General features: G+C 37.4%; 8 protein-coding genes across 17 annotated transcripts in view; 4 read left to right on the top strand and 4 right to left on the bottom strand.

Annotated features, from left to right (window-relative positions):
- LOC137733972 (probable methyltransferase PMT26) overlaps positions 1-3,870 on the bottom strand; it is a 5,108-nt gene extending 1,238 nt beyond the window's left edge. The window contains exons 1-7 of one of the 2 annotated variants that reach the window (XM_068473200.1): positions 3,574-3,870; positions 2,216-3,332; positions 1,982-2,131; positions 1,236-1,506; positions 680-790; positions 410-584; positions 1-51 (exon numbers count right to left, since the gene is read on the bottom strand). The exon at positions 1-51 is cut by the window's left edge and continues 222 nt beyond it. In XM_068473200.1, coding sequence (XP_068329301.1) covers positions 1-51; positions 410-584; positions 680-790; positions 1,236-1,506; positions 1,982-2,131; positions 2,216-3,274 — 1,817 coding nt within the window. In that variant the 5' untranslated portion in view covers positions 3,275-3,332; positions 3,574-3,870. The remainder of the gene's footprint in view (positions 52-409; positions 585-679; positions 791-1,235; positions 1,507-1,981; positions 2,132-2,215; positions 3,333-3,573) is intronic. The other variant, XM_068473208.1, reaches the window with a different exon arrangement.
- Positions 3,871-9,441: 5,571 nt separating this feature from the next.
- Positions 9,442-15,533, top strand: LOC137742813 (protein trichome birefringence-like 14). Of its 2 annotated transcripts, XR_011069443.1 has the most exons (6): positions 9,442-9,781; positions 10,277-10,537; positions 12,197-12,397; positions 13,912-14,107; positions 14,372-15,285; positions 15,394-15,533. XR_011069443.1 is itself a non-coding variant. In XM_068482766.1 (5 exons), the coding sequence occupies exons 2-5, from the start codon at positions 10,381-10,383 to the stop codon at positions 15,204-15,206; spliced, it is 1,389 nt and encodes a 462-aa protein (XP_068338867.1). In that variant the 5' UTR covers positions 9,442-9,781; positions 10,277-10,380; the 3' UTR covers positions 15,207-15,533. The 2 variants fall into 2 exon arrangements, 1 of the variants encoding a protein (XP_068338867.1); XM_068482766.1 differs by having other exon boundaries at positions 14,372-15,533.
- A 456-nt stretch (positions 15,534-15,989) lies between these two features.
- LOC137742805 (ABC transporter G family member 5) lies at positions 15,990-18,131 on the bottom strand. The gene has a single exon (XM_068482760.1). It carries the CDS (start codon positions 18,074-18,076, stop codon positions 16,058-16,060), a length of 2,019 nt encoding a protein of 672 aa, XP_068338861.1. The 5' UTR covers positions 18,077-18,131; the 3' UTR covers positions 15,990-16,057.
- A 3,723-nt stretch (positions 18,132-21,854) lies between these two features.
- On the bottom strand, positions 21,855-26,278 carry LOC137741668 (uncharacterized). 5 transcript variants are annotated; one of them, XM_068481369.1, is made up of 10 exons: positions 25,870-26,278; positions 25,441-25,504; positions 25,053-25,084; positions 24,900-24,968; positions 24,206-24,477; positions 24,045-24,127; positions 23,526-23,612; positions 23,166-23,314; positions 22,811-22,942; positions 21,855-22,356 (listed from the first exon to the last, which is right to left on the bottom strand). In XM_068481369.1, the coding sequence occupies exons 5-10, from the start codon at positions 24,363-24,365 to the stop codon at positions 22,167-22,169; spliced, it is 801 nt and encodes a 266-aa protein (XP_068337470.1). In that variant the 5' UTR covers positions 24,366-24,477; positions 24,900-24,968; positions 25,053-25,084; positions 25,441-25,504; positions 25,870-26,278; the 3' UTR covers positions 21,855-22,166. The 5 variants fall into 5 exon arrangements, with proteins under 5 accessions (XP_068337470.1, XP_068337478.1, XP_068337482.1 ...); XM_068481377.1 differs by having other exon boundaries at positions 24,900-24,962; XM_068481381.1 differs by lacking the exon at positions 25,053-25,084.
- Positions 26,279-29,000: 2,722 nt separating this feature from the next.
- Positions 29,001-32,755, top strand: LOC137745278 (2-oxoisovalerate dehydrogenase subunit alpha 2, mitochondrial-like). Of its 2 annotated transcripts, XR_011069675.1 has the most exons (10): positions 29,001-29,345; positions 29,893-30,030; positions 30,153-30,335; positions 30,507-30,664; positions 30,779-30,878; positions 31,132-31,243; positions 31,340-31,479; positions 31,585-31,770; positions 31,910-32,201; positions 32,418-32,755. XR_011069675.1 is itself a non-coding variant. In XM_068485210.1 (9 exons), exons 1-9 carry the CDS (start codon positions 29,121-29,123, stop codon positions 32,075-32,077), a joined length of 1,410 nt encoding a protein of 469 aa, XP_068341311.1. In that variant the 5' UTR covers positions 29,001-29,120; the 3' UTR covers positions 32,078-32,227. The 2 variants fall into 2 exon arrangements, 1 of the variants encoding a protein (XP_068341311.1); XM_068485210.1 differs by lacking the exon at positions 32,418-32,755 and having other exon boundaries at positions 31,910-32,227.
- A 12,973-nt stretch (positions 32,756-45,728) lies between these two features.
- Positions 45,729-48,392, top strand: LOC137736007 (probable indole-3-pyruvate monooxygenase YUCCA10). The gene is made up of 4 exons (XM_068475374.1): positions 45,729-46,439; positions 46,550-46,783; positions 47,982-48,104; positions 48,219-48,392. The coding sequence occupies exons 1-4, from the start codon at positions 45,729-45,731 to the stop codon at positions 48,390-48,392; spliced, it is 1,242 nt and encodes a 413-aa protein (XP_068331475.1).
- A 796-nt stretch (positions 48,393-49,188) lies between these two features.
- On the top strand, positions 49,189-60,980 carry LOC137730493 (histone-lysine N-methyltransferase ASHH2). Of its 3 annotated transcripts, none has more exons than XM_068469497.1 (19): positions 49,189-49,511; positions 49,661-49,721; positions 49,882-53,012; positions 53,214-53,361; positions 53,754-53,920; positions 54,122-54,198; positions 54,644-54,775; positions 54,861-54,977; positions 55,612-55,704; positions 55,849-55,926; positions 56,233-56,289; positions 57,056-57,800; positions 57,887-57,942; positions 58,226-58,305; positions 58,440-58,522; positions 58,646-58,725; positions 58,926-59,005; positions 59,340-59,385; positions 59,557-60,980. In XM_068469497.1, exons 3-19 carry the CDS (start codon positions 49,883-49,885, stop codon positions 60,769-60,771), a joined length of 6,384 nt encoding a protein of 2,127 aa, XP_068325598.1. In that variant the 5' UTR covers positions 49,189-49,511; positions 49,661-49,721; position 49,882; the 3' UTR covers positions 60,772-60,980. The 3 variants fall into 3 exon arrangements, with proteins under 3 accessions (XP_068325598.1, XP_068325584.1, XP_068325590.1); XM_068469483.1 differs by having other exon boundaries at positions 53,154-53,361; XM_068469489.1 differs by lacking the exon at positions 49,661-49,721 and having other exon boundaries at positions 53,154-53,361.
- Positions 60,981-61,651: 671 nt separating this feature from the next.
- On the bottom strand, positions 61,652-63,656 carry LOC137730513 (glutathione S-transferase TCHQD). The gene is made up of 3 exons (XM_068469507.1): positions 63,497-63,656; positions 62,621-62,878; positions 61,652-62,376 (listed from the first exon to the last, which is right to left on the bottom strand). The coding sequence occupies exons 2-3, from the start codon at positions 62,827-62,829 to the stop codon at positions 61,782-61,784; spliced, it is 804 nt and encodes a 267-aa protein (XP_068325608.1). The 5' UTR covers positions 62,830-62,878; positions 63,497-63,656; the 3' UTR covers positions 61,652-61,781.
- Positions 63,657-68,896: the final 5,240 nt, after the last annotated feature.

The following is a 68,896-nucleotide window of genomic DNA, read 5'->3' as shown; positions in this document are numbered from 1 at the left end:
TTTGTTGCATTTACAGGCACTTCGTGGATGCATGCTTGTAATGGCACATTCCTGTACACAACAAAAATTAAGATTAGGGTAGCTATTGAGCTTAGATTATAGTTATCTCTGCATTCGCATCAAACAAATTTTGGCAAGAGTAACACAATTGCCATTTCTAAGAGGGTTTAGTTTTGCTTTTGCAAATGCATCATAATATGTTATTTTCACATGGTTTTAGAACTAGAGTCTACAGAGACAATGTCCATTCTCCTCCAAGTTCAGCAATCTCATTAAGCCAGAACAGAACTTAGTAATTCAACCAGAACAACTTTAGGCAACTAAATCAAAGGTCTGGAGAGAAAAATTGTTTCACTAGATTCATTAAACTAAAAGAGAAAGAAAAGGTTCAGCCGAATATAATGTGTACCAGGCAGCATTTGGATCATCAGACTTAGTACAGATAGGAGGCTCGTTCTGTGATCTTTTCTCATAGCACTCATTCGAAGTAGGCTTTTTGTATATAGCAATACCAACTCCATTTACTGTATCCTTACTAATTGACACCAGTTCCCAGCATATTGATTTGGTTAGTTCCTTCATGGCTGCAGGTGATTCCCATAAATTTTTAGACTTGTTAGCATTTATCAAACAACTCCAATTCAAAAGTTCCAAAGACATATGGTTTCAAATTATGTACCATTCCATATTTCAACATCTTCACCCAGCTTCTTATACACTGGAGTAGCAGACCATACAAAGAAACCACCAGGTCTCAACACTCGGTTCAGCTCCAATAGAAGCTTACCACCTGCATATCATGTTTATTGGTGAATATCCAAACGAAAAGAAATAACCAAATAAGTTTCCTATGTTTACTATGTCAGAAAAGACTGGCTCAAGATCTAGGGGCTTCTTTGGTGTGTCAGTTCAGAAACAGCATTCTATCAATAAAATCATGAAAGAGTGCAAAATATGCAGCACAATTTGAAAACTGCTCAAAGAAGAAAACAAGCTTGAAAAAAAAATGCGCCATAAACTGAAAATCCCTTTCCAGTTATCAACTTAGATATTATAATATAGAAAACTGAAAATTATTGTTTTCCAGTTATCAACCTAAACCCTAAACTAGGCATGACAGTTATCGAAAACTCAGCCAAACAACCCCCTGATTTCACACATAAGGAAACTGCATTTTTAAATAACAATCTCAGCTTGATCTCATATCACACTGTAAATCAATTCACAAGGACTACCTTCTATATGCCAAGGAACCCTGCAGCGGGCACAGTGGACAACATCAAAAACTTGGCCGGGGAAGGGAAGTCTCTTTGTGCCCATCACAGCAGATATGGCAGGAATTCCTCTTTCAAGTGCAAACTGTACTTGAGCTTCATGCTCATCTTTTGGGGCCAATGACATTGCAAGGACATCTCTGTCAAAAAGAAAGCCTCCAAAGCTTGCAACTCCACATCCAACATCTAATATGACCCGTGAACGTTTTCCCCAGGCAATATCAGGAACAGACTGCAAGAGAAGAGAACCCAAGTTAGTGTAATTTTGATGAGCAGTAACACGAAAGATGTGTCTTTTCTAGTTTTTTTTCCTACTGGTAAATCGCATCCAAAACTCGTGAAATTCATATGTTGCCAAGATGTCACCCTGCAGATGAAATTCCTGCCTAGGTCTCAAAAAGATATTCTTTAGAACTCTGCATATCTAACCGTAGCGTCATATGTACTGTAACAAGAAACACAGAAATCCATCTACTTCATCATAAATGCATAGGTATTAATACGATATAGATGCAGCAAGACTGACATATTCTCCAAAGCATGAGCTGATTAAAAATATTAGGGAGAGGGAGAAGACAAGGATTGAATGCACACACTGAGACATCTGAAGAAAAATGTACATACATATTTACGGAGAGAACAAACCAACATGTAAAGTAATACAAGTGGAATGTATTTGAAAAAACCAAATGCTTAAAAGTATTCACCTGTTGTATGAAATCAATATAATGAAGAGCACCATGCTTGAATTGTGTTCCACCACCGGGAAAAGTAAGGTATTCACCGGTAACTTTGACCCAATTCTGATGCCCCTTAATTTGAACAAGCTTTGTATGGGGAACATTGTAGTACCATACCTGCAAGAATGCACCTTATCAATCTATCTCAGAAAGGACAGAGACAATGTGGAAATGAATTTATACATCGATTAAGTTATATACCTTTTCCCTGCTTGTTGGCCACTCAATTGGGCGTCTATAACCTTCTGGAAGAGGAACAAGGCAGGTTGGGGCCTCCTCGGGACAATGCCTCTCCCGGTGCTCGTAATGCTTGGTACTTCGAAGACTCTTGATGGCTTGCAAATTGTCAAGGCAGGGGATGAAATCAGGCCCAGCAGTGGAATTGCAGACTTTCCAGTTGTAACTGGTCTTCTGATCAGAAGCACGCTGAGCCTCCTTCTCATTCTTTGACTCTGCCGACTGAGTAGACCACGAACTATTTTGAGTTGTAGTCTCGTTCAATAGCTCCGACTGAGCAACGGACGGAAATACCTCATTTGAACTCTGGTTTTTGGCCTGCTCATTTTCCTTTTTCTCCCCATTTGACTCCTTGGTATCAGTTACCTCCACTTTCTCCTCTGTCTCACCATTCATCTTAACTGTATCGTTTGTTTCTTCAGACTTGTCTAATTTTTTATCACTGCCATCATCCGATTTCTTCTCGTTATCATCGGAATCAGACTTGTCCTTTTCACCGCCATCGCTCTTTTTTTCTCCATTTTCGGAATTCAATTCTCCATTCTCCACCTTCGAGTCGCCATCTTCAGATTTCTCCTCAATCTTTTCCTCACTTTTCTCCTCGATCTTGTCTTGGGTTTTCTCCTCAGGTGTCTCTTGAGTCTTTTCCACAAACTTCTCCTCACTCTTCTCTTCCGACTTTCCTTGTAGCTTGTCTCCACCCTGAGCAGCACCATCGCTGCTGTCTCCTTTGGTTGCGTCGTCGGGTAAGTCACCCGGGTTATCTTCAAATTGCCTGGCATTGGTGTCACTCGCTTGTTCCTTGACGCCGACGTTATTGCTGCCCTGCTCCTTGAGTTCACTCTTATTCTCCTCCGTGGGCACATCCACATTCTGAATGGGAACTACAGAGGAGGAGGTCATCATCCAAACCCCGACCAAGCACAACGCCACAAACACCACGACGGTGACGGTGGAGCAGCAACCACTCCCGGAGGACGGCCTCCTATTATCTACTCTAGTATATTTTCCCCCTGTCGCCATCTTCGACCCCGGAGCAGATCACAGACCCGATTGTTGTCAAATAATCCACACCTGAAAACTGAAACAACAGATCCGGCAAAGGATCTGTAACAATTAACAGGGAACGAACTAAAAATGGAAAACACGGCAGGGAAACAGATTACTAAAAACGGAAAGGACCCAATAACCCAAAATAACCTAATATCGGTTGAGAACGACAAACAAACCAGCAATGACAGAGTAGATCCGAACCCGGATCCGAAATGCTGAAATCTGAGCTGACGATTTTCAAATATTTTGAATTGGAGGTAAGTAGGTACCTTGTTTGTTTCTTTGCTTGGTTGCTTGGGCAGATCTGATATCTCTGTGTTGCTGTTGAGGATTATTCCAGCATTCTCCGATCTCCAAACACCTCCAATTAGAGAAGAAAGAAAAAGAAAGGAAAAGAAAAGACAAGAAACCAAGAGGAAAGAAAAGCAGAAGTTTTTGGCAGTAGTGCGTGACGAGTGAAGAGGAGGGGGTAGTTGTAGGCGAGACAGGGTGGAGAACGCGGAAGAACTCCAACCCCGAGGGAGAGAGAGAGATATCTTTCTAAATTCTATCAATTTTTGGCCCGATTATTTTAGTTTTTCTATTGGAAAAATGGAGAGAATTCTAGTACTCTGCAACAATACAAAGAAGGTGGGCCAAAACAAAGTAATTCGATTCAACAAAATTTGTTTACAGTGTGCGTCGGCAAAAATATGACGATTATTACGGCGATGACATCGTTTTATGGCGACTATTTTACACTAATAAATAAATAAAATTGAAGAGAGAAAAACTTTAATGCTCTGTTTAGTTACAAGATCATGCTACTAGGCTCGGTAAATGTCGTCTATCTCAAAACCAAGGCAAAGCCGACGTCAGAGAATTTTTTTTCTTTTTGGTTTTTGATGCAGACGGTTTGGGTTTTCTTGGCTTTTGCCCCTTGGAATTTAGAATATCATGAAATGTCCATGTATAAATTTAAATGGACAATTATTTAAGGAAATTGTTATTGATATTTCAAAAATCACATTTTTCATTCTAAATTTTTTGTAATAGGAAGAAAAATACAGTTGCAATGAGTGCCACTGAGATTTTTTGAAATGATAATAACAGTTTTTTGAATTTAATTGTCAAATTTACTTCAAATTGAAATGATTATATTAAATTGAAATTTGAAATTTTATTGAGGCTTGGGGTTTACTCAACTTAGTGCTTAAATTACGGACTAATGACAGACATCAATTGGTTTGGTGGATTATCAATATCACGGTCAATACAAGGAAAAGGATGCAAATGGAACCTTGGTGGCTTATTGGGTAGAAAACCATTAAACTAAATCCAAAGTGGTTGTCATATAATCAACGTACACTGTTTTTTTAATGCGATCTGAATATATGAATATGAAAGTCTAAGCCATCAGAGTTAGTCCAAAATCCAAGATCAAGGAGAGATTTCTAGAGAGAGACAGCGTTTGTTAACTAATAATTTTAAGATAGTCCAAAATATTTGATTTCCTCTTACGTAATCACGAAAAAAAATGACTCGTAATCAGAATTTTGAGTATAAATGTCACATCCTGACTCGGGGTCCACCACATTTTGGATCCGCTCCATCATCGTAGCACGATATCGTCTGCTTTGGGCCCCGACCACGTTCTCACGGTTTTGTTTCTGAAAACTCACACGAGAACTTCTCAGTGTGTCACCCATCATGGGATTGCTCTTGCGCGCTACTCTTTTAACTTCGGAGTTTCGATGGAACCCGAAGTCAGTGACCCCCAAAAGGCCTCGTGCTAGGTAGAGATGAGAATATATATATAAGGATCACTCCCTGGGCGATGTGGGATCGTACAATCCACCCTCCTTAAGAGCCCGACGTCCTCGTCGGCACACCACGACCAGAGTTAGGCTCTGATACCAAATTGTCACATTCCGGCCCGGAGTCCACCATATCCGAGGGCCGCTCCACCACCGTAGCACGATATTGTTTGCTTTGGGCCCTGACCGCGCCCTCATGGTTTTGTTTCTGGGAACTCACACGAGAACTTCCCAGGGGATCACCCATCATGGGATTGCTCTTGCGCGCTACTCGCTTAACTTCGAAGTTCCGATGAAACCCGAAGTCAGTGAGCTCCCAAAAGGCCTCGTGCTAGGTAGAGATGAGAATATACATATAAGGATCACTGCCTTGGACGATGTGAGATCTTACAATCAAGATACTAAATTTATCTAAACCTTATTTAAACTATAATACATAAAACAAAACACATTAGTCTATACAGCTTGGTTAAACTAAATTTTGCCAATTATGTTTGCTTTGCATTGTTGTCATGATTTGTTTTATTAGTGCAATTTACTGTTTTCGTAATATAAAAATTTTGAGCTATATGATTAGGGGTGTGATATCCACACACCCCATTTTACTTCTCACACACCTTTTTAATTTTTGGGTATTTGATTAAATGAATTGAAGAAGATCAACGGATATAAATTATTAAGGGGTGTGTGAGAAGTAAAATGGGGTGTGTGGATAGCACACCCCTATGATTAATGATTAAACAAATTTTAACAAAAGGTTAATAAGCTTTGAGAGTTGTCACTTTATAGTTCGAATATAAAAACTGATGTATTGTCACACTTAGTACTGCGATTTAGTAATTTTTTTTTCATTTTTAACTTATAGGTTTTAGGTTGTGGCTAGCCCATTATAAGAGATCATAGTTCGATTATCAGCAAAAACAATTACAAATCAAATTATTGTGGTTTGTCTATTATGAAGCCAGTCTCACCTTTTAATTTAAATAATGTCGTATACATTAAGAAAATGGTTTTTATCACAAATGATCCCTGAAATTGACTCTTACTATCAAGATGGTCCCTGAAATAAAAAATCAGTCAATGTAGTCCTTGAAAATATGTGTCGCAAATTAATATGGTCATTATGTCACGATTATGTTAAAAAATCTGTTAAGTACTAATGTGGCACATAAATGGACCCCATAAATCATTTTTCTCACAAATGGTTCTTAAAATTGACATGCGACATCAAAATAGTCTTTGAAATTAAAAATTGATTAATGTAGTCCCTTAAGTAAGTGTATTAAATCAATGTAGTCATTCTGTCAAAAATTATGTTATGTGCTAATGTGACACATAAATGGGTCACACAAGTCTAATTAAATTTTAAAAATTACAAATAGCATTCATAATTTAATAGTTAATAAAAAAATTGTCAACCCAAAAACCCAGTCATGCAATCACCTCAAATCCCAATCCATATTTCTATACCTCATTCATTTTCTATTATCTAAAAAAAATCTCAATATATCTATCTTTACATACTTCGACACCCTTTACCGAATTGAACCTGAATCGATATCACCTTTGGTGACAGCTTGGCCCATTGCAACGACTTATGGGATATTACTGTTAACATTTAGGTGATTAAGGTCCTCGCAACCTTAATTTTGGAGAGCTTGTTCGGCGCTTCACTGGTGGATGCAAAGAACGACGAGGTTTGCCTTGAGATAATGAGGTTATAACCCAAGTGCGTCCATTGTTAGTTGAAAATTATTTCCACACCTCCTTTTAAGCCTTGGTTAAGCCTTATATTTTTGAGAATTTATAGAAGAAAACTCTTTTCAAAGTAGGCCCTACTATAAGAAGAAAAAAATTCCACTGTGCAAAAAGGTATTTAGAAATTTTTTAAAATTAATTATTAAATCCACATAAGTACATAACATTTTTTTTTACAAAATTATGGCGGAATATTCATATTGATTTGAAACACATATTTTCAAGGACTACATTGATTGATTTTCAATTTTAGTGACCATATTAATGGTGTGGGTCAATTTCAGATACCAACTTAATGCTGTGGCTCAATTTCAAGGACCATTTGTGATAAAACCATATAAATCTTATTGGATCCATTTATGTGACACATCTGTACTTAACGGAATTTTTAATAGAATTATGACGGATGAACCACATTGATTTGCAACACCTATTTTCAGGGATTACATTAATTGATTTTTTATTTTAGATACTATCTTGATGATGAAGATCAATTTTAAAGACTATTTGTGATAAAAACCTTAAGAAAATGATGCATTTGGTATTTCTCCTAACAATTTAAAACGGCATATTGGTCCAACTGTCCAAGTCTGAAAGTTGTAATTCCCAATCAATGAATGATGACTGAGGAGGAGATGAGTGGGATTCCTCTAATGTGTCGGTGTAAATTTTTTTTTTTTATTCTAATGAAGAATACGACGTGCTACGTGCACCGACAAATAGTATTCGATTTCGTATACTATTTCTCATCTGTGACCGACGTACAAGCCAATATAGTAACATTATTATATAGTCATTGCGACCAAACAATTTTATTATTTTAGGGAGCTGTTATTTAATATAGTTGTAGTTAAAAATATTATTTATGAACGCCTTTATTATTAAAGAATGTTGTATTATTTAAATACATTTCCTTAAGTATTAAATAATTTATTTCTTACACATATGTACCGCAAGTTTAAAGACTTGAAAATAGCTCTATAAACTAAAGTATTGTCTCAAACAACTAAAAATATTTCCGTTCATCTTAAACTTTTATTTGTAATATATTTTTGTACTCATTGACAATTATTACTATTTAGAGGTGTATTTTTTAAGAGGGGACCAAGAAAAGTTATGACGTACACAATGTGGAGTTTATTCTTATGCATTACTAGTCTCAAGTTGAGACCATAATTTTTTATAATTTTTTTTTTTTAAAAAGAGGGACAACTGGTGGCAAGCCACGGTTATCCACCCATTTATGGGATCGGAAAAACTCACAAATGCATTTCAACCTCCCCTTGGCCACAAGTCTGAGCATTACTTTAGAGAGATTTTTACTATATGTTACATGTTATAAGTGATAAGAAGATATAATTTCAATGTCCCTCTATTTGTATTACAACATGTATACCAAGTCTTGTTCTGGACATAAAAAAAAAAATTCTTCCAAACTTTTGTAACAAAAGAAAGTGAAAATTTCAAGACTTCATGAGCGTAAATTGGACTTAGATTTTTTAGCACTCTGTACTAAAAAAGAGGAGTACATACATACTATTTTATCTTGTTTAATGTGATTTTATGTCATATATACTCGTAAACTTACTTATATACTATAAATTAATTAGACGTATACACAAATAAATGGTAAAAGGGTGTGAGTATTAAAACTTTAAATCAATTATTAATTTTTTTATAAAAATTATGTAACTTACATGTAATTCATTAATATATTAATACTTGGGACTTTGATCAAAATTCTCTCAATCAGACTTAGTCAGACTCATCGGCGATTGGTATGATAGCGAACGATGTACTACATCTGGCTTCCACTTCCCTATGGTGAGGTTTATTCATGTCTTTCGCTTATGTAATGGTGTTGCACACTGGCTTGCGAAATTTGCTTTGTATAGTAGCAATAATTTAGTTTGGTTTGAGGAGCCTCCTATTCTTATTCAGGAGCTTTTATTCCAATATATTTGTAACTCTTTATGAGTTTGATTAATAAATATATCGCTTCCAATTCAAAAAAAAGAAAAAGAAAAAAAAGATAAAGTCTTAATCAATAAATATTAGAAATTAGGGACCGAAAACTAATTATTTATTTATTTTTATTATCATAGACTTAAATTGAATAATTATGTCCATTAATCCTGGTTCAAACATCGCCATGAATATATAACCAAACAAAAACCAAACAAGCAAATATGGCGAGATTTTTCTTTAAAGATCTGTAGCATTAAATTATCAATTACACGAAAAATAAATAAGTGATTAGAATAAAAAGATATCACTTGTGAAAAATCAAATCTAACGCGTAACTAAAGGATATGTATTATTACATTACACCTAATGTGGCTGCTATTTGGAATTATGGACAAATAATCCGTATCAATTTATTAAAAATGTATCCCGAAGTGTCTCCACCATCATAGGACATGGATCATCTCCGGATCCATTGGTCCTAATCTATCAAATCTCGTAATTTTGACTATTGAAATTTGATTTAATAATTAAAATTATTGTAATTTTTAAAGTATATCATGTTTGTAACTGTTAGATTAAATTTCAATAGTCCGAATCACGGTATTTGATGGATACGGACCAATGGATCCGAAGGGGATCCATGTCCCCATCTATGTGCTGCGATCCCTTTCTTTTTCTTCAGTCATCTCTCTCTCTTTGATTGCTTTGCTCTTACATCTTCCCTTCCCTGCAAATTGTCTAAATTAATTAATTCACACTCTCTCTAACCACAATTCAAATTTCCTTTGACGGTAGGGTGAGTGAGAGTCTGAGAGAGTGACAGCCGAGCTTTTCAATCGGAAGGAAAAGGTGGGTGGTGGTCTGCGGTGGCGATCTCTGTTGAATGGTAGTCGGTAGAGATGCTTCGCCGACTCACATTGCCTGCAAAAATGGCCTCAACCAACGCAACGAGGAGGTACTGATTCACCTATTTCCTTCTCTTTTTCTTTCCATGTTTCTAAAACCGAGTACTGCGGACTTCTCTATCAGGTTCAATTCCTTTTGTTTTTGGTTTTCTGTTAATTACCTGTGCCAGTGGATCGTTACCTTAATCTGGGAAATTAAGGGTTCGATTTGGCTTCCGTTCCTCTAATTAGGGTTTGAATTTTCCATCTGTTCATCTCATATTTCGTTTATTGCCGTTACCTTTTGGTTTCGTAGTGTGAATGCTGTGCCTCTCTGTATCTGTATCTATCTTTTCTTTTTTTGGACTGTTTTATACAGGATTTTTTTACCAAATATATGCTAATTAGTTAATTACTTTGTTAATTCATTCCCTCCAAAATTAATAAAAAAAACACTTGGTGAATTGATTCTTTTTCTGGGTTTTATTTCTTCCTGTGACTTTAATTCCCCTTCCCTCTAATTATTTATTTATTTCATTTTTCTCCATTTTCTGCATTGCGTGCAGCTGAAACTCTCCAGTAATTAAACAATCAGACGCTTAAGGTTGATGGAGTTTTGCTGATCGCGTTCCGCTATCGAAACTTCGAGCAATTGCCTTTTGCTTGGGAGATGAAAGGGGGATATAACTACAAATTGATTGGGAAACCAATCTCTTTCACTCTGGCTGCCCTTGTATTGACAACAATATTACTTTGGGCGTGGGAGAAAAATCCTTTTGCTGATACTCTACTATTGCCGCACCAGCGGTTTCCAATGCCTTCCATAGGTTTGTTTCCCCATCAACACATGTTATCTTTTCTCTTTTTTGTTACCAATCAAGCTTTTTATATTTTCTTGTACATTTATGCAACAAAATAACAAGAGACGATTAAGGGTTAAAATGTGCATGAAAATTCGTTAGAGATTAGCTTAGAGAAAATGGTGAACAATGTTCTTGGGATTTGGAAATAGTTTAAGATGTATATTACCCTGATCTTTTAATTGGACCAATATCTGGTTTAATGTTTGGGACAAGATTGCCCGCCGTATTATGTTAATACTGTTGGTATTGTGCCTGCTATGCCTACACTTTGTTCGCAACATGGACTTGGGTTCTCTTCTTTAATTTGAACATGAGTCCCATGTGCCACGGCCTATTTGCCAAACTATAGTAGCATAGAAACTTATAACTTCATTTTTGTACAACATAGCTGCTCTTAAGAACTGAATCTACTTGCCTAGTCCAGTCTTTCAAATCCTGTACTTTCCAGATAATGTGAGAAGGCAATGAAAAATTAATGTGATCTATCATCTAGTGATGATTTTCAGCGATCACACCTTTAATAATACCACACCACTAAGAAAACAAGATTCCTTGTCTGCAGAAAGCTTATAAAGTAGTTATAAGAAATGAGAAGGCAACTGTACCAAAACATTACCTATTTATGTTGCCTATTTAAATTTTGATAATCTATTTAACTCCCCATACTAGCATCTTTTATGGAGGAAACAATATTTTATAGCATATGACAATAAAATTACGCAAGAAAAGTGATGGCCATGAAGTACCTGAGTGCGGTTTTTATTTTATTTCATCCATGATTCATCTGTGATATATAATAATGAATGGCTGGACTGCACATGACATGATTGTTATAGTACTCTAGTGACTATTCTTTGGAGAAACTCACAGGTTTTTAGAAACTTATTTTCTGTGCAAGTGAAATTGACATAAGGATAAAATAAATGTCAAAAAGCTTGTTTATTATAGAAAAAAGTCAGAATTAGGATAGGATGATGGGTGAACTTTGGTGGCTATTCGGGATATGTAGATAACTATTGCTTGCATGAAAATATCACAAATTAGGGTGAGATGAAATAATGTTTTTCCTGTCTAGTTGGTCAGTGCTGAAGGAAAAGCCAAATGAAGATATGAGAATGACAGGATTCGTGGTTATTTGTTTACTAAACGACTCTTGAAAGCTATAGTAAATGCTAACTTTCTTATCTGTCAAAGTAATTAGGATCTAAGGCTCACTAGTTGACCTCATTAGTAAATGCTAAAATGTCTGCTAAGTGATTGAAGGCTGCTGTTTCAGCTATTTATCACTAGTTTTGCCTGCCTCTTCAGACAGCGCTGAAAGGAGTTCAGTTTTGGTCAGCCTTTTGGGCTTCTGTTTCTAAGGAGTTTAAGCACGTCTCCTTTTCTAGTATATTGGCGTGACTGGCAGGCTGGAGTTCTTTAGTCTGGATGGCTGTGTCTACTTTTAGTTTTTTGGTAACTTTTTTGTGTTTTCTTTTATAGTGTTGTTCTTGACCACTCATGTTCTTCCCTTGTTGTTTTACTGTCTTTTGAAATGAACTAGTATCTTCGTCTTCAATGCTGAAAGGACTGACCTCATCTTATACCTGCGAGCTGATGATTTTTTTTTCATTTTTTATTCAGATTTTTTTGGGGACTTCTCAAATAATTCCTCCAAACCTATGAAGACAAATGGAAATATTAAAGGGAAGGATTTACATTTGAATACAGCAGAAGATACAAAAGTAGTAGAAAAGTTTGGCACTGCCCCAATAGATTCTATGTATGCATTCTCTCCTGGAATGCAAGAAAGTAATGGGAATGCGACATCTTTCCAAACTAAAGGTATAGCTTCCTTTCTCATAGGGCTGTAAGCTTCATTATTGTTAACTTTTGTAGGTAATTACAGTTATCTTATTGTTTTATTGCTCATGGACTACTATGCAATGAGGGGTCCCATAGAATATAATAGTACATTAAATCTGTCTCTCTGAATTGTATTTCTTATTAAAAAAAATTGTATACAGTAATGATTGGCCGGTCAGTTTACCATGATGATTTCACGCCAATAGCTCATTTGACATGGAATGATTGTATTCTTATTGATGTTTGTTGAAAATTATATTTATAAGTGGTGTTTATGGAAACTGGTCAGGCTGAACCTAATTCTGGTTAGGCACATAACATTTACATATTATTATATACCTTGTCCTGCTCTAGCTAATGTCCTTGAAGATATATATTCTTTGCCTTGTTTGATTGTCTTACTGGTTGGATACATGCCAACCCTATTCCTTACCAGTGTGTGAATCAGTTTTATGGATTGATGATCCCCCAAAAGTGAAATAGTAATCTCTCCTTTCATATTCTTTTTTCTTTGTGCACAAAGTCGAAAGCAAACTTTTCTGGGCTTAGTGGCAACTAATTCTTCAAAATATAAATTGGCTTTACTTTTAAAGTGGTAATCTGATGAGGTCCAATGTTACCACAGTATGAGATCTGATTTGAGGTTTGGTACTGCATGATTAAAAGATGCCCTAAAACCTCTCTTTCTCTCTCTCTCTCTCTCTCTCTCTCTCTCTCTCTCTCTCTACAATGGTATGGAAAAGGCTGCTACATTTAATTTTAACCAAATCAACTTCGGCGGAAGGAGGTCTTGGAGATATTATGAATGGAGATAAATTTTAGAGGGGAAAAAAGAAAAACAAATAAATAGTTAAAAGATAGTACCATGTATTTCACGGACAAGTGAAAAAATGATTTCACTCTTAACATATCTTGTTATGGTTTAGAACGACATAAAGTTGTGTCAAGCCATCAATTGCATAATACCTGTTGCTTATTGGATTGTTTCTATTGAAGAGAAGATTGAAGAATTTGTTTGATATGAAGGATCTAAGAAACACTTGGGTGAAAGTGTTCCGAACCAAATTTTAACCTAGCACTTTCTTGAACATGAGAATTCTCAGTTTTATGTCACTTGAGTCGTTTACTCTTGCTTTGCATCACTTGAGTCATTTACTCTTGTTTTGCATCACTTGAGTGGTTTACTCTTGTTTTCATCACTTGAGTGGTTTGCTCTCGTTTTGTGTCACTTGAGTCGTTGACTCTTGTAAATTTTGACTCCTGTTGAATAATTCACTGCAATAGTAATGGCAGAGTTGTTCAATTAAACTATGTTGAAGTTCACATATAAATACATTATGCATATATTTTTTCACCGGAAAGTCTTATCCATCTGTAGAGTTGTTGTTTACGCTGTTTCTCTGCTATGTTGAAAGGTTTCCATTTCTCAGATTTATCATCTCGTGTTTCATGGTTCAATGTTTCCTAAGCTTGTGGAGTTTTCACCAATGCAGTGTGTGATTATGCCAAGGGTAGATGGGTTGCAGACAGCAGGCACCCTTTATATTCTGGGTTTAAATGTAAGCAGTGGTTATCAGAAATGTGGGCGTGTAGATTGACACAACGAACAGATTTTTCTTTTGAGGGTTACCGATGGAAGCCAGCAAATTGTGGAATACCAGATTTTGAACGCTCTGCATTCTTGAGAAGGTAATTCTTTTCTGTCTGAACTTATTTGAATTTTGGACTGAAACCATATAATTTCCCTTGGTTTCCACTTCAAGCACACCTAAAATTTTCAACTAGAAGTCTAGAATATTCCCTGAGTCGTGAATGAATCATTTCATACGATCTTACTTCTAAATCCTTTCAACAATATGGACCATTGGTCTCCCGAATTTGAGATTTGGTGCAATACAGAGAAATGGCTTATCATGCTGTGGTCTGTCTTCTAAATGTGAATGTGCCCTTCAGGATGCAGGACAAAACGATTGCTTTCATAGGAGATTCATTGGGTAGACAGCAGTTCCAGTCTTTGATGTGTATGACAACTGGCGGAGAAGAAAGCCCCGAAGTTGAGAATGTCGGAAAGGAATATGGCCTTGTCAAACGTCGGGGAGCCATTCGTCCTGATGGCTGGGCTTATCGATTCTCTAACACCAATACCACTATCTTATATTATTGGTCAGCAAGCCTGTGTGATCTAGTGCCCCTTAACATCTCAGACCGAGCCAGTGATATTGCCATGCATTTGGATCGTCCCCCAGCTTTCTTGAGACAATACCTTCACCGGTTTGATGTGCTGGTTCTTAATACAGGGCATCATTGGAATAGGGGAAAGATTAATGGTAACCGGTGGGTAATGTATGTAAATGGAAAGCCCAATCAAGACAAGAAGCGTGCAGAAATTGGGAATGCTAAGAATTTTACTGTGTACAGTATTGCCAGGTGGGTTGATTCACAACTACCATCACATCCCCGCCTAAAAGCTTTCTTTCGGACTATTTCACCAAGGCATTTCTTCAATGGTGACTGGAATACTGGGGGTACCTGCGACAATACTACTCCGTTGGTAGGAGGAAGTGAAGTAGTCCAGGAAGGATCCAGTGATTCAGTGATCGAGGGTGCTTTGAAAGGTACAAAAGTAAAGTTACTGGATATAACTGCCATTTCTCAATTGAGAGACGAAGGTCACATATCCCACTATACCATTAGAGGAAAAGGAAATGCAGGCACAAATGATTGCTTACACTGGTGCTTACCTGGAATTCCAGATGCATGGAATGAACTCCTTGTTGCGCAGATATAGGAGGCGGCGGCCTTGCCACGTCGTATAACCAAATCCGATATTCTTCATGGTCTGATAAGAAGGCCAATTGTTTTATCTGGTATGAAATTCCTTTTGTTTTGTAAGTTTCAGCGTTTGATAGAATATAAGGTGAAGCACCAATTGCGAATCCATTTCCCGCTGAATCGAATTCTAGTTGTTCATATAGGTGTTATTCATATGACGAAAAATATACAGAGGGAGAGCAAGAATTGTACGCTCGACTCTGCCTGTTGTACCGTGTATTGTACCATCACAGTACGAGTTGCTGCTAATATAATGAGGAATTTTTTTTTCGATTCGTAGCAAGTTGGCACTAGTCGTGCATATTTTGTTGACTATGCAGCTTATGCTATTGGCACCTTGTTGCTTTTTAGTGGCAACTTTTCAAATGGATGTTATTACAGTTGTTACAGGATGTTATGCATATTTTGCTTCTTAATTTTTGTTGCTCCTTTGTGGGCAAAACGTTACTGGTTCGAGTCGTGGAAACAGCTTCTTTGCAAAGCTAAAGTAAGATTGTATACGATAGACGTCCATCTCTTGATCCTTGTAGAACAAGGAGCCATGTTAGCTTGAGGTCGCTCCTTCATTTTTGTTTCTTATGAAGCGATATTTTCTTCTTGGGATGCTATCTCATCTCAAACTACTAAATTCCAAAGACATGTGAATTGTGAACCATCATCCATATCACACTCGTGATCAGAGAGAAAAAGAAATCGAGAGAGAGAGAGAGAGAGAGAGAGAGAGAGAGAGATGGATGAGTGAGCACAAAATAATACAATCATATATATATATATATATATATATATATATAATTATACAATTACTAGTTAAAGAAAAGGAGTTGCAGTGAGGGTAGGAGGAGGAGTAGGTTTGAAGCCCCTTTGGGACTGGGAGCATCGACATCTGCATCTAAGAATGACATAAGAAATAAACCTGTAAAACAAGACGAAGCAGACCATGACCGCCACATTCCTCCACCGGCTCTCCTCCCCATACCCTTCATCTCTGAGAACTTCTTCTCCCGTCACCATACACCTCCCAAAGAAATACTCCAAGCACTTGTCCGACCCTGAGAACTCGTTTATCAGAAACCCTTCGAACGGATACTTGAACAGCGATATGTAGTGCATGAAAATCCAGTACCCGGGAATCTCATGCTTGGAGATGAAGTAACCGGAGAAGAGAAAGAAAGACCCCATGACGCCGGCAATGACCGAGTTTCCCACGATGAAATTAGGCACGAGTGCACTGAAACACACCACCACGGAATTCGCAGTGTATAATATCAACCATATCAACAACAAGAAATGGAAGAAGGCCGTGAAGTTAGGGTTGAGTCCGACCAGCCAGTACAGCGGCAGAGTGAAAAGGACGGCCAGGATTAGTAGAAAGGGCAGGTAAACCAATCCGTTGGCGATGGCGTAAGACGAGACCCTGTAGCTTCCGCAACAAGTCTCCTTCATCAGAATCTCCCTCTCTTGAAGAAATATCGGCAGTGCTTCCGTCGTGCACGACAGCAAAAACGTTAAAATGAATGCGAATAGACCTACCCTTTCCTCGGCTCCGGTGAGATCGTCTTTGAGGTCGTAAAAGATGGAGCCTAGAACTAGTCCGGAGGCGAGCATCTGAATTGTCCGGCACGCGAACAGCTCCTTTGTTCGGAATATGTTCTTCGAGAACCTATGACTCAGGATCATCGTCTCTCGCAGTCTCGAATTAGTAAAATCCAAATCGGGAAAAACTTCATTACTGGTGATTTTATCGTCGTCAACTTCAAGTGGCACCACTCCTCCTCCGCCTCCGCCACCGGCATTACTATTATTGGTCTTCGATTGTTGAAACAGCTGCTGCAGAGTCAGCTTACCAGTTCGACTTTGACGATCAAGAACAAGAATATTATTGTGTGGTGCCGAATGGTGTTGTTGTTGAATGGTTTCGATGGAGTCGATTGCAAACTCGACGACGTTGACATGAAGAGGGAGCTCCAACCCCATGAGCCTTAAGTTGAGGCCGAGATGATCGACGGTGCCGTGGTGGAGGACGGAGCCGTTGGCCAGCAAAAGGATTGAGTTGAAGAGCTTCACAATTCTGAATCCCGGCTGATGAATGCTCAGAATGACGGTTCTGCCCCTGGTCTCAGCCATGGTCTTGAGCATGTCAATGATCTGAAGGGCGGAGGTGCTGTCAAGCCCGGAAGTGGGCTCGTCGAGGATGAGCACTTCGGGGTCGTGGATGACGTCGACTCCGATGGAGACACGCCGCCTCTCTCCGCCGGAGATCCCCCGAACTCTGTCGTCTCCGACTCTGGCGGCGGCGACTTGGGCGAGGCCGAGCTCGTTGATTAAGGCCTTGACGCGGGAGCTGAGCTCAAGGGGAGAAACCCTGAGCCTGAGCTTGGCGCTGAACATTAGGGTTTCTTCGACTGTAAGCAAAGGAAATAAGGTGTCCTTTTGGGTGACGTAGCCGGAGACCTTGTTGAAGTAGGGTTGGCGGAGAGGCTTTTGGTTGACGAAAACGGAACCGCCGTGCGGGGTGAGTTTGCCGGCGAGAATCTCAAGGAGGGAAGATTTACCAGCTCCACTGGGACCAACAATGGCGAGGATCTCCCATGGCCTTGCTCGCAAGTTGACGTCCTTGAGGACTTCTTGCCCACCAACTCCTCCTGCTCTTCCTCTCGATGATCTTCCATCATCCTCAACTGCTACTACAGCCACTTTTGCAGCACAAGCAGAAGCAGAAGCAGGTTGTTTGTTTTGGCTGAAGATGTTGAAGAAGTTGCGGTGGGGTGTGTGATTAATCTTGTAGGAGATGCCTACTGCCTCAATCTCACTGCCTTGTTTCTTCATTGAAAATTTCAAGAGCTCTCTCTCTTGTTTGCCTCTCTGTTTTTTCTTTACTTCCTGTTTGTCTCTGCAAAGCTCAGCTCAGTGCTAAATATAAGGTTCCAGTTTTTTTTTTTCTTTTTTTTTTCTTTTTTTGGGTAAACAAGGGTTCCAGCTAGCCACTACATTGCTTTGTTGTTTCTTTTTCCTAATTTATGTTTTCTAATTTTTCCTCTAATTTTTTTATCTTCTCTTCTAACCTGTAAAATACATGGATAGGATATGAGTATTGCAAAGTGATTAATTAGAGGGTAATGCTAAGAAGATTAAATTCAGAGACAAATTTGTAAATTAAATGATGCGTCACCAATATGAATGAGCACGTTTGTCAACGATTAAGTAATAAATCAATCATCAACTTCCATGTCATTTATTTTCCAAAATTTCGTCTACAAATTTAATCTACTTATCATTACCCTTAATTAAATAGGATGCTAGCAAACTTTTCACTTGACATTCTTAGTTATTCTTTTAATATTTTTGTAGCAATTTTAGTTGATGATTGGAACGGTCTAATTTTTAAATCACAATTTAAATATCAACTCTAAAAAATTCAACCAAAATATAAATTATTGAACCGTTTGATTATCGGTAATTTTAAGTGAGAAACATAATTTATTTATTTACTAAATATTGTTATATGACTAAATAGTTTCGAATATTAGTTAATATTTGTAGAGATTATCTTTCAAGGGCAATGTATAAAAAAATTAGACAGTTTATTATCATGCAATATTGGAACATGAGAAATAAAGCCGAAAAGGTAAAATAAAAAGATTATTAACATTCCTATTAATTGTATATATGAGAGTAGAAAAACATATGCGGGCAACCACGTCATTGGCAAGGTATATATCACAAAACTATGAAACTTCATGTACTTATTCTTGTGGTTCAATAAAATATGGATTGTATTTAGTGTGAGAGTTATCATAATCATATAATTTAAGATAAGCTTTATCTCATTTGAACCTCAATTGATTGGACATCCTAGAAGTTATTTCTATAAGATTCACTTACATGTGCTCATTATAAAGAGAGGTTTTCAATATGCTCGAAATATATGATAATACAGTAATACACTATATATCATTATTCAAATAAAGATAAGTTTTTCTTTTGAACGTCGTTCCAATTATATAATGACATATGAGATATGCCGGTGGTCCATGCACGGAGAAAAATCTCTCCAACATAAGCTTTATGTTTCTGTTTTGATTTTTGTCCTGGAAAGTTGCATATGCAGAATTGCAGAAAGTTCACGTGGCTTTGGTAAGTGGCATCTCTCAGTTTCTCGGTGTAAACTTTGTTCTTTTACACAATCAACTCTTGCTCTTCCACAATATGTCAATACAAGTGTCTGTATATAATATATATATATATATATATATATATATATATATATATATATATATATATATATATATATATATGAAAGTTTGTTTTGTTTCTACATTATACGACATCGTATTTGTCTGCTAGCGATCGCTTATCCTTGGGACCATGCGATAATGCTGTGTTAACACTTTACATCCAGCTGGAACCTAATTATCAAAGCCTTTATTTCTGGAGAAATATTGTTAATAATTTTCTTAAACTTGAAATGCTAATTAATTAACTAAAACAAAACAAAAATGGCTTTCGAGGTGGTTAAAATTAAAGATGATTGCTATCTACTATTCTGTTTTTTGTTTTGTTTTGTTACTCTAAGAACCCTGCTGTTAATTGATGAAATTCATGTTTAATTAGGTAATTAAATTTAGAGTAAGTGCCCACATCATCAATTTGGAATTATGTGTAGGAGTAGGAGTGCAGGTCCCCTAGCTCAGCTAGGGACTTGAGCAAGGGCATAAACCAGGGGCCCCGTTGGGCCGTCAATTTGTGGCTGAGATGAAATCATGTTATACCCTATGTACTGGTAGGATTTATCCCTACGGCTTCGTTTTGAAATGAAAATTTTGTAATTAATTTGAAAGTAGGAGATAAATTACTTAAAAAGAAACGTTATGATCATTCCAATCATTTTCAAATGAGATAATCCGCTTCTAATTTTTACAAAACAAAAAGTCCTTCTCATCTACTTTCAAAATACTACGATTTTAAGGAGTTTTCATTTCAACAAAATAGACATATACATATGCATAAAGGTAGCAAATCAACCTATTACGTTGTTAATGGGTACATGTTAAAATTTATTTAGTTTGATTTCACATTGCACCATCATCATCACTACCAACCTCACGTAAATATTATGGTGATATCAAATTAAACAGATCTTAATAAGTATGTGTTAATAACCCAATGAACTGATTTGACAACCCTTCATATGCAATAGCGCAAGTAGAAGGTTGCCCTTCCTCCACATTTCCCTGTCCATTGAAATTTGAAGGGAAAAAGAAGAAGAAAAGAAATGAAAATGATGGCATGGGACGGGTGAATATTTTCTGTGGAGGAGAACGATCGAGAGAGCAGGACAAACAGACAGAAAGAGAGGTAAGATGACGTTCATTGGCGTTGGATCTTAATTAAGTCGAGCTTGTGAATGATTAGGTTTCTTAATTCGTGGCTCTCGTTTCATCTAATTCTACTTCTTGCTGTTACAGACTTGCTTTTGTCTGGATCAAGAAAGAATCAACATGTCATGCATGCAAGCATGAAGGGTTGTAGCGCCCGTGAATTCTATATATAATATTATATTACTACGTGGTGGTCTCTGGTCAGGGACGGCCCCATCCCGAAGCGAACCCACTACCGGCTGCCGCGACGTGGGCCCCACCAATGCCCAGTGGCCAATCGGATTCATTCACTCCTTTTACTTTACATCCGTTGACTATGTCTACACACACACACGCAAACGCAACTTAACTAGGCCCGTGACTGACTGGCCCCATCCATCCATCATCATCCTCTTACCCACTTCTCCTCAAGTCCTCAAACCAACTTACAAATAGGTCGTTTTGCCTTTTTCTTTTAGTTATTTGTTTGTAGCTTAAATTGTGAGAAAGTAACTTTGTACAACGGTTGGTGGTATTCCTCTTTACTAGTAAGTGAAAGGTCTTAGGTTTGAATCTCGTAGATAACGAACTCTATACCGAATTAGGTTACCCATTGTGTGTTTAGCCGAACTCTCCATTCTCTTAGTATAAAATATATCGTTGTACTAAAAAAAAATTGTGACAAATGTCCGTAAACTTTACCCGAGTTTAGTTTTCGTCCCTAAACCTTTAATGATGAGTTTACGTAATCAGAATTGAAACAAGGAATTAAATTTTGATTACAGAGTAGTAAAGCGATTATTAACTTTGAAGAAATCAAGAGAGTGGCGGTGCCCACGCAAAATAAGAAATCCAACTCCTGAATCGGAAGAATTGGACTCCTTGGATGGACGAGGTAGTTGAATTCCAAGAGGATGAGGGATTTGGCCTTGCATGAGTGGTCCTTTCCATAAGAGTGAGGAATTCGATAGAAAATAAGGCAAACTTCACTCATGCAACATGGGGTTAAGTTGAACGACCGGAGAAAATACTGTTAAGAGTTTATCGACACGTTAGGAGTTCTTTCTGTTCATTCTTCGAAGTGGCTCACCAGCTAAAATCCCTAGTATACTCACTCGTGTATGGTTTCAAAAGAACGCATAACATATCAATGGCTCTTTTGAAATCCGAAACCGTGAAATGGTGGTCGGAAACAACAGCAAAGGCAAAACTATGCTGGATTTCCGACAAGCTGAGCTGATTTCGACAACGTGCAAATACAGTATGAAAATCAACGAAACAATTTAAGCGCAAGTTGAGCCGTGCATCATAATCAATCAATTTAAGCACAATAAATCACCCATAAACAGTCGTCGGTATTACGTCTCATGAATCTATTTGTTCATTGCTCTCTCTTCCTTTCTGTTGAATTCCTTCCATCCTCCCTTCACTTTCCTTGGAAAAAAAGTTGAACCCATTTTGCACATCTAGTCAGTTTTTTCAATCATCAAGAGACAATGTTCAACCCAACCTTAAAGAAAAAGTATCACAAACTCATCAAATGGAGGAGACGACACATCCTAAGATTTCACATGCTCCCTCACAAACTGCTCCACCTGAGATATTTCACCCGTTAGACCAGACGCTTCTGCAACTGTAACTTTGTTCTGGCAATGAGAGAACGAAAATACTTCGCCAGGTACTCCAAGGGTAAAGTCGTTTGCAATATCAGCTGCTGATATTGCACTTCTTGATGCCCGTAACTTCTCACTGTAGGGTGTTAAATGTCAAATGTATCAGAACAATGAACAATGAACAATGAAATAGATTTATGAAGCAGAAACAGAATAATGAATGCAAATCACCGTATCATAGAGCCCTGTCGGCGAATGAACACTTTACAAAACAAAACCAACAGAGAATTGTATGGAAAATTTTGTCTTGAATGCATCATGGATGAAAATTAGAAAATCACAGCAAAACAGTTTAAAGTCCAACCAATGTACTTATGGAAAACATAGATGTTGATCAGAAGGAATTATCTTCCTCGGAAACCATGAAGACAGTGGATATTTCTCATTAAAAAAATGAAGATGCAGGAAATGATTTACGAGTGCATATAACTAGCAGTTAATTTAGTCCCATACAGAATTGAAAAGTTAGAGTAAAACATTATAATCAATCAGAAAAAAGAAACCCATAATTACAAGAGTTCAAATCTTACATTTCTTTCTCCAGTTGTTTCCGAATAAATTCCTTGCTATGTGCTGTTACTTTGTCTGTCTTGTTGCAGAGAATAAGAACTGGAATTTTCTTCCTCACCACAGTCGCCTTAGTCAAAATATCATATAGGTACCTTTAGCAAATAAAGTGCCACGGGTCAGCCTTTACAGGTGAAAACCTTAGGTTGCATGCAAATCATCCATCTATATGCAATTATGCATACATCCCAAATTCAGGGTCCTCCATTTGTTACTAACATTTTTATTACTCTAGAATGGATGTAAGCACATAGAAACAGAGTAGCCATTTTTCAATATCATATTGTAGCTTTTTTTACTGAAAAGAGGAAATCTCACTCAGAAGCAGCACGGCAATTAGGTAAGAACTCCAAAGCATCAACCACAAATACTATCCCAGCTGCTTGAGGCAGAAAATCATCTAGTTGGCCTCTAAGGCGAGAATGCCCAGGAACATCGATAAGATGAACAGGATTTGCCTTTCCACCCTGTCATTAAAAACCAATAGACGGGTGAGCATGATCAAGTTGACAGTCAACCGGAACAACAGTACAAAAGAAAGGGAAGAAAATGATGTGGCTAATGTCTTCTACATATCAAAAGCAAACAGATAAGTTAAACTCTGCCCTCATTTAAACAGACAAGCAATATTGCTTGAGCATAGTTATTTGCATACGAGCACAAGAGGCTGAAATATACCTTTGATTTTTCCGAATGGAGCACAAAATATCCATCATTTGGTTCCATGGAAGTGACAGTACCTTGATGTGAAGAGCCATCCCGAAGCTGGCATGTGCATCAACTCATGGCATAAAAGTTAGATGAACATTTCTAAGGCATAAATAGATCACCAAAGTAACTTGAAACAGGGAAAGATGGACATATTAATAAAAGGCATTTAGAATTTCTATATATATTACTTTCCAAGCATTAAACAACAAATTATCTCAAACAGACATAGACTTCCAAATTATATCAGAAAAAAAGATAGGGATACAACATCAGCACAGGACCAACCCAATCAAGTTTCTAATTGACATAGAGCAAATAACCAGTCATATGGTCTAGATAAATTTTGTTTGCATTACATATTAAAGACTAAGTATGACATTAGTCACTCTAATGAACGATTTAGAAAATTGGATCAACTATTGAGTCTACAAAGCAGTGATTCATATAATGTTTAGAAGAACAAAATCCAATAATCTCAACGCTTACTTGATAGAAAAGAACAGTCTTCCCACTGCCACTAAGCCCACTCAGCAGTATGGTATTAGCTTTTGGGCGTTTAAACAACCTTACTACAACACAGAGATAAAAGAAAATATATAGATTACTGTGGACTCTTTTGAAAATAAATAAATTACAAGATTACGTACCCAACAAGAGTAAGAATGAGGTGAATAGCAAGACCGCTATAGCAGCATAAATCTGCTCGGGTGGAACCTGATGAAAGTATTGAAGGGCGTGAGACGACCATTGCTCTGCCTGTTTCTTCCATTGTTCTGCCAATTCCTTCAATAGTTCTAATCCTTCCATACTTTTTTTGGGATTTTAGGAAACTTTCAGTTTCAGTAGCAGTGATTCTTGGCTTCTTCAGCCCTTGGGAATGTCTAAAGAAGGAATGGAGCTCAGCTTGGGAGAAAGTACCCTAAGGGAAGACCAAGACACGGGTATTAGGAGCTTACAGCAAGAGATTTAGAACTTATGGAAGAAACACTATGAGCGGGACATTTGACTCTTAAAAAGAATCTCAAATTCATCACTTGTAAAAATTCAAGTCTAAACACTAAAGAGAATCTCAAATTCATTTTTCACTTGTAACCTTTAAGTCTTAAGCATTCAGAATCTCTTATTGATTAACGAAAACAACTTCGAAAGCAATTCAAGAGTTGATAACAACACATTTAAATTGAACCCAAGAAGCTTCTACCATTTAAAATTCAACAAAACACAATCTATACAGTCGGAAAAAAAAATACAGTACCAGATGCGAGATTAGAAGAACTCACCAAAAACAAAAAACGATTCCATCCAACAAAAGATTCAGGAAAAAGAATAAAAATGATATACCTTGTTGATAAAGAGCTTGCAAAGCCGCAGATAAAAACTGGAAATTTCGAGCAACAACTTTTGCTGCAACTAAAAATCAAAGCAGATCAGAAAAGTATACCCAAAGCTTGAAAAAAATTAAATCACACACAATCAGAAAAATAGAAAATTCACCAGTAAACGTTTGATCGTATCCTTAACTTTTTCTGAAATTAAAAATAAAAACACATCAGAAAACCACACACAAACCACGAAAAAAAAAGTATTAAAATCCCATGTGGCAAGAAAACCAAATAACTCACCAAAGAACTTTAGATCGCATATCACACAATGTTATTGTTAACATCCTCTTCGGTTCTATAAAATCAGAAATAAAATTTGCACAGAAAACCCATTTTGATATTCATATTTAATTATAAACTCACATCATGTGGCATTTTTCAGATGCAGGAAAAAAGAAGACCAAATGAATTCCCACGAATGTAACTCTTAAAAAATAAAAAAAATTAAAAAAAAATAATTCTACAACAAAACCCAAAAGCAAGCAACCAAAGTTTCTCACCTTAAGCACAAATGTCTTCCAAAGCTGCAGACAAAAGTTCCAGAAAAATAAAAACCTGAATCCCCTGAAATTCAAAAGAAAACATGATTATACACCCACATGCAAAACCCGATGGCACAAAAAAAAAAAAAAAAAAAAAAAAAAAAAAAAAACCAAAAATGAGAAGAGAAACAATTTCAACAGAAAATCCATTTACAAATCGAAAATCCATTTGTCAAGACCCACAACACAACCTAACTAAAAATCTCACGGATTAACAGTTTCTCCCCAAAAACCCCATCTCTGTCATCAAACGAAAACTCCGAAAGCAACAACCCATTTAAAATTGAACCCAAAAAAAATTAAAAGCTTCTAACATCTAAAATTGAACAGAACACAATCCATACAGTTGCATAAAAAAGTTGCAGATGCAAGATTAGACGAACTCACCACAAAACTATCCACTTTGAGACCAACAGAGGCGAAGAGAGGAGAGAGCAGACGGCTACGAAAGAAGAGAAGCAAAAGAAATGGGAAAAAAAATGGACCAAAAGCAGTGAAAAGGAATCACTGTACAAAACAGGAAAGAAAAGGAACCGGACAAAAATGTTTTAGTATATATGATTTCCGCGAAAGAAAGCACGGTTATCACAGGAAACAGAGGATTGGGAGAAAGAACAGCCAAAACGAAAAGAGCAAAAGCCGAAATCAAGAAAAGCAACGAAGGAACAAAACCCTAACTCAAGATGACTCTCGAAGTCGAGAGAATAAGTTGAGCGCCTCGTGGAAAACAGGGACACAAACGGAAAGAAAACAGAGAAGCGAGGGCAGTTCCGTCCGGACACTGGTCATCCACAGTACCCAACCCCTACGGGTTTTAGTATATATGATATATATATATATATTTTTTTTTAGTTTTATATTTATAAATTTATTGAATCTAACGGTTAAGATCTAATTTGATGAAATCTAACGGTAAAAAAAAAACATGTAAGGGTCCAAATTTAAATCCAACAGCTAAAGTAATTAAAAAAAAATTTCTTTTATGTGTTTCATATTCTTTCATAGTGTTTCACGAGTTTCATGGTGTCGGTTAGTGATTTTTCAATATTTGTCAGAATCTAAATATTTTTAGATTAAAATGTTCATAAAAAATTATGATAGTCTACATAATTTTTTCTTTTAAAAAAGTTACTTAAAAAAAAAAGCCTAAATTCATTATTTAATGATCTATGGCTAAAATTTTAACCCATAAAGGTTGGAGTAAAAAAGCCGTTTCTAGTTAAAACCTAAATTTTATGGGCTTAAAATTGTAAGTTTTAACCTAAGGATTGAAGATAGTCTTAAACAATTCTCTTATCAATCAATTTGATTTTAGGAAAAAAATGGAGATACTCCCTATTGAAACCAATGCATGGACTTTCTAGTGTGCTCACTAGTGTTCTAAAAATCGGCCTATGCAGTAAAGGCTCGCCGCAATTTAGTGCAAATCGTTTTGAAAAATCGGCCTGGAGCTAGGTGGTCCTAGGCGGTTAGATTTTTTTATTATTATTATTAATTGTGTATTTTTTTCATTTTTAGTTTTATGGTGGTATACTTATGGAAATGGATCATGAACAAACTAGATACCAATCCAATGCAAGGATCATGAACAAGAACAATTAGTCTATCATCCAAGAATACTCCTCATCATGATTACGTGCTTACTGTTTTTTACATATTGAACTTGTTAGATGTATATACTTTGTGTATTCTTATACTTCTATTTTTGCATTTTATCAGTCTTTTATTATTCATACAAGTATATTTTTTTTAAGTGTAAATAGTCACTTATTTACAAGATATACTATAAATTTACATAAATCCGCCTAAGCACTTGGCCCCAATCTGCCTTATGACTAGCGCCTAACGTTTTTTAAGACATTGGTGCTCACGGAACACACATGATACTCTGGATTTTTTAAGTTCATCACATGACAAATCTATTCTCCAAGAAAAAAAAAAAAGGCTCTAAAGTTCATAGATGGTGCTGTATTGTAGTTGCAGAAAATAATCATATTTATGCGCACGAGTTAGATTTGTACTGATCTTCTCTCCCAACAACTACTATTTAGAGCAACTATAATGGTTGGAATTGAAACCTAAATTTTGTCTAAAAAATTTAGATTCTAACCCAAAAATAATTTTTCTTCTTCCATCCTTGAAATTTAGACAGAGTATTAAAGAGCAATGTTAATCTATTCAATGCCTAAAATTATTGACAAAACTAAAGGGTATTTATGTTATTTTATTTTTATTAAACTGAGATTTTTTAACAAAATTATTAATGATAAACAAATCAGGATCACTTTCATCAATTTTAAATTTTAAGAACCAAAATGATAAATTATATTAATCTAAAAAACCGTAGTATAAGTGGCTATTATTTTTCATTGTTAAACACAAGAAATTATACTATGATATGGTACCACCAGCTGGCATTAGTGAGTGGTACTACATCTCCACTCAAATTTTGCCATGTGGACATTAATACACAAACTTCTGCAGTTAATTATGAAGTAACAGACCCTAGACAAGGTGGTTAACTACCATATTGCCGACGCTACCCAAAAGCTTGACTAACGAACTGTCGGTGGCGAGACTGGTAGCAAGTGCCTTACGTTTGCATCTGCAATTTCTCTGCAATAATATTTTCTATAAGTGTATAATTATGAAAGACATCAAGAAGATGGGATAAATCCCAAATCCAGTTAATCGGAGAAGATGGTGGAAGCCAGCCCACTGTTTGAATTGAAAACAAACAGCCATCGATGTTTCGATGCGCCTCAATTCTCGACTATTTCTTCAATTGCTTCGGTTACTATCAAATCCACTTCAATCCTCTTTAAGAAATTCTTAATTTTGAGAAATAAGTCGTCAATTTTATGCATGATAATAATCTACGACGGCAAAAATAAAAAAAGTTCTTATTTCTATCAAACATCTGCAATTTCAATTTTATTCAATAGCATGCGACCACAAGGAAGTGGTCAAATCTCGAGGCGGCGACAGCGACGGAGCCATAAAGATTAATTAACCCCCCGAACGAAAGGAAAACCCTTTAACGTGATGTTGGCTGTTAAACGGCAGAATTTTAAGTTTGTTGATGATTTGTATTAGCAGTACAGATGGCTAATTATGAGTCGAGATGTACTACCACAGTACCACTCAGCAATGTCAGGTGGTATTACTGTATCACTTAATAATAGAAAATAATAATATTCGGATTTCTTCCTCTTAATTCATCAAATCAATGAATCTGTATCATTGAAATTTGATCTAACAACTGAAATTATTATAACATTTAAAATGAATCTTAATTGTTAGATCAAATTTCAATGACACATTTCTTTGATTTGATGGATTGAAAAGAAAGGATACGTCGCATAATAATTTATCGTTAAACACGAAGAAGAGACACGTGGGATCTGAGTTGTAAGATCAGTATCGATCCCTTTTGGTAGTGGGCAGTGGGTCCATAGTAATCAAACAAGTTTGGTTCCGAAACGGCTGTTTTATTTGTCCTACTGATTTGGCACTCTTATCCTCAATTCCATGTAGTACAAAGTGGAGCACTGGTTCTCCCACGACAGTCCATGCACTGACAGCTAAACAAACCCTACCTCTCTCCCTGTGAAGTTGGACATTTTCAGAAGAAGAAGATGATGAGGAAATCAGGTAGCACCATTATCAAGCATTTCAAATCATCATCGGTCGGTCGCACCTCTTGGACTCCAAAATCTCCACTTCCACTTACTCCCTCATTTCCTCAAATTTTCCGAATCCCGGCAGCCGGAGATCTCAGTAACTTCTGCTCTCGCCGTTTTGAATCCGTCAATGCAGAAAAGATGCCGGATTCGGATACGACTGATCGCAATCACAATCAGGTATCTTACTGTTATAAATTATGAGTTTACTCTTCAATTTCCAGTTTGATTGCGTCTGGCTTGCATTAATTTCCTGTTCTTTCTATACAAGAACTAGATTATGTTGAAATGCAGCACTGATTTAGGACAGAGTCAGGCGGCGGAATTTAGACTAGTTTAGCGGAAGCAAAAATATAGCAAACTAGAAGCGAGAGATGTTCTTGTCAAATTTTGCTCCGTGATGAATGATCCAACATTGAATTGATTGATCATTACCTAAAAGAATGACTCCCGATGGGCCGCGTGATCTGTTATGTTCAGCTGTGAAAGAGTTTGCATTTTTACCTTCTTGCTAAAACACTCTTGCAGTTATTTCTTCCGAGAGATTTAGTACTGCACTTTAGGAACCAAGTAAGGCGCCATTGAGGTGGTGTTTAATATCTTGGATGAATTACAAGATGAGACAGTCTTGCGTAATTTCATAAATTTGCTTCCGAGAGGCCCCGTGAGCTTGCACATTGCATATATACACATATAATCGCTGAAGAATATCGCTTCTTCACTACAGGCTTTAGTGTTTCCCGAAGGAAAGGTCAAGTTCACTCCTGAAATGAGGTTCATATCCGAGACTGCTGAGGAGCGGGAATGCTGTTATCGCGTCCTTGACGACAATGGGAGCCAAATTTTGTCCAGCAACTATGTAGAGGTACTGGAAATTCCGTCTGTCTCGCTTCCAATAATGAGTTTCCGTTTTCTTTTCTACGAACACGAATATAATATAACCCATAGGAAGTAACCTTGCGACTTACATATTACCAATTTAAACAGGTCAGTAAGGAAGTTGCTATGAAAATGTATACCAACATGGTTACTCTTCAGACCATGGACACCATTTTCTATGAAGCACAAAGGCAAGGAAGGATTTCGTTCTATTTGACCACAGTTGGTGAAGAGGCTACCAATATTGCATCTGCGGCAGCACTCACCATTGACGACATTGTCTTTCCTCAGGTTTCCACCACATATACGCATATATAAGAACTTTCTATAATATCCTTTCTAGTTAAATACGCCACACCTGCATTCCTACTCATTAAGATTTCAATTCCTTTTTCCTCATCAGTTGATTCAATAGTTTATCATGAGAGGTGCTGAGAGAAATTTTCTTTGACATGTATGCAGTACAGGGAGGCAGGAGTGCTATTGTGGCGCGGTTTCACTCTACAAGAATTTGCAAACCAGTGTTTCAGTAACAAAGCTGATTATGGGAAAGGCAGGCAGATGCCGATCCATTATGGATCTAACAAGCTCAATTATGTAACTATAGCATCAACCGTGGCGTAAGATACAAATTTTTTATGCTGGAGATTATTTTTGGCTGATGTGTAGACCATTTTCAAATGTTTCACTAAAATGATTAAGGTCACCCACAAATAATTTATATTGCTTTGCAGCACACAACTTCCACAGGCTGTTGGTGCTGCATATTCTTTAAAGATGGACAGGAAAGATGCATGTGTGGTCGCGTATGTTGGTGATGGTGGCACAAGCGAGGTAAACTACCACTGAATTTCATCCTAAAAGTGCTCACACCTCCAACGTTTTTAATAGCCTTAGGCGAATATAATTAAAAGCGGCGAACAAGGTTATTAAGTCCCTCATGTTTCTGTTGATTCAAAATCTTGTTATAGCCTCTGCATTTATCCCATTGATGCCCAGCATTTCACTGTTTTTGTGGAGGGGCGTCCCTATAAGTTAGAGGTCATTGGTTTTGGTTGTTCCTTTCTGATGAATCAAATTATGTTAGGGTGATTTCCATGCTGCTTTGAATTTTGCGGCTGTTAAGGAGGCTCCGGTTATATTCTTTTGTCGGAACAATGGATGGGCTATCAGTACACCTACATCAGACCAGTTTCGGAGTATTCCATCTCTCTGCTTGTATTTTTACAATTTCTATCAAACGTAGTGCTGATGCATAGAAGCAAAGTAATAATTTATTCCTCTTCTTTGGGCAGGTGATGGCGTTGTTGTCAAAGGCCGGGCGTATGGAATTCGAAGCATCCGAGTAGATGGTAATGATGCACTTGCTGTGTACGGTGCAGTTCATGCTGCCCGTGACATGGCAATCAGAGAACAGAGACCAATCTTAATTGAGGTAAAGAAAAGGATTTTTATTTGGTTTCCTGGCCTTGTGAGCCACATTGTTGAAACTCATATTCTTCAACTTTTGATGTTTGGTTTCGATCTTTTCCATTGACAGGCATTAACATATCGAGTAGGACACCATTCCACTTCAGATGATTCGACGAAGTATCGTCCAGTCGAAGAGATTGAATGGTGGAAAATGGAACGAGACCCTGTATCTCGATTTAGAAAGTGGATGGAAAACAATAGTTGGTGGAGTGATAAGCAAGAGTTAGAGGCCAGAAACAGTGCGAGAAAGCAGGTAAGGTGTACTATTACTTCTTTTTGGAAGAAACGCTTCAGAACATGTTGTTGAACAGAACAGATATGGAAGGTGTAAGATCCAAATATGAGAATCGTGTTTTCTGAATAATTGTTTATGCGGTTTTGTTGCAATGCAGATATTACATGCAATCCAAGAAGCAGAAAAAGTTGACAAACCTCCAATTGCTGACATTTTCACAGATGTATATGACTCTCCCTCTTCCGATCTCCGCGAGCAGGAGAAACTGCTCAGAGACACAATTCAAAGACACCCCGGCGATTACCCGTCCGACTTTCCTCTCTAACTTCTGACTAGATTCAAGGCACGGTGAAGAAATATGGGAAGAAATTTCGTTAAGTTGAAGGTAGAAGATAGATTAGTGATGAAGAAAACTTATGCATCTGCACAAAACAGTAGAATTAAAATAAGTAAGTCCTTCATCACTTGTTCATTACCGTATGTTTGGAAAAGTAACTTTCAAAATACAAACTGTAGACTAAATAATTAAAAATGCAAACTGTAAAACTAAGATATAGTTACCGATATATGCAAAAAAGACCGAAGAGAACAAATATCCTAGACACAGAAGACACTGTATCAAAATACTAACGCAGAACGTTGCTGCTTCTGAAAACATTTGTTAGGAAGACAACTTCATCCATGGTGGATCTTAATCAAGATCAAGATATTTCCCTTTTGAGAAATCCATGGGTTCCCTGCATGCAGCAACTGCGACCACACCCCCAGCTTCTGAAAATTTTCATTGAAAAACCGGTGTCAGAATTGCAGAAAATATTTTCCGGATAGAAACTCCAAGACTGCGTCTCAAAAACAAGAAATTAATTAAATAATCAACTTGTTCTTGAATTATTAGCTTTTGCTATTGCAAGGATAAAAATAGAGGTATCCTGAAAGATTCCTAAATAAGGAATAATTTCAGAAGCTCACTCCTGCAATTTTGAATTGTCTGGACAAATATACAATCAATGAAGTAATTTCATGCAACGTCTTTTTCTTTCCAGAACTAAATACAGAATGAAACTAACTGAATCCAAGGTATAAGTTATCATATAGAAGAGATGATTGAATGCCTATAATGTTATTACACACACACACACACACAATATCTCTAATATAGTACTGGTTTGGTTCTGAGGTGCTTTTATAAAAAATTGATACAAAAAAAAGTTAAGCTCAAAAAGGTGTTTGGTAAATAAAAACAGCTTATTTTCATAATTTTTGGTAAAAAAAAAAGCTGAAAACGTAAAGCAGCAAAAATGAGTTTATTCTCACAACACAGCAGAAGCAGTTTTTTTTTCTTCAAAACACAGCAATACCAAACCAGCCCATAATATATAATAAACATAAATAGAAGAGACGATTGAGTACCTATGTAGGTCAATCGAGTTTCCGAGAGTGCTATCCAAGCAAGAAGCAGATTTGGATGTGACTCATTCCTAATTAACGCAAAATAGGTGCAATGGTGAAATAAATATTGATCTCATTCCCACATGAGTGCATGAGTATTATGAAGGTGTGTCATTCCAGCACTATAATGGGTTGTGTAATGATTGATTGGAATCTCATGAGAATCATAATAGTGAATCATGAAATATGAGATTGTTTGACCATCACAAATGTTTTGTGTTATTTGTCTACTACACGAGTTTCACTGCTTACGGGTTTTGTCATAAACCTAGTACATCCGTTCACGATGTTGGGATTCAAGTGATGTAATTGTGGTGGACAATGTAATTGAGAGCAGGGTTAGTACCCTTCAAGTTATATTTAGTTATTTTGGACATAAATTGTGGACTAGATTTTATTGTAAGGTGTTTTTCCCTGGATATCTCATGTACCCATTGTTTATATATTTCTTGTACAACTACATCCTAATTATGTAACTCGTCGATCTTGAGCGTATTTCAGAATTGGAATGTGACATCAATAGACTAGAAAAAGAAAACGAGGGAGTGGAGGAGATGGGAGGAAGAAAAACAAATGTGTTTCTCTTTCCCCCTGTCCTTATGACAACTTTTGCTCTCGGCTTTTTCTGGAGGTTAGCCCAATAATGATTTTTATTTTACTTCTCATATAAAACCTTAAATTATACTAAAACTTTAGTAAAACTATTGCATTTTAATCAGTATATTAATTGTGACCTGTTTTTAGACTCCAAGAAAGGCAGAATGTGTATTTCGTAATAGAATATCAAATTGCCTCTCTATAATTTCTTTTGTTGACAAAGAGAATTTTATTAATAGGTAGTAAATTATATTTGGTGTCATCTCTGGAGCCAATGCTTATCACTAGGGTAACTGTTTCCACAAGAGAAAAATATCTTGTCCGATATTGTTGAGAATTTTGTCAGCGTCTATTACAACTTTGTTTGATAACTACTTATAATCCGTATAGGTGGCCAAACATTCTGGTAACCTGCTTTCCCAAAAAACACATAAACATTACAAAAATACTAGGTAAAGGTCACACACTATGTGTGTGTGTGTGTGTGTTAAATGTATGACAGTTTAAAAAGAAATTGGAATCAAAATTAACAAAAGAAAAGGGAAGGAGAAAGAAAGTAGAGGAGTAAATTGACACACCCCGACCTTAATTAGGAGGTCCAACTATCCAAGCATGCTGGCCGTCATCGTGAGGTGACGTAACCATAAGGGTAAGTGATGTGAAAAAGTGAATAAATTAAAACCAAACTAGAACTAATTTAAACTAAACAGTGAAAAAGTGCGCAGTCATGGGAAGAACCCATTATAATTATTTAGAGCATAATAGACAGTACGGCTACAGTAAAGTAGTCAAAATAACTAAAGTACACTTATTACACAACAGTGGATAAGTTCATACTTCTACATAGAGATAATGTCATAACTGCTGGAGGTTCCTAAAAATGCCACAAAGAGCACAGCTATCTAGGTCATGCAGGGGCGAAAAACAAAGTTGAGTGGGTCAACAAAACAGTGTTTGTAAGAAAACCTTTATTTTTGAATATAGTAACCCTTCGCTGCAAAACAAGTATAGTTTCCTTAAAACATACTACGTAAGTATGTAAATAACAGTACAACAACAATATAGCAAGACATATGCCAAGTCATGATATATCAAATGCCACAGTAATATAATCATGTGATAATCAAGTATAATCAATTGCTCATCTATCTATGCTAGCACATGAGTCGGAGTTTCATAATGCAACATGTACGACAGGATTGAGTATAATCAATACGCTCTAGTACTACGATCATGTGAAGACTGGCGCTGAGGCGCGGTCACATACGAGTCGGAATTGCCTAATGCAATATGTACGACAAGACTGGCACCTAACTTGGATCCAAGGCGAACAAATGGTGTTGATGTGAACATACACTTGAAGGACTGGCCCTGGCCCTTGATGGAGTACTAACACCGAGGTGCAGCAAGATGAGCATGTACAAATATGTATGAATGTCATGATAGTATCCCAACCATATAGCAACATTTATCACAAGTAATATCACAATAATGATACTTGGCAATATAAGCGTAAAAATGAAGTAAATACGCATTTATGGAAACTATAACTATATATAGGTATAAAAACAAATTGCCCACTCATAAATACGTCGTCTGATTGTAGCTTCCGAGCCTTGCATGACCCCTCAAGTCCTCGGGATACGTTTCCCCTATATGTGAAAGAACTATTTTTAAATTAATTAAAACACATACACGGAAACTTAAATAAAACCTCCATAGTTTGCTAAAACCTAGGGTTTAAATATATGAAATTGATATACTCGATGTCACGAACCTACATAAATTTACAGAAAGCAAATCGGAGGCCAGACGCGCCCTCACACGTCAGTTAAGACATGGCTATACTCGCTACCACGCGCAGGTAAACCCCTAATGTCCGTCAGGAATATTCCCTTAAATAAATGCACAAAATTGGCGAGGACTTTGGTACAACAGAAAGTGTCAAGTTTGTGACATTCGCTAGGTTACTCTGGTCATTAATGTGGATAAGTATGTAAATGAATAGAGATAGGGAAGCAAACAACACAAGATGTACGTGGTTCACCCAGATTAGCTACGTCGACGGAGTAGAGGAGTTCTCATTAGTTGTGAAGGGTTTACACAAATACATAGGTTCAAGCTCTCTTTTAGTGAGTTCTAGTGAATAGTTTAGTACAAATGACATTAGGGATTATTGTGGGAGAATGATCCCCTTTTATAGAAGAGAGTTTCTAGCTTTGTTCTGACATTGACACGTGTCGTGTTGTGATTGGCCTCTGATATCGACACGTGTCACGCTGTGATTGGCTTCTGATATCGACATGTGTCGTGTTGTGATTAGCCTCCTGGTTGGAGGAAAAGTCTTATGGGTCCTTGACGGTATGCTGTTGACCGGTGCTTAGTAGTTTCGGGATTGGTCAAGTATGGTACAAACAGTGTTCCCCTAAGTTCCCGAGTGAGGGAAGCTTCTCGGTTGGGGACTTGCAAGATCCAAGCCATTGAGTAATTACGAAACTTCCAAGTACCGAAGTGTGGTGTCGCCTTCACTTGCCTTTTCTGTCTTGTAAGTAGATGTGGCATCTTCTCTTGGAAGTATTTTTCCTTCATCCAGGAGTGGTATCTTTAGTTGGCGTTGACGCACAAGGTAATGTATCATTTTCATTTGAAGCTTACTTGTAGTTTCGGGTTTGGTTAAGTACGATACAAACCATATAGTAGGAGTCCCCCAAGTCTCTAAGCGATGAGATCTGCCGAAAGAGGTGACATGCAAGGTAAGCAATCAGTCTCAGATCGGTAAGTTGATCTTGGGTTCCGGTTGATTGTACTCATTCTCCCTGTTTCTCATTCAGCAACAAGGATAAAGAGAAGAAACAGGGAGAAGAGATGATATGAGGTATTCTTGTTTTTGGAGAAGACGGACGAATCGGCACGTGCTTTGTTGTACTTGACTTTCCACAGGTGTATTCTTGAACTAGGCTGGAGGGTTTTCTGGTTTCCTCCAAAGGAGCGAGCCGACTCCAGAATTTGAGGGTCAAAATAAGTCTGTCAAACCTGGAGTATGTTCGATCCTGATGATATGAGATACTTTTGCTATTTGACAAAGTAATAGATGTGGTATGGCGAAGCTTTGTTCTTCGACAACGGTGTTAGCAAAAGGCTGTTGAGGCTTCTCGATCTCTTCAATTAGAGTAATGATGCTGAGCTTGGATTTTTTATTTTGTTGAAGTTTGCATGTTGAAACTTCGTGGGTGGACCCTGTAGGTTGAAGTAGTGCTCCCTTAATTTCTTGAGTGAGGAAAACTTCTTGGTTGAGGACTTGAAAAATCCAAGGCACTGAGTAGTCGCGAAATTTCTGAGTACCAAGGTGTAGTGGTATATGGTAGGAGTCCCCCAAGTCTCCAGTCGAGAGAGGTGTCTTGCTAGTACGCAATTTTCCAAAAAAAACTTCACCATTTTCCTTTCTAAGTGGTTGCCCAAAATTCCTCCTTCATATATATTTGGTATGAAAGTTGTTTAGGCCCAAAGAAAGGAAGGCCTAGGCTCATCTTTCTTTCTTTCTTTCCTTTTTTTGAATTTTCGAAAATGTTTTTTTTTTTTTTTTTTTTTTTTTTTTGGGATGAAGCTTTGATGTTGAAGTTTTGTAGGTGAAGTTTTGGTGTTGAAGTTTTGGTGTTGAAGCTTTGTAGGTGAAACTTTTGTATTGAAACTTTGTAGGTGAAGCTCTTGTGTTGAAGCTTTGTAGGTGAAGCTCTTGTGGTGAAGCTTTGTAGGTGAAGCTCTTGTGTTGAAACTTTGTAGGTGAAGTTTTTGTGTTGAAGCTTTGTAGGTGAAACTTTTATGTTGAAGCTTTGTTGGGCACCATATATTGATTTTGCTTCACACTATCTTGATCAAGAGTGTGTGAAGCTTTTGAGAATTGTAGTTGCTCTCCATTGATGAAGCTTTGTTTGATGTTGAAACTTTGTAGTTGAGAGTTGAACCTTTGTAGGTGAAGTTTTTGGTATTGAAGCTTTGGTGTTGAAGCTTTTGTGTTGAAGCTTTGTAGTTGAGAGTTGAACCTTTGTAGGTGAAACTTTGGTGTTGAAGCTTTTGTGTTGAAACTTTGTAGTTGAAGCTTTGTAGGTGAAGCTCTTGTGTTGAAACTTTGTAGGTGAAGCTTTTGTGTTGAAGTTTTTGTATTGAAACTCTTGTGTTGAAACTTTGTAGGTGAAGCTTTTGTGTTGAAACTTTATTGGGCACCATAAATTGATTTTGCTTCACGCTATCTTGATCAAGAGTGTATAAAGCTTTTGAGAATTGTAGTTGCTCTCCATTGATGAAGCTTTATTTGATGTTGAAACTTTTTAGGTGAAGCTTTTGTGTTGAAGCTTTGTTGGGCACCATAAATTGATTTTGCTTCACACTATCTTGATAAACAGTGTGTGAAGCTTTTGAGAATTGTAGTTGCTCTCCATTGATGAAGCTTTATTTGATGTTGAAACTTTGTAGGTGAAGCTTTGTTGGGCACCATAAATTGATTTTGCTTCACACTGTCTTGATCAAGAGTGTGTGAAGCTTTGATGTTGAAGTTTTGTAGGTGAAGTTTTGGTGTTGAAGCTTTGTAGTTGAGAGTTGAACCTTTGTAGGTGAAGTTTTTGGTGTTGAAGCTTTTGTGTTGAAGCTTTGTAGTTGAGAGTTGAACCTTTGTAGGTGAAACTTTGGTGTTGAAACTTTGTAGTTGAAGCTTTTGTATTGAAGCTTTTGTATTGAAGCTCTTGTGTTGAAACTTTGTGGGTGAAGCTTTTGTGTTAAAGCTTTTGTATTGAAGCTTTTGTGTTGAAACTTTGTAGGTGAAGCTCTTGTGTTGAAGCTTTGTTGGGCACCATAAATTGATTTTGCTTCACACTATCTTGATCAAGAGTGTGTGTGAAGTTTTTGAGAATTGTAGTTGCTCTCCATTGATAAAGCTTTATTTGATGTTGAAACTTTGTAGGTGAAGCTTTTGTGTTGAAGTTTAGTTGGGCACCATAAATTGATTTTGCTTCACACTATCTTGATCAAGAGTGTGTGAAGCTTTTGAGAATTGTAGTTGCTCTTCATTGATAAAGCTTTATTTGATGTTGAAACTTTGTAGGTGAAGCTTTTGTGTTGAAGTTTAGTTGGGCACCATAAATTGATTTTGCTTCACACTATCTTGATCAAGAGTGTGTGAAGCTTTTGAGAATTGTAGTTGCTCTCCATTGATGAAGCTTTATTTGATGTTGAAACTTTGTAGGTAAAGTTTTTGTGTTAAAGCTTTGTTGGGCACCATAAATTGATTTTGCTTCACACTATCTTGATGAAGAGTGTGTGAAGCTTTTTGAGAATTGTTGTTGCCCTTCACTTGTTGAAGCTTTTGTTGACACCATAAATTGATTTTGCTTCACACTATCTTGATCAAGAGTGTGTGAAGCTTTTTGAGAATTGTTGTTGCTCTTCACTTGTTGAAGTTTTTGTTGACACCATAAATTGATTTTGCTTCACACTATCTTGATCAAGAGTGTGTAAAGTTTTTTGAGAATTGTTGTTGCCCTTCACTTGTTGAAGCTTTTGTTGGTACTATAAATTGATTTTGCTTCATACTATCTTGATCAAGAGTGTGTGAGGCTTTTGACATTTGTTGAAGTTGTTGAATTTCCCAATTTTTTTTTTTTGGGAAAATTAGAAATTTGAAAATGTGGGAGAGACAACATATACCAAATTTGCTTCCACACTGTTGAGCAAGAGATTGTGATGCAAGCCACACATTGTAGTAGTCGAAGGTTTGGATGAACCATATAAATTGAATTTGCTTCGAACAGTCTTGATCAAGAGTGTGTGAAGCTTTCTATGAGCTGTAGTGTTTGCATTGTTACAGAGGAGAAATGTCTAAAGCAGATGTAAGAGGGTTGAAGAGCTTGATCTTCGTATATCATGCACTAGCCGTTGTTGGCTTGCAATAAGACTTTGTTGGTGACTATAACTCTTGTTAGGCATAAGTGCTCCTCTAGTTGAGTTGTAAAGCTTGAGGATTTTTAATTATTTATGAATGCTAGGAGTTCACATGTACAAGTTGTACCACTCGTCTTCTGGTTGGTGGAATGAATGGTAAGTTGCTTTCATCACTTGGTTAGTGGTACGAATGTGAGTTCCTTTATCACCTTTCATCACATTTCATCACCTGGTTGGTGGCACGAAGATGAGTTCCTTCTTCACCTGGTTGGTGGCATGAGTGGCAAGTTGCCAAATGATGTTAGAGTACGGGTTGTACATTTCATCACCTAGTTGGTGGCACGAAGATGAGTTCCTTCTTCACTTGGTTGGTGGCATAAGTGGTAAGTTGCCAAATGATGTAAGAGTACAGGTTGTACATTTCATCACCTGGTTGGTGGCATGAAGGAGAGTACATGTTATACATTTCATCAGCTCGTTGTTGGCATGAAGATGAGTTATTTCTTCACATTTCATCACTTGGTTGGTGAGAATAAGGGCAAGGTGTCGAGGCACATTGTAGCAAATGTCAATTGGCTACATGTCAACTGACACAAAGTATGTTGAACCCTTTCGAAGCACAGTTGGCTTATGTATGGATGTGTTGGAATGTATGAATGTGTTGGAATGTAGTTTATGTTAATTGACATGAGTGATGCTTATGAATGTTTTGCTATGCATGAAGGGATCCATGCTTTCGATATGTGAACCATGTTGGTTGTAACACTTAGTATCACATACTTTGTGTCAAAGTACGCATGTTGAAGTTCTGAGTTGGAGTATAGGGGTAGGTCAGCGTAGACCAAGTGTTCTAGTGCTAGGAATGCAAAAAACTCAGAAGAAGTTGTCTGAATTCCCTATTCTTTAAACATTTTCCAATGGCTTATGTGACAAAAGATCTCAAGTGGTTGAGAGTCAAAACATTTGTAATATGTATGCCTTCTTATAATAGCATTTCCTTCAGTACCCAGTCCTCCACTTTGAAAAAGTGAAGCTTGGCCCCATAGTCATAATGGTCAACGGTACATTCACCTCTGGTTGTATTGATACGAACTTTTATCCCTCTTGTTGTAATAGGCTTGCTGAGAGTAAAAATTCTTCTTCTTACCAAGAGACAAATACGTTTGGTGACTTAGCGAGTAGCTAAATGAGGCAGGAGATGATGCAATGGGTGTCTGAATGGCCAAGATCTCCTCACTTTGTAGAACTTAACTTCCACTTCCCACTTGTTGATAGGGGTTAACCATATGAGGGTTCCCTTGGTATGTCCTTGCTTCGGCGGAGACGTAGTTGTAAGCATGTGCCATCACCTCAGAGTAAGTCTTCCAAGTGTTAGCATTAATCATGTACTTGAAGAAACAGTCGCGTAGGCCTGCCGTGAAGGTTTTAAGAGCGATCTTGTCATCTGCCTCAGCGCAGCGAGAATGCTCATGGCTGAAGCGGCCAGCATACTTTCATAGTGACTCGTCCGGCTTCTGGCGAATAGTGTACATGTCATCTGCGGAATGTAAGCAATCTGTCTGGAAGATGTGTTGAGAGACAAACAGTTTCCTCAGTTCCTCAAATGAGTCTGCTGTCTCAGGTGGAAGACGGCAATACCAATTCAGAGCTCCGCTAGAAAGGGTAGAGGGGAAGAGAAGACATCGTTCTTCGTCAGTGTACATCCGGTATGCCATGGTGGACTCAAAGAGGTTAAGGTGTTCAATCGGGTCCTCCCTTCCAGTGTAGAGTTGTAAGCTAAGCTTCTCCTTTGTCTTTGCTTGGAGGCGGTGTCGAGGATCCTCCTTGTAAGAGGACCAGGCCTAGGTTGGTTCCAGTCAGGTATTTCGGCCTGACGTTCGGCCTTCAACATGTTTACTTCCTCAAGGAGTTGTAGGACAATGGGGGTTTTGAGTGGAGTTAAGTACTACTAGATCATTCTTCCGTAAGTCTTCATCTCCTCTTGGAAGTAGGAAAGCTTGATCAAGGGCATAAGATTTTTCTTTGGACTCACCGTACTGACTTCCAGGGCGAGCCTATCGAAACGCGCCCGAGTCCCCTGTACCTTCATATTCCTCTAGGACATGTCGCTCATTCCCTAGATTGGTAGTTGGCTTGGGGCATGAAAGATGATCGAATCTTTCAAAAACCCTTGGGTCATTGATCTTCGAGCTTATGTGGATGGGGTTCTTTCGACGTTGCCTCAGGAAGTTGCAACAATCACGATAAACGGTTTTTGATCCTTCTACTCCTTCTACAAGAAAGTGCCTTCCTCCACTTCTCCTGCTTCGGGTCGAAGCAGCTGGGTCGAGAGAGGTCTCATGTTGATCAACACCTTGATGAGTAACTCGCTTCTCATTAGGGATATCCATGTTGAAGGCAGGTGATCCCCCGTGTTGGGGGGGCACCCAGGTGGTGGTTGACTTCCCCAGGGGCGATGAGTTCGTGTGTTTGAGTATGCCTAACTTCATGGAGCATCCCGAAGAGCTTCTCATGTTGCTCTTGGAGAATCTCATTCTTTATTGTTATCTTGTTGTTCAGAGCCTTTAGCTCATCGACTTTAGCCTGAAGAGCAAACTTCTTTCGTTCATTCTTTCTTGCTCCACACAAAGTGCGAGGGGGGTGTCGTTCTGCGTGCTGTGGCTCCCTTTACTCCCCATGTTGGAAAGGGGTGCCTGGTCGAAAGAAAGTGTGCGAATGGTGGAAACCGGCTTAACAAAGCTGGAGAGAGTAGGAATAAGTACGATTCCCACAGACGGCGCCAAATGTTTATGCACAAAATCGGCGAGGATTTTGGTACAACAGAAAGTGTCAAGTTTGTGACCTTCGCTAGGTTGCTCTGGTCATTAGTGTGGATAAGTATGTAAATGAATAGAGATAGGGAAGCAAACAATACAAGATGTATGTGGTTCACCTAGATTAGCTACGTGCACGGAGTAGAGGAGTTCTCATTAGTTGTGAAGGGTTTACACAAATACATAGGTTCAAGCTCTCTTTTAGTGAGTTCTAGTGAATAGTTTAGTACAAATGACATTAGGGATTATTGTGGGAGAATGATCCCCTTTTATAGAAGAGAGTTTCTAGCTTTGTTCTGACATTGACACGTGTCGTGTTGTGATTGGTCTCTGATATCGACACGTGTCGCGCTGTGATTGGCTTCTGATACCGATTTATGTCGTGTTGTGATTGGCCTCCTGGTTGGAGGAAAAGTCTTGTGGGTCCTTGACGGTATGCTGTTGACCGGTGCTTAGTAGTTTCGGGATTGGTCAAGTATGGTACAAACAGAGTTTAACGACGTTACCTAACGTCGTTAGAATATTCTGTCGTCTTCTTCAGTGGTCCTCGTTGGTCGTTGCCGTCTGAACTTGCCGGATTCTGGAAATTTTCATCAGTTTCTGGGTAAAATTTCAAACCTTCATAACTTGCTAATTTCTCCACCATTTTTCACAAAATGTATATGGAAATGAAATTTATGAAGAGTAAAATCGCGTTATACCTTTTTGGAGTCCAAAAAGTAGACGGAGGTGGCTTGAAAATGCCTCGAAAGGTACGACCAAAACTCAACTCTTCGAAACCTCGTGTTTTTGACGTCAACTCCTCACCAAAACTAGTATAGGAGTCTCGGGGAGTTGTAAGAGAGCTTCTCTGACCTTCAAAACTCCTCGACTCGGTCTGAAAACGTTGAACTCAAACTCACTGAGTTCGGACCTTCCGAGTTGGACATCCAAAACTCGATCAACTCGTGATCCAGTGGTATGGTTGTGCTCGTGAAGTCAAGAAAAGTATGGTTATGGTGCTTGCAGCTTGATCTGTGAAGACTGAATAAGGTCTTTGTTGCTACAGAAATGAGAGAGCTCAGTAAGGAAGAGAGAGATGAGAGAGTGACTGATTTGATTGGGTGCAGGAAAGTGGGAAGAAAATTGATTGGTGGATGAAAGGAAAATGCACAGGTTCGGTTTTAAAAAAGAAATGATAGGATTTTCATATTTCATACAGTAAAAGCAAAACAGAAAATCTATCTGAAATAGTGTTTCTAACACTGATAAAATTAACGTACACTTGTAACAACGAGTACAATTTAATGATAGTGAGAATAATAATTTAAGAGCAAATAAATATGTCCACGTCACTTGCCAACAAGGGCATAAATGTCAATTCACATACTCAGGGAAGGAAATTACATAGAAAATTAGGGACGGGTCATCATATAAATGGTTACATGTGTGTGAGGAAGGAAAAAAATAGAAAAAACTTGTAATTTCAATTATGTATAAAAGAGAATAATTGTAATTTCATCAGTTTTTGGTTGATAAACAAAATTTTATTAATATGTAGTTTAGAATACATTTTGTGTCCTCTTTGAAGGCAATTCATCTCACTAGGGCACTAGGGTAACCGTTTCCACGAGAGAAAAGTATCTTCTATGATATTGTTGGGAATTTGTTGGCATCCATTTCAACTTTAAATGTAACTACTTATGATTCGCACACATGGCCAGACTTTCCGGTAACATTCTTTCCCGGAAAAAAAGACATAAACATTAAAATAATACTAGATAAAAGTCGCACACCATGTGCGTTTAAATATATGACAACTTAAAAAAGAAACTGAATCAAAATTAAAAAGGGAAAAGTAGGGTGCGGGAGAGAGAAAGTGGAGGAGTAAAACTATGGTTTGAAGGGCGAGCCTGAAGATTTGAAGGGCGACAACGATCTTTGCAGAAGAGGGAGCGGATCTCCACGCATGGTGTGATCTGAAGGGGTGGTTGGGGTTTCGCCGTGGTTGGGGTTCTGTATTTTTCTTGTTGGATTTGGTTGTGGTGGCGGCGTTGATTGGAGTTCTGTTTTTTTTTTTTTGTTGGTTTTGGAACTTTGGTGGTGGAGTGGCGAAGTGGGCATCGACAAAGGGTGTCGCAACAACAAGACAGAATCACACTAGTGCTCGTTCTGAGGTTAGATCATAATAGGGATCGATTTTTCTTGAGATGGGCTTGAAAGAAACTCGGGTTTTAATTAGTGAGCACTAGGATTTGCAGACGCACGAACAAGGGATTTGGCGGGCAACCGTTTGAGGATGGCGGCGATAAACTGTGAAATCTCGTCCCTAGATTTTACTATTTAAAATTATGTATTTCATCTTTTTAGTTTCGACGCATTTATAATTACGGTGTATAGTTTTTTTTTCCAAACCTAGAGATTCTCATACTTCCTTATTTTATAATTTTCTCCGACATATTAGGCTCAAAGTTGACACTGTTTGACTGGTAAGCACGATTTTTCTGTGAGTAACTCTATTTGATAGGTAGCAATATTGGTCACGATATATATGCGGTTATTACAACTTGTTTTTTTTTTTTTGTACGTAGTGTAAAATCTCAGGTGTGTCAAATCATCTATGTAAGGCAACCAATTAATTAACCCTAATATCCCTTCCTTAATAAGCGACCAATTAACTAATTGGCAAACTGATTAATTGAAGAAACAAATATATGATATATGGAAAGAAAATAAAATAAACAATCTAATCTAAGCGTTGGCAACAAATCCTTGTAACCAGTGAATAGTCAAATGAAGATTTCGTCACCATGAGCGTTGAGAAGACACCTTGCAAGCACGCGGACGGTGTAACGGTGGCATTAATTTGTTTAAAATATTAATAATTTAATCTGCTTAATTTCAGCTTCATTCCCTAGCCAGCTTCTTGGTCCTTATATAGTACGCTAAGTTGAGTCCAGTTCTTCACTCCAATATTGGATAGTGATCTGGATACAATATTGGATAGTTTCAGAGAAGATGATTTCTCAAGCCAAATCTTCTAAGATCTCTCTTGCCTCATTTGATTACTTAGCTTAATTCTTTCACTATTGCATGTAATCGCTCCAAATCTTTCCTATTCCAGGCATACTGTCAGCTGTATTTCGGTCCTAGGGTTTCTCTTAGTTGCGTCTTTCTTCTCCTTCTCGAGCTCGTGCTGTGCCAAAAATGTCGTCTTCTTCTTCTCTTCACGGTCCAAACACTGCTCCCATCTCTGCCTCATCCAACGGTAACTCTAATAGTAGTGAAAATAATGATACTGTGAGTGATCATCATCATGTGTCGGTTGTGATAGTAGGTGCTGGTCCGTCTGGCATTGCGACGTCCGCATTGCTCAACTCCTACTCAGTACCAAACCTTGTGTTTGAAAGGGAAGACTGTTGCGCTTCCCTTTGGAAGAAACGGTCCTACGATCGTCTCAATCTTCACTTAGCAAAGGGGTACTGCTCTTTGCCTCTCATGCCACACTCCTTCAGGACTTCCACCTTCATGTCCAAAGACGATTTCATCGCCTACTTAGATGAGTATGTCTCACGGTTTAACGTGAACCCTCGTTACTGTCGTCATGTGGATTCTGCTGTTTACGATGAAGATGAGGAGATATGGAAGGTGAAAGTGACTGGTCCGGACCAGTACGAGTACTACTCTTCAGATTTCTTGGTTGTCGCAACAGGAGAAAATAGCCAGGCTATTATTCCGGCGGACTTGCCTGGACTTGAGTCATTCACAGGAAAAGTTGTTCATGCATGCGACTATAAGAACGGGGAAAGTTTTAAAGACAAACAAGTTTTGGTCATTGGCTGTGGAAACTCTGGTATGGAAATCAGCAACGACCTTGCCGACAATGGAGCGCATGCATCCCTTGTTATTAGAAGCCAAGTAAGAACACATATATCTCTTGCGTGTGTGTCCACGTACATACATGCATACATACATATATATATATATATATATAATTGTAATTATGTGTTGGGTGATGTTGCATGCAGATTCATGTCCTCAGCAAAGAGATGGTAGCTATAGGAATGCTTCTGTTGGATTACTTGCCAGTGAAAATAGTGGACAAGTTTGTCTTATTCCTTGCCAAGTTTAGGTATCAGGATTTGTCCAGCTATGGCATTCATCACCCCGACCAAGGCCCTTTTCTCTTTAAAGCACTTACTGGAAAGACTCCAGTGATTGATCGTGGAACCATCAACAAAATTCGATCCAAACAGATCAAGGTTTTCAGTTTTTTGTTTTATTTTTATTTTATATTATAGAAATCTATATTTCAATCTCTAAATAAGAAGAAGTTTAGATTAATGCCTAGTAAATTCAAAAGTAAGTTTAGACGCTTGGTTCTATTTAAAAGCCAAAGTTTATATTCCATGTCATTTTATTTATTTAATTTTTATAATTTTTCTTTTTCTATGTTTGCACTAATTTATTATAATATATTTAGACTTTTAGGTACACTAACTCATTAAAATATATTTCGGTACAAACATTTAGGTACACAAATCAATTATAATATAGTTTGGTACAAACATTTCGGTACACTAATTCATTATAATATATTTTGGTACAAATATTTAGATACAAACATTTCAGGACAAACATTTAGCTACATGCATTTCTATACAAACAAGTCAATTGAATATATTTCGGTACAATCATTTATGCACACTTATATATTTACAATAGGTGCTAGTCGGGCGGCATGCAGGGGTCTAGCGCCTAAGTGTCTAGGTGGGGGCCTAGGCGGTTTATTTTATTTTATTTGAGTTAAACTGATTATATACCATATAAATAAATGTCTACTTATATTTAAAAAATACGTAATTGTATTGGGAATTTGGGATATAATATACAAATGATAAAGTATCCAAATATTCAACAAGTTTCTTACAATTTTTATTGAAAAAATAAAATGCAAAATATAAGTTTTCTATTGTTTGTTTAAGTGAGAATCGCAACCTAGGCACGCCTATGCCAGTGCTTAGACAAGTCTAGGTGCACTTTCTTAATTTTAAAAAACTTAAGAGGACGGTAGCGAGCCACCTAGCATCTAGACACCTATAGCTAGAGATTTTTAAAACAGTGTGTATTAAATTTTTATAACTGTTGTTCAAAGACAACTTTAAGTTTTACTTGTAACTGCACACATGCATGCCTATGGATGTGTTGACAAGTTAAGATGAAAGTAGGGTTGGAGGAATTTTTAATTTTGTATTTGTAAACCCTAAAAACGGAAAATAAAAACTAAACTACACCACAAATTCTATATTATATGTATAGCTTTATCGATCCAAATTAGCTCTTGCCTTTTTACTTGTTTATGTTACTTTACCAGTGTTACTGTTACCTAAGCGTTACTAACCATGGCAAGTTAGTTCTTACGATTAATCCCTAATTTAATTTGTTCTTAATATTTGACAGGTTTTTCCAGGAATAGTGAGGATAAACTCCAACTCTGTTGAATTCAACAACGGGGCCCGACAGAGTTTTGATGCCATTCTGTTGGCAACTGGTTATAAAAGTGTAGCACATAAGTGGCTCAAGGTGATTAGTGGTCGACATTAGTACTAATTACTTTTCATTAATTCGTAGTTAGATAGTCATATGTGCGTGCGCGTGTATATATATAACATGAAGATTTTCTAATTGTGGACGTAGGACTATAAGTACCTCCTTAATGACGATGGAAAGCCTAAGGGAAATTATCCAAACCACTGGAAGGGCGAGAAGGGAGTTTACTGTGTTGGATTAGCAGGGAATGGACTGCCGGGGATTTTCAAGGATTCAACGGCTGTGGCCGAGGATATCTATAGCCTAATGGCACAGAAATAATGTGTGCTAAAATCCCTAGTAAAATGTTTGAGTCTGTAATTTTCTTAGTGCTAAAGTACTAGAAGCCAGAAGGGTCTCTGCTGTGTTGAAACGTTGGGTAATCTTTGCTTTATGTTGTAGTTGTTTAATGATAAAAATGTATGCATTTTCCCTTTTTAATTAATTTTGTTTTTCTTTAATTTAATTTAAGTAGGGTTATAACTGATACTTTGTAAAAAGGTTGACAAGACGGCTTAAAATCTTTATTTTCGCACAATCATACATTTTGTATTACGCCTCTCTAGGATTTAGTAAGATAGACGTCGAGACTTGGTAGTATAATCTTCTCTTATTAGTGCAGGAATTATTCTTAGTAAATTGTAATTAATATCTTCAGATTATTACAGTAGTATTGTTCCGCTATAAATCTTGATGCTTTAACGTCAATTGGATATCTCTAGTTTCCATTACATACATTTATTTAATAATTCAGTGCACTCTTTACGCACCCTACTCTAACTGATTTATTTTATATTCTTCTCTTTTACTCTATTTTTATACTCTTACTTTAATTTATTCGTACTTTTTAGTTTTTACACTTCACTCTTACATTAAATCTTCATCGCTCTTTGGGTGTCGTTTAACACATTTTGACTTTGACGTTCACGTAAATATTCAGGTCGGATTGTGTTAGTTGTATTAAAATATATTCTGTAAAATCATAATGATTGAAGAATAATTTGGATATTATAAAAGCTTTCTTTCCTTCTCCGTCTATATATACATTTTCCAATCCCACAAATTCTTTACCAATTGGAAAAGGAAACCCTTGGAGAAGAAAAAAATAAAACGAGAAGGTATTTTCCGTATAGGGGGCAAAACCGTCCATCAAAATTGATAAAAAGCCGTCCTCCAGGTCGGAGCCTCCCTCTCCTCTCCTGTTTTATCTGGTTTTCCTTTTTCCCCTGTAAACCGTTTTCTTCCTCCGTAACTCCACCACCAACCGACCCCTCTCTCTCTCTCTCCCAAACGAAAACGAAGATACAAAAATTTCAGAAAAAAAAAAAAAGAAAATCCGAATTTTGTAGTAATTGAAGAAAATAGGCGTCTTTCGTGTATCAGTCTCTTCTTCCTGCACAGGTTTGTGATTATCCTTTTTTTGCTGTAATTTTGTTTTTATTAATGTGGGTTAATTTTTGTGTTTGTATATATGTGGATTTGTTTAAGCATTTGTATTGAGTGTGTTGCATTACTTCGCCAATTTTGAGATTTGGGGTTTAATTGAGCAGAGGAAGTCAAGGGAATGCGATTTTAGGGTTTTCTCTCTGTGTCCGGACTGCTTTGGCGAAGGTAATTTTTTAATTGGGAATGGAAGGCAGAGTTAGGGTTTGATTTTGAAGTGCATTGTATTGGGTCGGGAGTAATTTTTTGTGGGGTTAAATTTTTGTTGTTGTTGATCATATGTGCTTACTGCAGTGTTTGAGTTAATGGGTAAATTTGCTTAACATAGGATGGCTTGTGGAAATTCGGTTTTGGTCGAGGGTCTTTTGCCTGAGCCTGTCACCGAGCAGCAGATGGGCTCGGAGATCTTGGTGCAATCTGTTTCTGAGCAGCCATCCTGCTCGGAGCCTTTACTTGATTCTGATGTTGACCATGCCAGTGTGCCAGATGGGGCTCTGGGATTGTCTAGGAATGATAATGCTGGTTTTGTGAGCTCTGGTGAGGTTACAGAGTCATGCAAGGTTGATATAGATGGTTTGGTTGGTGAGAGTGAGAATGCCAATGATTTGGATCTGCGAAGTAGGTTGAGCAGAGAGTGGAGGCTCAATAGGTGTTGCTCGACTGAGAGTCAGAGTAATGTTGATGGTTCCAATAGGGAAACTGATGGGACATGCTTGAAGGAAGGTGGGCCTGAACTTGAGGATGTATCTGCAGCTTCAGTTGGGGACTGTGAAATCCCCTTGGAAGTCATATGTCAGACTGGTTCATCAGGAGACGGTGTCCCACAGGATGAGCAGAGAGATGATAAGAGTGTTAGTGGTCTTTATTCTAAAGAGGTTATGGAAGTTACGGAAGAGAAAGGTGACATTTCTCTTGAGATAAAGAATGATAATCGTGAACCAGTATCTCCTTTGCAGGGTGGTGAAATTCCTTCAGAACTAGCAGAGATGGAAGCTTGCAGTAGTCCCCATACAGAAGAAAAGGGTTTCAACATCTTAGCGGGTCCCTCTTTGGAAGCTGCATATGAGGAGAGTGTTGTTTCTGGTGGGATAGAAGCTGATTTGTGCAGCAAGACATCACCTGTACGGGATGTTGGGATGCATTCAGAAGTATCATACGCATGTGGTTTGGTGACTAATTGTGACAATAAGAATGAACAGATGGATGATAATGGTGTTAATGGTCCGAGCAGCCTCTCTCCTGAAGGGACTGCAGAGGTTGTTGAGATGAAAAGTAATGTTGATACATGCACTCAAATATTTCCTTCGCAAGGTTTGGAGAGAGCCTTGGAAGATTTACATATACTTGATTTACCGAGTAGTTGTGCCCAACAGAATGATCAGAGTAGTGATAAAATTGCTGACGGTTCCTTGGTAGAGAGGTCTATGGATATTCTGGAAAAAAACAGTGATTCTATGACAGATTTAGAGGCTGTCATTCTCACCCAGATGTCTCCTGTAAAAGTTAATGTCTACTATTCTAAGGAAGGTTCCTCCGAAATAGCTTCCAACTGCAATATTGAGAACTCTGTTTCTATGCAGTCATGTCAAACCTTAGGGGTTGCCAATAACAGCGTCAATGGGCTCTGTACTGATATGGTTGTTGATATGAAAAGCAATATTAATCAAATATGGCCTCCAAAGGGTTGCCAGAGGACCTTTGAAGGTTCAGATGTGTCAGATTCGCTGAGGGTTTGCACCCAAGAGAATGGTCAGAGGAACGATAAGGTTATTGATTTTGCGTCTGCTGAAAGGGTATCAGACATTTTGGAACAGAAAAGTGATGCTACAACCGACACGAAGGTTGAAATTGGCACCCAGATATCAGTAATGGAGGAAAAAGTTTCCAATCTGAAGGAAGGTTCTGGTGGACTATCCCCCAACGATGTTCATGAGAAGTCCGTTTCTTTGAAACTGTTTCAATGTTTTGATATTGTCAAAAATGGCTCTTCTGAGAGCGTGGATGTGCCAGATAATGATTCCCCTGGTAATATTGATTCTAGCATTTCATTGGACTGTTCTGGGGAGAAATATCAAGAAGGAATTGATAATGTCAAAGTTGATTGTGTTTCTAAAACCAAATTTCCTGACATTGTAGCATTGTCTTCTCGAAGGAGTGGCCGAAGCCGCAAGACTAACACGAAAAGGGCTCCAAGGAAAGGCAGAAGCACATCTAAAGAGTTGCAACCACTTGGAAGCCTTGAAACTGTCTTCAAGGCTGCTGGAAGGAAGAGAAGCTGCCTTTCCAAACCAGCTCGTTCTTCTATATGGGGATTATTAGGGAGTGTAACACAATCTTTTGAAGAGAGTAACAGGCTTGAGCTCAGTCAAGGTAAGAGTCAAGTATCGCAGAAACGAAGGAGTGGACAAAGAAGTGGACAACGGAATCAGAGTGGTGCTGGTGGAAATTCACAAAGGTCAAGGGGCAAGGGCAATGCTTCAACTAACCATGTTCGTTTGAAGGTTAAAGTGGGGAAAGAATTTTGTAATAGTTCTCTCTACATCACAGTACCTGAGGTTGTTGATACCTCTGCATCTGCAAATTCTGTTGAAAAAGGGGATGGAAATGAGGGCAATTGGAGAAAAGAAACGACTGTTGGGAAGGATAGAACTTATCTGAATGCTCCTGTTCTGCATGTTGATCTGGCTAATAAGGACTTGGAGAGTGTTGTTCTCACAGAGAATTCAGCCGACGATGTGATTGATAACTATCGTGGGGTTTCATCTCATACAGTTGCTGTATCTTCAGGAGGATCATTTGGGACTAGCTTTACAGATCCTGGAACTTCACCTGATTCTGAAATTATCAATATCGTTCCAGATGCAGATGTTGAGGCAAGACAGCAAGAAGATTCTCATGGTGATGTTTTAACTTCTGACAAGGTTTTGGCTGCTTCTGGAGACTTTATTAGCACTAAGAGAGGGAATGAGAAGCGTAAAGTCCCTCATGCAAAAAATTGTGTTTGGGAAGGTGGTAAACTGTGTCCAGCAAGCTTGAATAAAGAAATGCAATCAGAACAAGATGGATGCAGGCAAAATCTGGATTTTTCTTTTAGTGAGATGCACATTTCATCCACCTGTGCAAATGCTTTGAGCAACTCATCAAGTGACAAGGAATCATCTTTGGAGGCACTGCGCTTGTCAGGAGAAACTGACCATGGAATTTCTGGAGATGTTCTTAAGGTGGAAGTGGGTGCAGACAATCTTGACGTGGGCTTAGGATTATCAAAATCACAATCCTCAAAATCTAAGGGACTGAAGCCTCCCAAGGGCAGGTCCAGAGCCTGTGGCTCAGCGAGCAAGAAGGGTAATGCTCATAGACTGACGGAAAACCAGAAAAAGTCTGCTAACAAGAAGAAAGTCATGGAAAAGGCTGATGGTGAACAGGTTTCATGCAAAGTGGCAAATCTCCCAGAATCAGGTACTTGTTTGTTAACAAAATGTTTATGTCTATCCTATTCTATATATTAATATGTCATCCTCTTCATCATACAACTTTTTTTTATTTTTGATATTTATTATATTCACGCTTGAGCTGATTTTACATGCATGTATGGTGTAGGCAATCACGTAGTGGACAACAATAGAAAAACCAACTCTGTTAATGATGCTGAATGTGTAGGCGTTCCTAACTCGGACATGGTACCTGTTGACATAGATAAGCAGTATTTACCACCGCGTAATGCTTGGGTGCTCTGTGATGATTGTCATAAATGGAGGCATATACCAGCTGAACTTGCAGATATTATAGACGAACAAAAGTGCACATGGTAAGCCATTCATTTTTATTTAATCATGTAGAAGCCGTTTAAGGATACATATTTCGTTATTGGTTTCCAATGTTTGTGTAGGATCATTAGAATTTAGCTGATGACATTGTATTTATAACAATGGTTTAATATATTAGGCTAAGTGGCTATTTGACACTTTATGATATCTCTTGTTGATTGCAATGCTTATCGATTTATTTTCTATCCTTACTTTGTGCCTTGACGTAATTAAACTTTATCAACTAATAAGTTGTGTAGAGAAATATGTGGTTTGTTCCTATTACAGTTATAATCTCTAATATATTATATGGGATTCCTGTTCTTAAGATTATTTCATGGACTTTAAGTCTAATATTATCCTCATTTTATTAATGTTTGATTTCAATTTGAAGGATCTGTAAAGATAACAAGGATGAAGCCTTTGCTGATTGCTCAATCCCTCAAGAGAAGTCAAATTCAGAGATTAATGCAGAGTTGGATATATCAGATGCCTCAGGTGATGAAGATGCATCTGTCACCCGATCAAAGTACAAAGAATTGGAATGTCGGCGTCCAACGGGTATGTGCTGTCTACTTATGATATAATAAATTGGGTTCAGCTTTTATTCTCTCGCTCTCTCTCTCTCTCTCTCTCTCTCTCTCTCTCTCTCTCTCTCTCACACACACACACACACTTGCTTGTTCACGCTCACACACATAAAAAATTTACATATACTTGAGTTATAGTTCTGATGCTTTTTTTGCTTTCAATGCCTTGCAGTTTCCCAACAGAATGTTGCAAGCATAAAAATTAATCAGTTCCATCACCGTAGCCGTAAAACTCAGAATATTGATGAGGTTTATACACGACTTAATTTTTTTCATAACCTGATTATTTTTGTGTTTTATGTCTGTTGTCGTGCTGTCAGTTCGAGTAGATTTGAGGGGAAAAGAGTAACCCTCTGATGTCCCTTGTGACAATAAGAAACAAGTGGACTCATTTTGTATGGGATGGCTCACACTTGGATAAATATCATATACATTGCTGGTCAAAGCCTTGATTGAATAGAAACTATCATATGAAATTGACCTGGGTCTCACTGCCACTTGAATTCCGCTGAACATACCCTATATTTTGAAAGCTTTTCATCAGTTATCTGAAAAAGTACATGATGTCTACAAGGCTAGTAGTCATAAATTTGACTTCATCAGTAATGTTTGCTGCAAAAATCTGAGAAGAGTTATGGATTTTCAAACCAGCGTATATAGTTTTCCTAATCTGTTTATGTTTCTCTATTTTCAGATAATGGTTTGCCATTGCAAACCGCCTTCAGATGGGCAGTTGGGTTGTGGAGATGATTGCCTGAATCGAATTCTTAATATTGAATGTGTTCGAGGAGCCTGTCCATGTAGAGACCTCTGTTCAAATCAGCAGGTATTTTTTATTTTTCTTATAGAAAAATTTGTGTTGTTGCCTTGTTGTATATATGGAATGTTTTTGTTAATATATTTGCTTACAGTTCCAAAAACGCCGATACGCCAAACTAGAAAAGTTTCGAAGTGGAAAGAAGGGTTTTGGCCTCAGGTTGCTTGAGGATATATGTAAAGGGCAATTTCTTATTGAATATGTTGGAGAGGTAAATCGACAAACTTTATATTCTTTTTTTTCAGTTTGGTTAGTTTATGCAATTGTGAATCTTGTGTAGGTATTTAAAATCTTAGGTACTTTGGTTGGTAATCAAAGCTAAGTTTATGTTTTAAGTTTTTACCCATCTTTGGTATGCTTCTCACTTGAATCTCTCTCAAGGGTTTTTTTTTTTTTCTATTACTCTTCTGTGGTATATGGATGCATTGCCTGTGCAGGATTCTAGAGTATAAGAAAACTCACTAAGTTATGAGATAATGTGAAGAAAGAAAAAAAAAAGACAAAATAAGGCACAAAGCTTATTTTTTTTACCTTCAGTTCAGCAGAGAGTGCTGATCTTGAAGTGATTTATAAGAAGAAATTCTAATACATATCTATGAGGATTGGTGGAGTCCTGTAAGGGCTTATGTAATTGTAATGCAAAGAAAAACAAAGTGAGATTCGATTATGGCAAAAGCATTAAAACATTCCACGGTGGTTTTAATTTTTCTGCTCTAATTGTTGGTTTCAGTGTTTGAACTTTGATTGTGTGTGTTTGCATGCTTGTCTTATGTATGTTTATATGGCATGCTTGTGTTATGCATGTTTATCTGTATCTAAGATCTCTGACTACATCGTCCAAGCAGGTGCTTGATACAAATTCTTACGAGGCACGACAAAAAGAGTATGCTGTGAAGGGTCACCGACATTTCTACTTCATGACATTGAATGGCAGTGAGGTTTGTGTAACTTTTTCCTGATTTATCCTCACATTTACCTTTTCCTTCTGATATTTTATCAGCAAACTTGCAATCAGCGTGGAAGTTTAACTTGCTAAAATGTTGCATTTTATATTGATATTCATGAGTGCTCTTTTATTTCAGGTAATAGATGCATGTGCAAAGGGAAATTTGGGGCGTTTCATTAACCATAGTTGTGAGCCTAATTGTCGCACAGAAAAGGTGAAGTCGCTTTTTTGCAATTACATTCCTTTTGTGTATGTACAAGCTATTGTAAGGACTGTAAAGTTTAGGGGCAGGGGTTTGTACATGAAATTTGGAAGCACCCTTTCGGTTATCCTATTGCCATGGGCACTTATATCTAAAATTTGGCTTTCATTTTTTGTTTTCTTGTTTTTGTAATGTATTACACGACCTCCTTCACATGCTGGCTGCTTAAGTGTAATCCTTGGGAAGCTGCTCGCTTTTGATTTACTTTTACTCGTTTCTTCATAATCTTTAACTTTTTTTTATTTCTATTGTCAACAGTGGATGGTGAATGGAGAGATTTGTATAGGACTATTTGCATTGAGAGATATAAAGAAGGTAGCTTGCACCTTCAAGAATTACTTTCATCTCTTTAATGTTTTGAATGCTTGAATTGCGCCATTAGTCATAACTGCAAGTCACATGGCTTACGGCCCTTTATGAGCTGGAAAAATCAGTTTTGAGTTTCTGATTTATTCATCTATAGGACAGGCATATCCTGACATTTCTGTTTTGGATCTGTATGACATAGAAGGTTGACCTAGGTCAGGGTAGTGTATATGCTGTACATTTTAAGGACTTTACTATCATTTCTACTCATAAACATGCTATTCATGAAATTAATCCAGATCTACACTGGTATGTAATTTTAGGTTAAAGGTTTTTACTGGTCACCTCTTGGAGAATTTATTATTTCAGCACCCTTGTCGACTCATTAATGGCTCTTACACAATTGACAGTTTTATTGCTTGTCCTGAGTGTAATCCAGTTGTCTGGAAAGAGTATATTTTATGGTGGCCATTTGCCAAATCATGTAGTTATCCCTTTACCGTTGGAGACTGATCCACCTTTTCGATGGACTTGCAACTTGCAAGTGTCCCATTACTAGTGTTCTCTAGATATAATTTAAGTGAAAAAAAGGATCTAGAATTAAAATAATCCAAAGGGAAAACAAAATAGCCTTGAATTTTTGAGTTATGTCTAGCAGCCTGTTTCCCTGCATTTGCTTTTGAAGCTGTTATTTTTAGCTATATTTTTTCTTTTTCATTGCTGTGTGTTGATAATCGTCGTTCTGTATATATTGGCCCATATTATTATATTTCAGGGTGAAGAGGTTACATTTGACTACAACTATGTAAGGGTTTTCGGAGCTGCTGCCAAAAAATGTCACTGTGGTTCATCTCAATGTCGGGGTTACATAGGTGGTGATCCTCTTGATACCGAAGTCATTGTTCAAGATGATTCAGATGAAGAATATATGGAGCCCGTGATGATCCCAGAAGATGGTGTATCTGAAGATAGGTCTGACAATACGTTGCCTGCAAATAAAGTAATTGATAATACAACAGTTTCTATTGGGGAATTGGAGTTTACCACACAAAGAGAGGAGTCCTTGAATCAATCTGATTCACTTGTTTCTCACATACACGATTCATTGGAATTGAATCACTCAAGACAGAAACCATCTTCTGTCCAACCAGTTGAAGCTTTCCAACAAAGAGAAGATGTAACTAGTGTACCCATACCTGCTATTGAGCAGGAAATTTTGGGGGAAAAGGAGACTACAGAAAAATCCTCAAACTCCTCTGAAACACTAGAGACTACTCCAATAAAAGTGCTTGGCAAATCGTTATCTGATGGCACTGACAGTAACAGGAAGTCCAAGTCTGGTACAATTGAAGTTGGACAGGTTCCTTCCAAAGTGTGTTCTAATGTGAAAACTTCCAAATCAACCAGTTTTGTGAAGAAAAGCAAAGTGAAGATTACCCCAAGTGGTAACAAAATTCAAGTGGCAGCCACCAAATCTCACGTGCTATCTATCAAACCCAAACGATTAACAGAAGGTTCAGGTTAGGGATTTTTTTCATCTTGTTTTATTTAGAGTTAGAATTAAGGGATTCGTTGATTGATTGAGGCTTGATGCAAATGGTTGCAGTTGAGGAGAAGCTTAACGAGCTGTTGGATGGCGACGGAGGGATAAATAAACGGAAAGTAAGTGGTAGCAATGGAAGCTAATGTGCTTCATTTTGTGGATTCCTTGTCACATTTATTCCATTCTCTTATGGGCCTGTATTTTATCATAATAGACCTTTCATTGGTTGGCTATTTTACTCAAATCATGTGTGTTGTTCTGTCTCTGCTACTGAGCACGCTGCATCCCATTTTCTTTTCAATGTCAATTTTGAAGCATTTACCATTGACAGCTTTTTCTCCTTTGTTACTACATAATTTTTCTTATATTGGTAGTTTATATATGCATGGTATTTTCTTACAGGATTCCACTAAGGGCTACTTGAAGCTTCTGATCCTTACTGCTGTATCTGGTGACAGTGGCAGTGGTGAAGTAATTCAGAGGTATTTTGAAACTTTTTACTTCATATTGTTGCCTTTGTTGTAATATTAGCCACTTTTCAAGCTTCATTTATTGTCGTTGAGGTGAAGTTTGTAGATAACAGTTCTCCATTAAAGTCTTTTTTCCTTTTTTGCAGCAATCGAGATCTTTCTATGATCCTTGATGCGCTTTTGAAAACAAAGTCACGGGTGGTTTTGATTGATGTAATAAATAAAAACGGTGTGTACCCTCCTTTTTGTCGCATAGCATGCTAACTGTTTCCCCTTTTGTCGGTATCAAATGAATTAATTTATTGCTGCCCCATTTGCTTCCAATAGTTGAATATTTTTTTTTTTTTGTTAGGTTTGAGAATGCTACACAACATAATGAAAAAATACAGAGAAGACTTCAAAAAGATACCAATCCTTCGGAAGCTTCTGAAGGTGTGTGCACTGGAAACTGTTTTAGTTATATACTGTGTTTTTTAACTCCAGCTGTAAAATTGCCCGTGTTTCAAGTATTAGCTCTGTGTGTGTGTGTGTGAGAGAGAGAGAGTGCCTTCAGGGATTCAAGAAAAATGTGATAAAGAGAACATTTCTTTGTCAATATTTTGGTATTCAGCTGACTAATATTATTTTCGCAGGTCCTAGAGTATTTAGCTATGAGGCAGATACTTACATCAGAGCATATTACTGGAGGTCCTCCCTGCGCTGGAATGGAGAGGTAATTATTTGTTTCGTCGTTAAATTTGGTTATTGATTTGTTATAATCACGTTGCTCCTTTCTTCTCCTTTGTTGGGGTGCACTGTTTGAGTTTGACACTGGAAGTTGGTTTTAGATTTAACTGATGGCATCGTTTCGAAAAGGTTTTCTAGTTGCTTTGCTGTTTATGTAGAGAAGCAATTCTGATATTATTACATGTTTGGGAATATATTTGGTCCCAAGACCTTCACTCAGTTGAACACTTCCAGCTGTTCAATTTTTTTTCCTGCAAATTGATATCAGTCCTCAAATTTAAAAATATTGCTTATTTCCTGATAATTGTGTTTCTCTGCAGCTTTATGGAGTCAATGCTGTCACTGACAGAACACGAAGACAGACAGGTCTAGTTTTGAAAAATCTGTGTAGATTACTTGATCACCTATTTTGTTATCCTTTTTATTGAAATAGTTGCTTAGGCAGGCTTCATTTGATGTTCTCTGTCATATGTTGGTGCATGATACATGGACGAATGAATATAACCTCTGAGTCTGAATCAGTTGAGGATTATACAGGTCCACCAAATAGCACGGAATTTTCGAGACAAGTGGATTCCTAGACCTTTCAGAAGACATAGCTACATAGACAGGGTTGATAGCAAGATGGAATTTAACAGAGGTTCAAACTCCAACAGACTTTCCCCATCACATGATGATTGGCGTGATCAAGGTGGAAGGTCTACTGAAGCTATAGATAGTTCCAAACAATCAATGGTTTCAACAACTTCTGTGAGTACTGGCTTCCAGGAGGTCTCTTCTGCACCTTGTACGGGTGGTTGCCCTACCAGTGAGACAAAAGTTCGCAAGCGTAAAAGCCGATGGGATCAACCAGCAGACCCAGATTCAAGTTTACTTCAGAACAAAGAACAGAAGAGCGAGTCTGGATTGCATAGACAGTTAGCACCTAGTCCATTGCCTGGGATAGGTGAAATATCATTGCATATCCAGAGGGTGAGTGGAGAAGATGGAACTTGTTCCAGCAGTGTGCATGGTAACTGTCAGAAAAATGATGGAACAGAGATGAACCTCGACGATCTTCCTCCTGGGTTTGATGCCCCTGCAATTTCATCTTTTGCTTCGTCATCATTTTGTCCTTTGAAGTGTCCTGCTGCTCCAGTGATAGGGCATCCACAGGAGAAATTTGTTTCTCGCTTACCCATCTCGTACGGAATTCCACTGTGTGTCATGCAGCAATATGGGACACCCCATCTTGCTCCTGGGATACCTTTTCTTCCTTTCCCACCATTACCCTCGGTGCCCCGTCACAAGAAAGGCCCTTCACCTTCTCATCCCATCAATCATGTGGCAGTTAGTCAGCCTGCAGAAGGACAACATGACAGGTGTGTTCCTGCAATTTCTCACTCTAATGATAGCATTCCTAGCACAACTGGTGCCAATCAGGCAGAGTTTAACATTCCATGCGTAAACAACCAATGTGCATCTAAGCGGCCGAGAGAATTCTCGAATGATTTGGGAAGGAGATACTTCAAGCAGCAGAAGTACTGGAATCATAATAATGATAATAATATTAATACAAAATTTGGACCCCCATCTTTCGGCGACAGAAACGGGTGGGGGTGCAACGGAAACAACTCCCAGGGTGGAGCGAACAGCAGCATAGGCGTAGGAAATGTAGCAAATGAGCATACAAGTTCATTTTATGCAGAGGATTTAAGCCATAGGGTTGAGAGAGCTGGAAATAATGCCAGTCAGCATTCACACCACCATTGATCAACATTCTTTCATAGGATGAGGCTGCTTAGCTTATTTGCTTTATACCTCATATGTTTTCCACAATTCTTTACTTTCCCTTTTCGGGTTTATTTAATTGAAATTTTATTCGATATTCAAGTCTTCGAATGAAAAAAATTGCTCCCGTATGGTCATGTGCTCGTACAGATACTGATATTTTTAATTTATGTAACATTCTCATTGTGATTTATTGCTTTCTTTGTACTCGGCCTCGTTGTTTTAGGCCTCCAAGCTGAGCTTCATGGCCTTCGATCTTTAGCGTTTTCTGGTGTTACCAGAACAATACTGATATGATTTCTGAATAACGTTTTAAGATTATGAAGACTTTATTAATGTTGTCCATCAAGTTTGTCTCTAATCATGATCTGTGATCTTATTACAAGTCTCTGTCTCTGTGGGGACTTATAGAGTAGAGTCAAAATTTTGAGTTTTTGATTCATTTATCCGGTTAGGTGAATTGTGTTCAGCTTTTATTTGTCGAACATCGAATGATTAATTCTTGAGGTGGCGGTATTCCTAATCAAATCATGTTGTTCATCACTTATCAATCTTCATTGCTCGATGAATGCAAATACTGCAACTCTGGTGCATCATTGATCGACGTTTTTCTCCATTTTCCAAATGTGGTATTTATCAGTCTTAAGTAGTATTTTATGTCACAGCTGCGCTGTCGGGCCACGCGGCGTGACGCTAGCTCAACCATTGATAATGACAAAGTTACTTTAACGGATGTTTGATATCAAATTATTGCTGACTAATTGTGTTATTTCGCTCAACTCTGATCCCCATTACCGTTATATAAAAAATAAAAAAATAAAAAATTCATCAAACTTGCTGAGGACTTATAACACACAATAAATAACACAAATAAAATTTTATGCTTGTATATGTACATAAATAATTCCGAGCAGGCTTCCAACCCGAAAATATACATACATTTGAATTAACATTTATTTTGCTTGCAATGCAACTGCGTGGTTTTTACAGCATCAAAATCTCCTTAGAATGGTTCTGATGTGAACAAAACACCAAGTTCTAATAAACGTTTTGTGCTTCCTCCAGCCACTGAAGTACTTCCCAATCACCTTCTTATAACTAGGCCTCTGCTGCACCATAATCCAGTATTTAGCCGTGTTCGGCCGGCTATCTATATACTCTTCCTTCAAATTCAAGAGCACTAGCCGTGCCAGCACAGGAACGAGCATCACATCCGCCATGCTAAACTCTTCCCCGGCCAAATAAGCCGATTCATTCAGCTTTTTTTCGACTTGATCAAGAAGTCTTATTAACTGTTCCTTGCTCTGTTTCAAAACCGCGGGGTCTTTTAACTTGTCTTCTGTCTCGTACACTTGGACTAACTTGGCGTGATAAGCAGCAGCTAGATCAGTAGCATCCGCCATTCGAGCAATAATCACCTGCCTTATGAACTTAGAGACATAATCGCGGTGCTTCTTTGGGATGTGAGAAAGCGTAAAGAACTTGGGGTTCCATTGTTTTATTCTGTGCATCCATGCAGTCACTTCTCCGCCACTTGAAGGGATGTTCTCTTTCCCTGATGAGACTAGTGCAATTCTTTCCACATACCTGGATACACAAATAGCAGTTTAAAATCTTCCTCGTTTCATAGTCAACATGTTTTGGAAACAATAACACATTGCTTGAAGATCGAAAGAGAAAACTGTCAAGGCCAATATACTCGAATGCTATTCAACATTCATTATTATGTTTCGCTTTTACGACACAAATCTATAGTGAATTCTAAAATCGATAGCATATAACTTATATAATACAATATTATCAGACTGTGTTAGTGAAATGTGTAACATACTGAATGATCTCAATGGTGTTGTAAATGATATGGTGCCCGTTCTGGAAAACCGGGAGTTTTGCACTCGGATTCCTCCTGAAGAATGAGGCATCCATGTTCTTGACCGTCACGGGATTGACATGGAATGATGTGTAATCAATGCCTTTTTCCTCCAAGGCAAGTCTCACTCTCTGGCTATCCAATGAGTAAGGATGGTGATATAACTGCATGGTTGAGAAACCGGGCCTCTCTTCTGTTTCGTCCTTCAAATGCTGGGCTCTGCAAATACAACTAACATGTTAATCAAAGGCGAAACTTTAAACAATGTGTGCATATAAGTAGATGATATTTTACACCAGTTTTCTCATCAGACTGGTAAACGAGTTCTGCAAATTGCTACTGAATTTTACAAACAAAAAAACCAAGCTTGGATTTCACATGCGAACTTTGATTCCAAACCCTACTAACGAACTGAGCCCGACGGATCAAGGTACGTCAAAAACACCACCTTAATCAATTCAAAAGACAAAAACATATCAATTGCAACAACAGCCAGCAATTCAGATTTTAACCAGACCACGTCTGATTGTCTATGGCAACTCAAAAATTAGAGAATTAAAAGCTCAAACGTCCCAAAATTCAAAGTTGAAGCTTTCTAAAACCCCAATGGAACACATTCAATGGAAAAACTATACACTTCAGAAAATTGAAAATTCTCAAAAAACCAACTGGAAATTCAAAACTTAATTAAAAAAATAAAAACACAGTCAAATTCATAACATAATCAACTTCCGCACCCAAAAAATAAAAACATTGTCAACAAAGACAAGCAAGAATATCACAATATTAGCAACAAAAACAATGAATCGACAGTAAAAGTAGTGATTCAGAACTTACCCAGAAAAGCAGAAGACTGATTAGAAATTACTATTTGGGTTGGGAATTTGACAAGTTTGCAGGAACCAGAAGGAGAAACTTGACCTCTCCTCTCTCCAGATGGATAAAAAGCTGGAAAGGGGGAACATTCGCAACTGTGAGGTACTATAATCCATGCTTCCAAAAGTTCCAATTGGAAAGTGGAACACAACTTTTTGGATTCTTACTTGCTCGAGTAGGAAGGATTGGTGTACTCGCTGTCACGTACCGCACACGCGTCCACCTGCACAATTTCCCAGATTACTTACCACGACACTTCCCGCGGTCAACTTGTCCAACTTTTTGGTCGGCACCTCCTTTCCTTTTCTCTATTATTGAACGAGGAATGTTACGACTCTCTTAAACGAATTTTTTTGTCACTTTACAGTTTAAAGTTAATTTTTATATTTTATTATAAAATATTATATAAAAAACATAAGGTGTCAAAATATAAAAATGTATAATCATGACCATAAAATAATATTTTAAAATTTTCTATAAACAATATGAAGGTGTCATAATAAATTAAATAGTCAATAAATTAAATAGTCATAATGCGAACAGTCAAAATTAGAGTTTAAGTGTCGAACACTCAAACTCATCACACGGAATACATTAACGTTATCATCTTTAATACATTTTTGAAGTAGTGGATTCGGACACTTACATGCAAATTTTAACACATATTTGGGGACTGTCCCTTTGAAGAGCATTGATTTGTTATCGGTTATCAAACAAAGATACTTCGATGATCAAGATAGTAAAATTTTGTAAGTTGATGTAAAGCAGCAGGCTTAGGGTTTAAAATAAGCTTTTAAGGGAAAGGATTCCATTTTTTTTTATAAAAATAGGAATTAGTTGTGGGGTCCACACCATATTGAACTTTAACGATCCGAACTGTTTATTCTTCAAGTTGCACCTCATAGATCATCCTTACAAAATATTAGTCAAATCAGAACTATTTATGACATCTACTTGGATTAAAAAAAAATTAACGAATACTTTGTTATATAAGAAACAATAAAATTTTATCTTGATAATTAAGTAGGCAAATGATTTCGGATTGAATTAATTTTTTACAAGGATGATCTATGAGTCAAGAATAATAAAATAGACGGTTCGGATCGTTTGAAGTTCGATATGGAGTGAGCTCTACATTTTTTTGAAAAGAACAAAATAAAGATCCTAAAGGGCTTGAGGGTTTAAAGCTTTAAATATAGCATACCCCTTGAGGTTAAGAGGAAACCAATTTGGGATGTCCGAAAACAAGTAACCTCCTAATGTCGGAAAAATAATTAGTAAACTAAATAGAAACAAATCTTCAATTAAAACTAAAACAAACAATAAAACATGTTTTAGTGTCCTGCAATGCCTCTTTAGTTTTTGTTTAGTGTCAATTTAGTAAAAGCATTGTTTATTGGTGAAGAATTGTTTTCCCTTTTTCTTTTACTCCTTTTGTGGGCCGGACTGCTTAACATGCCTCTTCAATCATGGGCCATTGTCGTTCTTTCTTGGGCCCAATTTGCACATATCGAGATTATTTCAACTCGTCTGGGCCCTTAATTAGTTTAGAACTTTTTTCGCACTTCCCACAATGCCATCTTGCATTTTATGGCCTATATTAGTTCAAATCTTCTTTGGGCTTCAAGTTTCTACCCAAAATTAAAGCTTGGGCTCTATCAACTAATATCTTCGCTTAAGTTCAATTTATTTATTTTTTTTAACAAACGATATTATCTACCCTAAGAGAGTGAGAAAGTGTGCTAAGTCCTGCAATTGGCTAGCCATAGTAACATGGTTCAAATTCTCTTTTGGCGAGAATCAATCCTAAGACCTATCACTTACAAGTAAAGCGGAACTTACGGTCGAGTGGTATTTTTCTTCACTTGCAAGTGAAATGTCTTAGGTTCGATTTTCACTTAAGGCGAATTTGAACTACATTATTGCTAGCTCATTATGAGGCTTAGCCTATCCCCTCTCCTTAGTGTAGATAATATCATTTGTTAAAAAATAAATAAATAAATAAATAAAAGCCTTTCACGTGAAGGGAAAGACTAAAGAGAGATTTCATGTGCCTACTCGTGGATGCCCGACAATAAATTGAGAGGATATATAAATTTAAGTGACCCTTAACTAAGTTCTGGTCCCAAAATTTCTAATGTCACCGTCACTCACCTCCCATCCCATGTCCAAATCCATTCTTCCAACCAAACGAAACAATATCTTCAGATATATCTTCATTTGTCATATTCTTCCAACCAAATGAAACGAAACCACATCTAAATGAAACTAAATCTTTAGATATATCTTCATTTGTTCAATAGGAAATACAATATATGCTATATTTTTTTGTACCTTATTGATATACCATATGTAGCGTTTGAAATTTCTCTGGTATTTCCCTGGATTTATCGGAAAAATCAAATAAAGATATGGAAATGAGGTGAAGTTTAGACTTCATTCATATTGAAGAAACTCTAAAATTTCAGCTAAAATTAACAGATTTAGTCAATATTATCCGATATACGACCAGTTAAATATGAAAACTTATATTTCATTTAAACTAGTGTTTGACATTCTCTAAAGTTCCATTTTGAGTTTCCACGTTTTTTCAACAAATTTTCATCGAAGGTAATTGACGTCTATATATCCATCGACATTTCCACAAATTTACTTATCAATACTTCCACCAATACCAATATTCTAAAGACTGGCCATATGACATAGCTAGTAATTTGTACACATCACGTTAATTAAAGAATTTAACTCATTAAATATTAATTGTATGTATCATTTTTCACATGAATTAATACACCAATATCGTAAAACTATGTGTTGCATTACTGAAACTTATAAATTGCTCTTCAAACCCACAGACTTGTGCATGCGGCTATGACTGAGACCCAAACCAAAAACACTACAAACAAAAGGCTACTCTACAAAATTTCCAATCGAAAGTACTATGAAATTCTTAAACTCCAAATAAATGCGGGTTACATTACATTATATCACAATCTAGACGACAAGCAAACATGCCTGGCTTCCTTTACGTGATCCCACTGTGGGCGGCATGTCTTTTCGTGACTTGATGGGTTAATTGTTTGGAGCTTGGAGAATTAGTATAAATATTACTTTTTACTAATTAGAGTTTTGTTTAATTACAAGTGATTACGAGCTATAATCACTTATGGAGAGAAGCAATTATTTGAAATGACATACGTAGAAAGCAGAAATACGTACTATTTGCTTATGAATAACATCACTTGAAGTAATTTTATGGAGAAGTACCTCCGTTCTGCATGTGTTTCTATTCATAAGTGATTTTGGGTTCTTTTAGAAACACTTCTACATGGGTGCCTAACCTTTTTCTTTTCAATGGGAGCCGAAGTCCTCATCCATTCGGTGTTGATCTTGTGCTTATGTCTAAATCTATGTCGTTTTCAAAATCAACGTTGTTTTAAAATTTTGCATTATTATTTTGGAATATAAATCGTAAATTCATAGATACCTAATCCTAAACTCAAGGCATTGAGCCGTCCCTAAACCTAAAAATGAAGTAATTATTGACATCAAGCACTGTATATAGACCAAAATACGAGTAAAGGATCTTATTTCATCGTTCTTATGATGGAGTACAAGTTAGTTTGAGTATCTATTGTTACATACATGTATATATCTTTAATAAACTCAGTTTATTCTTCATATAATCAATTTGTCATTGAAAGTAAGCCTACCAACTGACAAGTTACGTTTCCTTTCTTCTTCTTTTTTTCATAAAAAAAGAATTAATTGGTGATTTTGCCACGACAATCACTTTTTTAGAGGTGAGAAAAATTACAAAAACATTTCAGCCTCTCATTGGCCATTATAGTGTGACTCACATGCATCAGGAATCAAACTCAAGATATGCCGTGTCAATAAAAGCTAAAAATTCGCTTCAATCACTGAACCACCCCGTAATGGTTCAAATTACATTTCCTTTTCAAGTAGTTAAAAATGTTTGAGTTTAGGGTTAGGTCGAATATTGTATCAAGGGCGGGAAATTATAAGTTGGTTGCTGCGCTATTGCTTGCATTGCTTTATCTGTCCTTTGGTTAAGGTGTCGTTTTGGTAAAACTCAACTCAATTAATTAATTAAGTTATGGAAACATCACAACTCTAAGCAATTATTATTTCAAGTAACCGCCGAACCACAAACTATATCGTAAAATCTGAGTTTTTTGTTGCTCTTTTTTTTTTCTTTTTGTTTTTTGTTTTTTGTTTTTTTGTTTTTTTTACATTGATGTTTTTACATTAGGAGAGGGATAGTTTAGCTAAGCCACATGAGCAGTCTAATTTGGTATTGAATTTGTTATCCACGAGATTCGTACCTAAGACCTCTCATTTTAGATATTAGAATGAACAACAATTTACATGACACTATTGCAGCGTCGTATATAAATACGGAAGAGGATCCTCTCCGGAGCTGGTTCCACCAGAGCCTCCGGTTCCTCCTCCTTCCTCTTCTTTCTTTGTAGGTTTTCGGTCCCTGAGTGGGCGTCAGTCGAAGTCGGCGTCGTGGCCTCCCTAGAGCTAGTTATCGGAAAACTTCAAAACCACACAGTCGACGACGACTACTACGACGTTGCCGATAATAGCTATGGGGAGGCCACGACGCTGACTTTGGCCGACGCCCACTTTGGGGGAGCACGACGTCTACTCCGGGGGCTAAAAAAGTGCAGAGAAAGAAGAGGAAGGAGGAGGATATGGAGGCTCCGGTGGAACCGGCTTCGGAGAGGATCTGCTCCATATCAATACTACATAATCATGTGAATAAAAGTTTAGACATAATATTATATTATTAACACTAAAACATGGTATAAAAGTCCTTTGTGAAACTGAGATTAAAAATTCATAGTCATTCGGTATTAATTTGTTAAGTAAGCATGCACAACCCCTATTTAAATCCATTTTGCGGGTTTTATGGGCAGTGTGACGAGTATTTAACAAGCAAAATTGTCTAGATTCTATAACAACGGCCATCTTTCAAGGCATAAAGCAAGTAAAACAACTACATTTTCTTGGTGTCAAAACATTTTTCAGAAACCCCAAGATTGACTTGTTGGAGGGGGAAAAGGTAAAATAATAGGTCTGTCCTACACGCAATACAATGTACGTAGTTAAACTGATCAATTGCCATGAAAGGTCAAGTCAGGTGGTAACGTGAGAGTGAAAATATATTAACATGGGAAAACGTTCACAGATAGTGACTGATGGGTTAGTTGCCGGATGCATTTTAATGTTCGTGATCTTATTTATTAATAAGAAATAATTTTAAATTTTAAAATTTGTCTCTATTCATCGTACATGTTTTAAAATTTAAATTTATTTAATAATAATAAT

The sequence above is a fragment of the Pyrus communis genome, chromosome 1 (assembly GCF_963583255.1).
Source record: "Pyrus communis chromosome 1, drPyrComm1.1, whole genome shotgun sequence".
Classification (NCBI taxonomy): Eukaryota; Viridiplantae; Streptophyta; class Magnoliopsida; order Rosales; family Rosaceae; genus Pyrus; species Pyrus communis.
Note: the sequence above shows the minus strand (reverse complement) of the source record. Positions and strands in the feature narration are given on the sequence as shown.

Excerpts from the sequence above, each read along its gene's own strand:
- LOC137742813 (XM_068482766.1), top strand. The coding sequence starts at position 10,381 with ATGAAAGGGGGATATAACTACAAATTGATTGGGAAACCAATCTCTTTC. Across the intron at positions 10,538-12,196 it reads GTTTCCAATGCCTTCCATAG|ATTTTTTTGGGGACTTCTCA; the intron begins GTTTGTTTCCCC and ends TTTTTTATTCAG. Across the intron at positions 12,398-13,911 it reads GACATCTTTCCAAACTAAAG|TGTGTGATTATGCCAAGGGT; the intron begins GTATAGCTTCCT and ends TCACCAATGCAG.
- LOC137742805 (XM_068482760.1), bottom strand. The coding sequence starts at position 18,076 with ATGAAGAAACAAGGCAGTGAGATTGAGGCAGTAGGCATCTCCTACAAG.
- LOC137741668 (XM_068481369.1), bottom strand. The coding sequence starts at position 24,365 with ATGGAAGGATTAGAACTATTGAAGGAATTGGCAGAACAATGGAAGAAA. Across the intron at positions 23,613-24,044 it reads AGACTGTTCTTTTCTATCAA|CTTCGGGATGGCTCTTCACA; the intron begins GTAAGCGTTGAG and ends TGCACATGCCAG. Across the intron at positions 22,357-22,810 it reads AAACAACTGGAGAAAGAAAT|TGAGAAGTTACGGGCATCAA; the intron begins GTAAGATTTGAA and ends AACACCCTACAG.
- LOC137745278 (XM_068485210.1), top strand. The coding sequence starts at position 29,121 with ATGATGAGGAAATCAGGTAGCACCATTATCAAGCATTTCAAATCATCA. Across the intron at positions 30,665-30,778 it reads ACTATAGCATCAACCGTGGC|CACACAACTTCCACAGGCTG; the intron begins GTAAGATACAAA and ends ATTGCTTTGCAG. Across the intron at positions 31,244-31,339 it reads TACATCAGACCAGTTTCGGA|GTGATGGCGTTGTTGTCAAA; the intron begins GTATTCCATCTC and ends TTCTTTGGGCAG.
- LOC137736007 (XM_068475374.1), top strand. The coding sequence starts at position 45,729 with ATGTCGTCTTCTTCTTCTCTTCACGGTCCAAACACTGCTCCCATCTCT. Across the intron at positions 46,784-47,981 it reads TTCGATCCAAACAGATCAAG|GTTTTTCCAGGAATAGTGAG; the intron begins GTTTTCAGTTTT and ends AATATTTGACAG. Across the intron at positions 48,105-48,218 it reads TAGCACATAAGTGGCTCAAG|GACTATAAGTACCTCCTTAA; the intron begins GTGATTAGTGGT and ends TTGTGGACGTAG.
- LOC137730493 (XM_068469489.1), top strand. The coding sequence starts at position 49,883 with ATGGCTTGTGGAAATTCGGTTTTGGTCGAGGGTCTTTTGCCTGAGCCT. Across the intron at positions 53,362-53,753 it reads GACGAACAAAAGTGCACATG|GATCTGTAAAGATAACAAGG; the intron begins GTAAGCCATTCA and ends TTCAATTTGAAG. Across the intron at positions 53,921-54,121 it reads GGAATGTCGGCGTCCAACGG|TTTCCCAACAGAATGTTGCA; the intron begins GTATGTGCTGTC and ends AATGCCTTGCAG.
- LOC137730513 (XM_068469507.1), bottom strand. The coding sequence starts at position 62,829 with ATGCAGTTATATCACCATCCTTACTCATTGGATAGCCAGAGAGTGAGA. Across the intron at positions 62,377-62,620 it reads AACACCATTGAGATCATTCA|GTATGTGGAAAGAATTGCAC; the intron begins GTATGTTACACA and ends TTGTGTATCCAG.